The sequence below is a fragment of the Ovis canadensis genome, chromosome 11 (assembly GCF_042477335.2).
Source record: "Ovis canadensis isolate MfBH-ARS-UI-01 breed Bighorn chromosome 11, ARS-UI_OviCan_v2, whole genome shotgun sequence".
NCBI lineage: Eukaryota > Metazoa > Chordata > Mammalia > Artiodactyla > Bovidae > Ovis > Ovis canadensis.
The window spans coordinates 24,222,211-24,283,158 of record NC_091255.1 but is presented as its reverse complement, the minus strand read 5'-3'; the positions used below and the strand labels follow the sequence as shown (position 1 = coordinate 24,283,158).

Sequence of the window (60,948 nt, the reverse complement as noted above, 5' to 3'; positions counted from 1 at the left end):
CTTAACTTCTATTCAGAGTACATCATGCTAAACGCCAGACTGGGTGAATCACAAACTGGAATCAAGATTGCCAGGAGAAATAGCAACAACCTCAGATACATAGATGATACCACTCTAAAGGCAAAAAGTGAAGAGGAACTAAAGAGCCTCTTGAAGAGGGTGAAAGAGGAGAGTGAAAAAGCTGGCTTAAAACTCAACATTCGAAAACTTAAGATCATGGCAACCGGTCCCACCACTTCATGACAAATAGATGGGGGAAAAGTGGAAACAGAGACAGATTTTATTTTCTTGGGCTCCAAAATCATTACAGACAGTGACTGCAGCCATGAAATTAAAAGATGCTTGCTCCTTGGAAGGAAAGCTACGATAAACCTAGACAGTGTATTAAAAAGCAGAGACATCACTTTGCTAACAAGAGTCCTTATAGTCAAAGCTATGGTTTTTCCAGTAGTCATGTATGGATGTGAGAGGTGGACATAAAGAAGGTTGAGCACGGAAGAACTGATGCTTTTGAATTGTGGTGTTGGAGAAGACTCTTGAGAGTCCCTTGGACAGCAAGGAAATCAAACCAGTCAATCCTAAAGAAAATCAGCTCTGAATATTCATTGGAAGGACTGATGCTGAAGCTGAAGTTCCAATATTTTGGCCACCTGAAATGAAGAGCTGACTCATTGGAAAATACCCTGATTCTGGGGAAGATTGAGGCCAGGAGGAGAAGGGGGTGACAGAGGATGAGATGGCTAGATGTTATCACTGACTCAGTAGATATGAATTTAAGCAAATCACAGGAGATGGTGAAGGGCAGTGCAGTCTGGCATGCTTCAGTCCATGGGGTAAAAAAGAGTCAGACATGATTTAGTGACTAAAAAGTAGCCTTCTCCATACATTGAACTAATCTTTATGTGCATTTTAGTTGTGCTTTTCTTTCTTGAAATAATAAAGCATAATATGCTGAAAATGTTTTTTCCCTTCCATCTTCAATATTAAAATGGCTACACAAAAATTCACCAATTTTGATGAATATTTTTAATGTGTGCCAATAAGACAGCTGTCACAGTATAATTTAGCAAGATTGTTTCAAATGAGGTTAAAGACAAGCAAGCACTACTAGAGCCATGTTGTGGAAAAATCCAAATGAACTATCTGGTCAACCCAATAGCTCCATATCCTCACCTGGCAGAGAGGACCACCTGAAATCCAGAGGTCCTGAACATTTTGGTGGATGCAGTGACTACATAGGACTTTGGGTTGTCTGCCTCAGGGGTAGGTTAATTGTGTTAACTGATGTTGAGAAAAAGTAAGCAAAGGACAAACTATGATGGAAACTATTAGCCCTCACCAAAATTCATGTGCTCCTCTTCATTTCTCAGCCTCCTTTGCACTTAGTCTAGAGCCATATAATAAGTGAAAGTCAACATGATGTAGACAGATGTGATACAAGCTGTGTCCTTGCCTGGTTCTTTAAAACATCCTACACAGTCTATCTGCTCTCTCTCCCCTTGCTTCAGTGACATTGGAGGCTCCAGTTCCAGATGGTGGCTGTAATTTTCAAACCAGCTGTATCTCAGAGTCACTCCTCAGAAAAGAGCACTCTTGGCAAGGAGACCCAAACCAATATTGCTGTGACACAAACAGAAAATAAGTATCTGTCATGATAAGCTACTGAGATTGTCATGGTTATTATTGTTGAAACATAGGCTAGCTTTACTGTGACTAATGGCTCAAAGAAATACTTTCAGCATTCTATTGCTTCAGATTTATCCTTTGCACAAAAGATTAAAGTTGATTGCTCCAAAAAAGATTATATGGGATAACACAGCAAATGAATCTTGCAGATGCAAAATTTTTAAATATAAGGTCTTTACTTATTTTTATTTATTTATTTATTATAATTTTATTGGGATATAGTTAATTTACAATGTGTTAGTTTCAGGAGTACTTGCATTTGCTTGTGTGCATGCTCAGTGGCTTCAGTCATGTCTGACTCTTTGTAACCCTATGGACTGTAGCCCACCAGGCTCCTCTGTCCTTGGGATTCTCCAGGCAAGAATACTGAAGTAGGTTACCATGCCCTCCTCCAGGGGATCTTCCCGACCCAAGAATTCAACCTGCATCTCGTGCGTCTTCTACATTGCTGGTAGATTCTTTACCCACTGAGCCACCTGGGAAGCTTGTATATACATACACGTGTATATGCACATACATATATACTTATGTGTGTGTATGCGTATACATATATACATACACACATATATCCACTCTTTTTAGATTCTTTTCCTGTATAAGCCATTACAGAATATTGAGTAGAGTTAGTTCTCTGTGCTGTCCAGTAGGACTTTATTAGTTATCTATTTTATTTATAGCAGTGTATACATGTCAATCTTCTAATTTATCCCTCTCCCTTCTTACCTCTCAGTAACCATAATTTAACTTTCTATATCAATAACTCTATTTCTGTTTTGTAGATAAGTTCATTTATAGCCTTTTTTTAGATTCCACATATAAGTGGTATCATATGATATTTGTCTTTCTTGGACTGATTTACTTCACTCAGTACAACAATCTCTAGGTCTACCTATGTTGCTGCAAATGGTATTATTTCATCCTTTTATGGCTTAGTAATATTCCATTGTATATTTGTAACAATTCTTTTTATCCTTCCCCTATTGATGGACATTTCAGTTGCTTCCATGTCCTGGCTATTATACATAGTGCTGCAGTGAATACTGGGGTGCCTGCATCATTTAAAATTATGGTTTTCTCCAGATCATATGTCTGGGAATGGGATCACTGGTTCATAGCTTGATTTTTAGTTTTCTAAGGACTATCATACTGTTCTCCATAGTGGCTGTACCATTTACATTCCCACCAACAGTGGAAGAGGATTCCCTTTTCTCCACACCCTCCTCAGCATTTATTATTTGTGGATTTTTTGATGATGGCCATTCTGACCTGTGTGAGGTCACTAAGGAAACAATCTCATTTACCATGGCATCAAAAAGAAGAAAATACCTAGGAATAAACCTACCTAAAGAGGAAAAAGAAAACTATAAGATACTGATGAGAAAAATAAAAGATGACACAAACAGACGGAAAGATATACCATGCTCTTGGATTAGAAAAATCAATATTGTGAAAATAGCTATACTACCCAAAGCAATCTACAGATTCAAGCAATCCTTATCAAATTACCATTGGCATTTTTCACAAAAATACAACAAAAAATATTTATAGTTTTTATGGAAACATAAAAGATCACAAAGAGCTAAAGCAATCTTGAGAAAGCAAAATGGAACTGGAAGAATTAGGCTCCCCGACTTCCGACTATATCTACAAAACCACAGTCATCAAAACACTATGGTACTTCCAGCACGAAACCGGAAACATAGATCAATGGAAGAGGACAGAAAGTCCAGAGATAAACCCATGCACCTATGGTCACCTAACCCATGATAAAGTAGGCAAGAATATACAATGGAGAAAAGACAGTCTCTTTGATAAATGGTGCTGGGAAAACTGGGCAGTTACATGTAAAAGACTGAAATTAAAGCACACCCTAACATCACACACAGAATAAACTCAAAATGGATTAAAGACGTAATTCTAAGGCCTGATACTATAAAACCTTTAGCAGAAAACATGGGCAGGACACTCTCTGACATAAGTCACAGCAAGATCTTTTTCAATTCACCTCCTAGAATAATGAAAATAAAAACAAAAATAAATAAATTGGGCCTAATTAAACTTAAAATCTTTTGCACAGCAAAAGAAACCATAAGCAAAATGAAAAGACAACTCTTAGAATGGAAGAAAATATTTGTAGATGAAGTAACCAAGAAGGGATTAATCTCCAAAATACTGAGCTCATGCAGCTCAATTAAACACACACACACACACACACACACAAAAGACCCAATCAAAACATGGGCAAAAGATCTAAATAGATATTTCTCCAAAGAAGGCATGCACATGATTTAAAAGCACATGAGAAGATGTCCAACATCACTAATTATTAGAGAAATACAAATCAAAATATAAGGTTTTTATAAAAAAGGCTTTTTTGTTTTTAGGGAAAATTTTTATAAATAATTTCACAGTAAAGGAAGTCACTTGAATTCCATAAGTCTCTGTTTTCTCCTCTTTAAAATGAACTTAATTTGAATACCTACCTCATATATTTGCTGGGAGGACTCAATGAGTCAACCCACATGAAGTGAAATAATATGGCGGCTTGAATAGATTACAGAAGTTGCATTGTTAATGAAAACTTACTATTTTTTAGACATGTTAGGCATTATATACTAACATATATTCCTAACATTTTATACTAACATTTTCCTCCAAAAGTGCACCCTTGGTCTCAGTGATCCTTGAGAAAGAGAGGTGTGTGCATGCATGCTAAGTTGGTTCAGTTGTGTCTGACTCTTTGTAACTCTATGGACTGTAGCCCACCAGGCTCCTCTGTCCATGGGATCGTCTAGGCAAGAATACTGGCATGAGTTGCCATGCCTTCCTTCATGGGAGCTTCCTGACCCAGGGATCAAGTTTGTGTCTCTTATGTCTCCTGCACTGGCAGGATCTTTACCACTAGTACCACCCGGGAAGCCCCAATAAAGAGAGGCAGCAGACCCTGCTTTGCACTTGGGGAAAACAGGGTCCAAGGGCTTTGAAATGGTGCAATTGTCACCAGACAGGTTCTAGAATCAGTTCAGCCTAAAACACAGCACCTTGCCTTAGGGATTTTGTTACTGGTTTCCAAGTCTTAGGTCTCTATATTCTTTTTTTCTTTTTTTTAAGAGAGGATTGGAATAAAATGAAAGTTAACTTCTAGGAGCCTGGTGGGCTACAGTCCATAGTTTCACAAAGAGTCGGACATGACTGAAATGACTTAGCACACATGCGCAATGTCTCTCAATTCTGTGTATAACTTTGCATTATTAGAGGAACTATGGAACAGAACTGCAAAACAAACAAGGAGCCCTGATTCCCAGGATCCTTGCCCACTGTTCATCCATCATTCTTTGGAAAACACTCAGAACAAGAATGGCAATCCACTCCTGTATTCTTGCCTGGAGAATTCTATGGACAGAGAAGCCTGGCGGGCTATAGTCCATGGCATCACAAAGAGTTGGGCATGACTGAGCAACTAACACACACGCACAGGAAGCTAAGATTTCCCAATGACGGGGGTGGGGGCATCCCATGCCCTGCCCATCACTCAGAATCATTCCTGACCAAGGCCCCACATCTATCAGGCTCCAGGCCAGGGTCAAGAATCAGATCCAGCTCAAATCATTGCGGAGTGCTAGTTCCAAGGAAGAGAGACACAGCAGCCAAAGAAGCTGCCTCCACTTCTAAGAGACAGCCAGGCAGCTGGATGGAACAGCTGCTGAACTCCAATGATTTGCGATTTTGGTTTATTATTTCCACTGAGGTTTTTCTGATTCAGATTCAATCCAAACTTTTGGATGGAAACACAAAAATGTAAAGTCATTTGCTCATAGGGCCCTCGAAACACCCAGGAGAGTTCTAAAATTATTCCTATTAAGGACATATAATTGCTCAGCTGCATCTGCCACACACCTTAGAGGTCAGGAATGTTCCCAGCTTGTTATACTGACACAGCTTTGGAGACCTCACATCCTCCACATGTGTAACTCAGGCATCCCTTAGGGTAACATGCTTTTATGTGGAAGCAGTTGGGAAAATTGAGGAGAAGACGTGGAGGAAGCCAATTGGCCAGCCTCAGGGCCCTTTTCTAGCACCCACTGGATAACAAATTCTGACCAATTTCTTAATATACGCATTTCCACTTACTGAGTAACACAGTAATCACTACACTGGGGTGGCTCAGCTGCCTGCAGCTGTGAGAATCTGCCTGCAAAGTGAGAGACCTGGGTTTAATCCCTGGGTTGGGAAGATCCCCTGGAGAAGGGAAAGGTTACCCACTCCAGTATTCTGGCCTGGAGAATTCCATGGGCTACAGTCCATGGGGTCACAAAGAGTTGGACATAACTGAGTGACTTTCACCTCATTTTTATTATATTACATTATATATATATATATATATAGCCATTATATATGTATAAGCCATATATATATATATAGCTTCTCAAGTGGTACTAGTCATAAAGAACTCGCCTGCCAATGAAGGAGACATGAGAGATGCAGGTTTGATCTCTGGTTTGGGAAGATCCCCTGGAGGAGGGCATGGCAACCCATTTAGATATTCTTGCCCGGAGAATCCCAAGGACAGAGGAGCCTGGCGGATTGCAGTCCATAGGGCTGCACAGAGTCAGACACTACTGAAGCAACTTAGCCTGTGTGTGTGTGTTCATTTATTTCACACAACAATCCTCTAAGATAGGCATAGTTAGTATTTCCATTTTAACATAGCAGAGATTGGCTAGTAAGTTGTCCATGGTATCAAAGCTAATTAGTAGCAGAAAGTGAAAGCAATAGTTGTGTCCAACTGTGCAACCCCATGGACTAAACAGTCCATAGAATTCTCCAGGCCAGAATACTGGAGTAGGTAGCCTTTCCCTTCTCCAGGGGATCTTCCCATCCAAGGGATGGAACCCAGGTTTCCCGCATCTTGGGCAGATTCATTTCCAGCTGAACCAGCAGGGAAGCTCATCTGTGGCAAAGCCATCAGGATCCTGATTTCAGAGTCTACACCAGACCACCTCTTCCGGAGCTGAGCAGGAAAGAACAAGGAAGATCCAAATTTCCTGGTCTCTACTTGGTCTCTTTATAAATAATTGGTCTCCAGTTACTTTAGATGGGAGCTTAGAGACCATGCAGGCCAGTAAGGGGACTCTCTTAATCTTGTGCCCATGATGGACATGACCAGTCAGCCATATCACTGCAATCTACTAATGCAAGGCAAGTTCTCAGAGTCCTTCTCAATATACCTCTCTGTGTAACTGTACAAATTTGATACATGAGGGTAAAGGAAAAGCCTGGAAACAGCCTTGCAATGACTCCATATCACTATTCAATTCTGTATTCACCCCATTAAAGACTCTAATTAAGGACTTCATTAAAGACCCTACTAATGATGACTTCTCCTTACACCATCTTCTACTAGGGAGCATAACGCTATGACTGAAGAAGATACACATGGATTCTTGTCTCCCTTTTCTCTTTGGTGTTTTTAGCCATCAGCCACCTTGTCTGCAATGTGCGCTCAGGGAGTAATAAGAACTAGATGGCTGGTTTTTCAAATGCGTTCCTTGAATCCTTGGGTAGGATGGCATGTTATTTTTGTCATTTAGTCACTAAATGTGTCTGACTCTTTTGCAAACCCATGGACTGTAGCCTGCCAGGATCCTCTGCCCATGAGATGTTCCAGGCAAGAATAACTGGAGTGGGTTGTCATTTCCTTCTCCAGGGAATCTTCCTGATCCAGGGATCGAACCTGCATCTCTGATCATTGGCAGGTGGATTCTTCACCACTGAGCCACCAGGGAAGCCCTGTGAGGGCAGGGGGTCGCCTACTCTGCTTCAAACAGAACCTATCCATGACAGTATATTTGAGGTACAGATTTGGCTATTTGATTTCAATTGGAAAAGGCTTTAGCAGCTAAGTAAACAGTTTAGAAATGCACAGGAACCTCCATACTGTTTTCTATAGAGTACACACCAATTTCCATGCCCCCCAAGAGTGCACAGAGACTCCCTTTTCTCCACATCTCAACAACACTTACTGTGTCTTGTCTTTTTAACAAAAGCCATCCTAACAGGTATGGAGTGATATCGCATTATGGTTTTGACTTGCGTTTCTGGGGTGGGGTTGTCAAAGTGTACAAACATTCAGTTATAAGATGAATGAGTTCTGGGGGTCTAAGGCACAGCAAGGTGACTCAAGTTAATAACACTATATTATATGCATGAATATAATGTGGTTTTGAAGAAGATTCCTGAGAGTCCCTTGGACAGCAAGGAGATCAAACCAGTCAATCCTAAAAGAAATCAACCTTGAATATGCATTGGGAGGACTGATGCTGAAGCTGAAGCTCTAATACTTTGGCCACCAGATGCAAACAGCTGACTCACAGGAAAAGACCTTGATCCTGGGAAAGACTGAAGGCAAAAGGAGAAGAGGGAAGCAGAGGATGAGATGGTTGGATGGCATCACCGATTCAATGGACGTGAACTTGGGCAAACTGGGAGATGGTGAGGGACAGAGAGGCCTGGCATGCTGCAGTCCATGAGGTTACAAAGACTTGGACACAACCTAGAGTCTGAGCAATAACATCAACAATATACTTGAAATCTGCTAAGAGAGTAGATCATAAGTGTTCTCACCACTCAAGAAAGGTAACTATGTGTGATGATAGAGGTGATGGATGCATGAGTTAGCTTGCTTGCAATAATCATTTCCTAATGGCATCCAATCCCATCACTTCATGGGAAATAGATGGGGAAACAGGGAAACAGTGTCAGACTTTATTTTGGGGGGCTACAAAATCACTGCAGATGGTGACTGCAGCGATGAAATTAAAAGATGCTTACTCCTTGGAAGAAAAGTTATGACCAACCTAGATAGCATATTCAAAAGCAGAGACATTACTTTGCCAACTAGGGTCTGTCTAGTCAAGGCTATGGTTTTTCCAGTGGTCATGTATAGATGTGAGAGTTGGACTGTAAAGAAGGCTAAGCGCCGAAGAATTGATGCTTTTGAACTGTGGTGTTGGAGAAGACTCTTGAGAGTCCCTCGGACTGCAAGGAGATCCAACCAGTCCATTCTGAAGGAGATCAACCCTGGGATTTCTTTGGAAAGAATGATGCTAAAGCTGAAACTCCAGTACTTTGGCCACCTCATGCGGAGAGTTGACTCACTGGAAAAGGCTTTGATGCTGGGAGGGATTAGAGGCAGGAGGAGAAGGGGACGACCGAGGATGAGATGGTGGATGGCATCACTGACTCGATGGACGTGAGTCTGAGTGAACTCCGGGAGTTGGTGATGGACAGGGAGGCCTGGCGTGCTGCGATTCATGGGGTCGCAAAGAGTCGGACATGACTGAGCGACTGAACTGAACTGAACTGAACTGAATGCATATAAATGCCAAACCATCACACTGTACACCTTCAATACATAACAATCTTTATTTGTCAAATATTCCTCAGTAAAGCTGAGTAAAGACTGCACAGGAATAGGAACTATTCAGTTCTGATGTTCTATGACACTAAATTATCAGGGAACTAAGATTCTCTGACTGCTAGATTGAATTATGGGGGTGAGATTCTCGTGTGCTACAGTTTATGGGTTCCCAGAGACCTGGAAATGTTCAGAGTTGCTGAGATCTCCTGCATTTGGATGGAAGCCTAGCAGAAATCTTAGTGCCCCTTTCTAACCTTCAAAATCCTAAAGACCACCACATGAACATAGGAACTAGGGAAGGTACTTCAATCTCCTTGTCTCTTCATGCCCTCGGTCTCCTGGATTCTTTTTCCACTGCATTAGGTTCATTTCAGAGAAAGCAGAGCTTTGTAAAAATGACCCTCTAGATTACCATCTGTTCTCAGTTATTCCACAAATATGGGTTAAATGAAAAAAAAAAATGTGTCGAGTCCTCACCCCCTAGTTTACCTCTTCTGTCCTGTTAACTTGCTGGAATCTGTAACAGCAGTTTAGGACTTGCCTTCGTTATGATTCATTCATGACCTTGGCCAGGCAAAAGCTTCCCTGGATGCTCCCACAGACTCTGCGCTGTCTTTAAAAGGCACACAGAGCAGCCAGAGCTGCAGAGAGGCTGAGACAAACTCAGGAACCGGCAGCTCTCAGGCTGAAGCTGGCGACCTCGCCCCTCGACATGAAAGTCTCTGCAGTGCTCCTGTGTCTGCTGTTCACAGCCACCCTCTGCAGCATCCAGGTGTTGGCTCAGCCAGGTAAGCTCCTCTCTCTGCAGGAAAACTGACCACTGCCTTCACTGTCAGATCATCAAGAATCTTCAGAGATTTGCTGAGAACTCCCTCATTTTAAAGATGGGAAAATGGGTTTCGTGAGTAGACAAGAAGAGCCTCAACCTCACAAGCAGAGCAAGAGACAGAACTAGAAACCCAGACCATTGAACTGGTCTTCCTGTTCCTTCCTGACGTGAATATTGAGAGCAATGTTGTGTCCATCCATGATCTGGATGCCCTCGCTTGTTTGAGGATGGGACACATGAGAGAACGACTTCTCTTACTAGGGGCATAGAGGGGCTTTTGTCTGTGATGGAGAGAAAAAAACAATCTTTTGATTGTACACCCCAGATTTTTACTGGACTCCAATACAGCCTTTAGGATCAATGGTTAGAGGAAGGGCATGAGGTCCCAGGGGGATCTCTCAAGGTGATGTGTTTTGATTCTGTTTGGGAAAAATATCTATATGTTTGTATATAACTCATGTTTTCACCCTCTGATGACTTAGATGTACTGTATGTATCAGTCTGAATAAGGCAATGCACACTGGGGTAACAAGCAAACCGAAATTATCGGTGGCTTAACACAACAAAGGTTAATTTTCTTACCAATACTGAACATTCATAATGTATTGGCTAGAGCTTTGACTTCATATACTCAGGATTCTGGATGGATGGAGCAATTGATGGATTGGGAACATTACTGCTTAGTGTAATGAAGGGAAAGAAAGATCTCAAAGGTCTTGCACTGGTAATTACAAAAACTAGCTTAGAAATGGCATGTCACTATCTCCTCACTTTCTGGTCAAAATGAGTTAATGGTTCTAATCAACCAAGAGTAGCAGAGAAATGCAAGTCTACTATGTGTCCAGAAATCAGAGAATGGAGACTATCTCGTGAATGGAATTATGACTTTGACACAGCTACATAACTCTTTGTAAGGACAAAGTTGGCATGTATGGCATTGACCAAGCTTTTTCCAAATCCTTGCCTGTAACAATGGGTCTCTATTGCATAGCTGGGGACACTTATCAATGGGAGAGGTACAGGATCTCAGAGCAGACAGATTCTGCCTCCATCTCTTGCATTTCTTTGCCTTCTCTTAAATTTCCTTCCTTACAAAGTCATGCTTAAAAATTATCTACATATCATTAGTGCTCATGCTTTCTGTTCACTTCTCCCCCCAATTCAGCTTCTATTCCAACCATCTGCTGCTTTAATGTGTCCAGAAAGAAGATCTCGATTCAGCGACTGCAGAGCTACAGAAAAGTCACGGGCAGCAAATGTCCTCAGAAAGCTGTGATGTAAGTAGACAAAGCTTACCCTCTCCCAGTCCCAAACTTCATTTGTGGGGGAGAGAGTTTACACTAGAGCTACCTGGAACTCTGCACTTAGCTTCATCTCTGTAATCCAATCCATGAGTTTTCACAACAGGAAATTTTCACTCTAGCTCTCTACGTAGATGTTTGTTCAGATCATCGCAGTTCCTTTGAGTCAAGAGCAAGGATGGCTCCACTGATCCATCAGGAGCAGCCACTCCCCATCAGCATCCCACCCTTCCTCTCTTCCCTCCCCTGCTCCCTCTGCAGGCCCTTTATCCCATGGCAGATGGTGCTGGAAGGTTTAGGATTAAACGAGCACACTTTTCAAAGAGGATCCTTGATATTTTCTTCTCTCCCACAGATTCAACACCAAACAGAACAAGAAAATCTGTGTTGATCCCCAGGAGAAGTGGGTCCAGAATGCCATGGAGTACCTGAACCAAAAATTCCAAACTTTAAAGTCATAAATATTCACCTTTTAAAAAAAGTATTCACCTTTTTAAAGAGCCTCAAAAGTCTTGGTTCACTTTCCGGTTCTTCCTAAGATGTATTCTGAGATAATCACAACTTCATTCTAAAAGTAATGGCTTTTATTTAATAATGAAACATGTATGTTTTATTTAAAGTTATTAAAGCTTTTAAAAGTCCTCCACCATGGATTTTTGCTATTTTAAAAATGTAAAGCTTTGGTTGGGTCCCTTTCCTGCAGCGAACCCCAATTCAATCCCCTGCAAAGGATGTTGTCTCTTTCCTCCTTACTTCCCTGGAATCTTGTAAGGGTCCTGGCAAGGATCATCAAAAGGACAGTGTTTTGTATTTTTAAGAAGACGTCGCTCAAGGAAAGCGTGGGATGAACTGAGAGAATAGCATGGAAACATGTACATTACCATATGCAAAATAGATAGCAAGTGAGAATTTGCTGTGTAGAATAGGGAACTCAACCCAGGGTTCTGTGACAACCTAGAGGGGTATGATGGGGTGGGAGATGGGAGGGGAGTTCAGAACAGAGGGGGCGTGTGCATACCTGTGGCTGATTCGTGTTGATGTGTGGCAGAGGCCAACACAGTATCGTAGAACAAACATCCTCCAATCACTGCATTTTGTTCTATACTTCTCAATATTCTACAATGATAATCTCTGACAATTAAAACAAAGAAGACATCACTCTCGCAAACCAAATGAGACTCATAATGTGAAATAGAAATGCATGTTATTTTAGGAATTTATAAACATACATTTTTATTACATTCTGTGGTTGTACTTGTGGAGAATCCACGTTGGTTTGGGAGGGAGAAAGATAGGAGAAGGGCTGAGAGATGTGGTTATGGAGGGGGGATTGTGTTCCTGAGACATGGTATTTTGGTGCTGCTGGTTTTGAATGCAATTCAGGGCAGGGGGTGGGGTGGGGTGTGAAATGGAGACAACGAGACAAAACCTTTCCATCCCTCTGCTTCCCAGTCTCCCAGAGAGGTTTCCCAGACCCCAGGTACTTCAGTCTCTCATTTAGCAGGACCCTCGGCACCGTTCTTTCCCGGTCAGTGCCATGCTTGCCCCAGATTTTTCTCCCGTGACCCACTGTACCCTGTGATATCCCCCCCATGCCTGCTTTATTCCTCTGATTGAAGAAGGAATTCATAGGGACTGGACCTCATCTTAGGCCTGTTCATGCTGATCATGCTCGGCCACCTCTCCAACAGACTCTGGACTCTGTGCTTAGTGCCTATGGAAACTACAATACAAGGATAAGACCCCCTCTGGACAGGGGAATCTTGAAGATCACATCCAGGTTACTCATCGCCTGAGAGAAAACATACTCTAATCACCCCTGCCTCCAGACAGATCATAAACTCTTTCTGTATCTATCGGAGTGTAACCGCAGGCTTATTGATTATTAACTGTTTGAACACCTAACACTCGATAACACTTGAATGATGGGGTTATTGTGATTGTATTTACCCTTCCTTTGTTTTATGTAAGCCTCAAGGAAATTGGGTTGGTGGGTTCGGACACGTACACATGGAGTATAAGAGATTTTCACAAATGCTGGTCGGGGTCCTTGGCTAAGAGGAGACTCTGCCTTGGGCCCGCTGGTGTAATAAACTGCACTCCACTATCTTCATTGTCCTTCTGAGTGAGTTTGTTTCCCGGAATGGGCATATTTGGCTATATATTCCCGGAATGGCTATAATATTTGGTGCGTGGGCCGGGAAAGTCCTCGCTTTGAGGAGACAGGTCTCATTTGAGGCCACCCTGAGGCTTTGTAGCTTGAATCTGCTAGAGGTGGGAAGGCACCTCGCCCCTCTGGAAGAATTTGGCTTCTCCATGCCCGGTTTCTTCACTTTGGCTGGTAGTGAGTGGCAGCAAGGGAACTGAGCGCTCAGGTTGGGAGGAGCCCACCCGGCAGGGTGGAAGAGGGGGCCTGATCACCCCCCTGGGAGGGACCAGAAGGGAAACGCATAGGAAACTGGTTTAGGTTGGTAACAATAGCTGCTCAGCACTCAGGTCGACGGCCGTGCCAGGGATAAAGAAAGGGAACTTAGGGTTTAAGAAAGCCAGTCAGGAGGTGTGTCCACGCCGTCTTAGGAAACGTGCTGAGCTGGCACCACAGGGTTTTAGAAAGAGGATATCGATTTCCGCGTGCTCATAGTCTGCCCTCCCCCAGGAGGTACCCATCTGCTGTGTGACCCATCATCTCCTCTGCCAGTGGAAACAGGTAAACTGGCTTCTCAGGAAGGCCCTGGGACGTGGGAATCCAGAGGTAAGAAAATGGGAGGAAGCGGATCTAAGGCCACTGTATTGGAGAATATGATTAAGAATTTTAAGAAAGGAGTCAATGGAGACTATGGGAGGAAAATGATGCCCGGCGGGCTCCCTACCCTTTGTGAAGTCGAATGGCCTTCAATGGGAGTTGGCTGGCCACCAGAGGGCAGTATGGACTTAAATCTCATAAAGGCAGTCTATGCTATAGTTACGGGAAAGCCCGGAAGCCCCCACCAGTTCCCGTACATAGACTCTTGGCTGGGAATAGCCCAAGACCCCCCCAAATGGGCCCGTTTTTATGCTCATGGCGGGGAAAGAAAAATCTTGATGGCCCAAAAGGTAACCAAGGATGAGGAAGAAATTTTACAGGACCCTAAAGGAGATGAGCTTCCACCACCACTGTATTGGATGATGGTTCCGCCAGCTAGTAACACTGCGGCCACCGGAGGCCCAACCGGAGGAACCAGCCCGAGACCAGTAAGCCTCCCGGATTCCTCAACGGCCCGACAGCTCCACAAGTTGTAGAGCCACACCCCCTGCAAGCTCCAGCCTCAGCTGGCGGGACAGTGAGCCCACCGGACTCTACCAGCCTGGATGCTGCCACGGCTGCTGCTGCTGCTGCTAAGTCACTTCAGTTGTGTCCGACTCTGTGCGACCCCACAGACGGTAGCCCACCAGGCTCCCCCGTCCCTGGGATTCTCCAGGCAAGAACACTGGAGTGTGTTGCCATTTCCTTCTCCAATGCATGAAAGTGAGAAGTCAAAGTGAAGTCGCTCAGTCGTGTCCGACTCATAGCGACCCCATGGATTGCAGCCCACCAGGCTCCTCTGTCCATGGGATTTTCCAGGCAAGAGGACTGGAGTGGGGTGCCATTGCCTTCTCTGGGATGCCTGCCACTACATTCCCTAAACTCTACCCTCTACTCCCAGTAACTACTCCTGGAAAGGGGGAGGAACCACTGGAATTAAACAAAGGTTCTCCTCTGCCAAAGAGCCAGAGGACAGAATACCCTTGCAGACCCCTCAGAGAAGCTCAGCAACCCCCAATGATAGGGGAGGATGGTAACTATCACCAAGCTCCTGTAACCTGTTACTATCAGCCCTTTTCATCAACCGATATACTGAACTGGCAAAAACACACCTCCTCTTACTCGGCGGAAGCCCAGGGTATGACTAGACTAATGGAGACTATTTTCTGCACTCATCGACCAACCTGGGATGATATAATGCAATTACTAGCATCTCTCTTTAGTACAGAAGAGAGATATAGGATCAACACTGAGGCAAGGAAATGGTTACAGGAGATGCTTCCTGAGAGCACTGCTAACCCAGAGAGCTGGATAGAGCAAGCCTTCCCCACTGACAGACCTAATTGGGACTACAATACAGAGGAAGGAAAAATCGAATTAGACAGATACCAGATGGCAATTATACAAGGACTTAAAAGGGGAGCCCGGAGGCCGATGGACATATCTAAACTGGCCAGAATAGTTCAGAAGGGAAACGAGTCACCTTCCGAATTTTACGAGAGACTTTGTGAGGCCTGCAGACTCTATACCCCCATAGATCCTGAAGCTACGGGCTTCCAGATTGTTATCAATTCGGCATTTATCTCGCGAGCATGTCCTGACATAAAATGAAACCTTCAAAAGACCGAGGGAGTTCTATCCATATCTCAGCTGATTGAAACAGCAGATAAGGTGTTCTGGAATAGGGACATGGAAGTACAAAAGAAATACGAGAAAAAGGTATAAAGACAAGCAGAGGAGAACAGACCAGAGGTTTACAATTTTGGCTGCTGCATTTGGAAAGTCTTCCGAAGACTTTTCCACCGCTAAAGCAAAGAAACGCCCCCTAGCTTCGAGGTCAGGACAGCCCTCCAACCGGTCCCAACAGAGGCCACGGGCTCCATTACAGCCAAATCAATGCACCTGCAGTGGGTTCGGTCATTGGAAGAATGAATGCCCAGAAGGAGGAAGGGGGAACAAGTCCCTCCCAGTTGCAGAACTCACTAACATAGCGACTGAATAGGGATGCTGGGGCTCAAAGACATCAGGTCCCCGAGAGCCCATGGTAACTTTAAAAACTGGGGACCAAGACACTGACTTTATGGTGGACACCAGGACAGAATTGTCTGTGGTAACTAAACCCGTGGTGCCACTGTCTAAAAGGACTGCCACTGTAACTGGGGTTTGGGGAGAAGAAATGGCTAAGTCTTTTTGCCAGCCCAGGAAATGTCAGATAGGGGGTCACCAAGTGACTCATGAGTTCCTGTATATCCCTGAGTGCCCAGTACCCATGCTGGGGAGAGACTTACTCTCCAAACTGGGAGCACAAGTGACTTTCTCTCCTGAAGAGAGGCCCACTTTTCGGGTGGGCACAACAACCTATTTCCCTCTCTGTGCCCCCTCAAGACGAATAGAGGTTACATGAGCCCCCTGGAGATAGATAAGACAAGGCAACAGAGTTGGAGAGAAGGCTAACTCAGCTGTTCCCTGAGGTCTGGGCCGAAGATAACCCCGTTGGGCTGGCCAGACACCAAGCCCCTGTAATAATACAACTCAAACCTGGCACCACCCCAGTGAGAAAGCATCAATACCACAGAAGCCCGAATCGGGATTCTGCCTCACATCAGCAGGCTAAAACAGGCAAGCATTTTTGCCAATCGGCCTGGAACACACCAATCTTACTGGTAAAGAAAGAAGGATGACAAGACTATAGGCCCGTACAGGATCCTAGATTGGTCAATCAGGCTGCTGTAACTCTGCACCCAACTGTCCCAAACCCCTATACCTTACTTAGCCTCCTCCCACCTAAAACAAGGATCTACACTTGCTTGGACCTCAAAGATGCCTTTTTCTGTATATGCCTAGAACCTGTATCACAACCCATCTTTGCCTTTGAATCAGGGGACCCAATCGGAGGCAATATGCAGCAGCTCACTTGGCCCTGCCTCCCGCAAGGATTAAAAAACGCACCAACCATCTTTGGAGAAGCCATGGCCTCGGACATGGAAGCTTTCCAGCCTGAAAGTTATGGATGTTGGCTTCTGCAATATGTGGACGCCCTGTTGCTGGCTGCTGAGACCTGGGAGGAATGCTGGGAAGGGACCCAAGCCCTCCTCCAATTGCTGGCAGAGGCGGGATATGGAGTGTCGAGGAAAAAGGCACAAATCTGCAAGGAGGAGGTAAGGTATTTGGGGTTTATCTTAAAGAAAGGCAAAGGTTGCTAGACCAATTTAGAAAAGAAGTAATTCTGAGGCTCCCCACACCTAAGACTCGGCGGCAAGTCAGGGAGTTCCTAGGGGCCACTGGATTCTGCAGGATTTGGATTCCAAGGTATTCTTAAATAGCTGAGCTCCTGGCAGGAGCTCCTGGCAGGAGCTCCTGGCAGGGCCTGAAGAAAATCCAGTAAGTTGGACTGAGAAACATCAGAAAGCCTTTGAGGAGCTAAGACTAGCAATCACCTCTGCCCCCGCCTTGGGTTTGCCAGACCTCACCAAACCATTCACCTTATATGTGACCGAGAAAGACAAAACAGCCATGGGGGTTTTGACTCAAACCTTAGGAACGTGGGACAGGCAGATAGTTTACCTTTCAAAGCGACTTGATAACGTTGCCACCACTGGCCTAGCTGTCTGCAGGCAGTGGCTGCAGTCGCCTTACTGGTACGTGAAGCCACAAAGCTGACTTTCATTCAGGACCTGATTGTAAAGGTCCCACATGAAGTCAACACCCTCCTTCGAGGAGACCCCCACAAGTGGCTGTCAAATTCCTGGATTATTCAATACCAGGGACTGCTATGTGAAAACCCCAACCTCCATACTGAGCCTTGCCAGCAGGCGGCAGCGGCAGGCCGGCGCACTAAGCGCAGCCAAGAGCTACCCCGTATCCGAGGTCAGGGGCGGCGGCCAAGAGGAGCTACCCCGTGTCCGAGGCCAGGGGCGTTGGCCGAGAGGAGGAACCCAGGGCTGAGGCCAGGGACAATGGCGGCTGGGAGGAGCAACCCCATGCCCCAGGCCAGGGCGGAGACTGGGAGGAGCAACCCCACACGCAAGGAGTGGTGGCTCTGCAGGCGCAGAAGGGCCTAGAGGAGCCATCCCACAGTGAAGGTCAGGAAGGGTGGCTGGAGGAGATACCCCTCATCCAAGGTAAGGAGCAGCGGCTGTGCTTTGATGGAGCAGCCATGAAGAGATACCTTGTGCCCAAGGTAAGAGGAACCCAAGTAAGATGGTAGGTGTTGCAAGAGGGCATCAGAGGGCAGACACACTGAAACCATACTCACAGAAAACTAGTCATTCTAATCACACCAGGAATGAAACTAAGCCATGCCCGTGGGGCAACCCAAGACGGGCGGGTCATGGTGGAGAGGTCTGACAGAATGTGGTCCACTGGAGAAGGGAATAGCAAACCACTTCAGTATTCTTGCTTTGAGAACCCCATGAATAGTATGAAAGGGCAAAACGGTAGGATACTGAAAGAGGAACTCCCCAGTTCAGTAGGTGCCCAATATGCTACTGGAGGTCAGTGGAGAAATAACTCCAGAAATAAGGAAGGGATGGAGCCAAAGCAAAAACAATACCCAGCTGTGGATGTGACTGGTGACAGAAGCAAGGTCCAATGCTGTAAAGAGCAATATTGCATAGAAACCTGGAATGTCAGGTCCATGAATCAAGGCAAATTGGAAGTGGTCAAACAGGAGATGGCAAGAGTGAACGTCGACATTCTAGGAATCAGCTAACTAAAATGGACTGAAATGGGTGAATTTAACTCAGGTGACCATTATATCTACTACTGCAGGCAGGAATCCCTCAAAAGAAATGGAGTAGCCATCATGGTCAACAAAAGAGTCCGAAATGCAGTACTTGGATGCAATCTCAAAAATGACAGAATGATCTCCGTTCGTTTCCAAGGCAAACCATTCAGTATCACAGTAATCCCAGTCTATGCCCCAACCAGTAATGCTGAAGAAGCTAAAGTTGAACGGTTCTGTGAAGACCTACAAGACTTTTTAGAACTAACACCCAAAAAAAGATGTCCTTTTCACTATAGGGGACTGGAACTCAAAAGTAGGAAGTCAAGAAACACCTGGGGCAACAGGCAAATTTGGCCTCGGAATGCGGAATGAAGCAGGGCAAAGACTAAGAGAGTTTTGCCAAGAAAATGCACTGGTCGTAGCAAACACCCCCTTCCAACAACACAAGAGAAGACTCTACACATGGACATCACCAGATGGTCAACACAGAAATCAGATTGATTATATTATCTGCAGCAAAAAATGGAGAAGCTCTATACAGTCAGCAAAAACAAGACCAGGAGCTGACTGGCTCAGATCATGAACTCCTTATTGCCAAATTCAGACTGAAATTGAAGAAAGCAGGGGAAACCGCTAGACCATTCTGGTATGACCTAAATCAAATCTCTTATGACTATACTGTGGAAGTGAGAAATAGACTTAAGGGCCTAGATCTGATAGATAGAGTGCCTGATGAACTATGGAATGAGATTCGTGGCATTGTACAGGAGACAGGGATCAAGACCATCCCCAAGGGAAAAAAAAATGCAAAAAAGCAAAATGGCTGTCTGGGGAAGCCTTACAAATAGCTATGAAAAGAAGAGAGGTGAAAAGCAAAGGAGAAAAGGAAAGATATAAGCATCTGAATGCAGAGTTCCAAAGAATAGCAAGAAGAGATAAGAAAGCCTTCTTCAGCGATCAATGCAAAGAAATAGAAGAAAAGAACAGAATGGGAAAGACTAGAGATCTCTTCAAGAAAATTAGAGATACCAAGGGAACATTGCATGCAAAGATGGGCTCGATAAAGGACAGAAATGGTATGGACCTAACAGAAACAAAAGATATTAAGAAGAGATGGCAAGAATACACAGAAGAACTGTACAAAAAAGATCTTCATGACCTGGATAATCACGATGGTGTGATCACTCATCTAGAGCCAGACATCCTGGAATGTGAAGTCAACTGGGCCTTAGAAAGCATCACTACGAACAAAGCTAGTGGAGGTGATGGAATTCCTATTGAGCTGTTTCAAATCCTAAAAGATGATGCTGTGAAAGCGCTGCACTCAATATGCCAACAAATTTGGAAAACTAAGCAGTGGCCATAGGACTGGAAAAGGTCGGTTTTCATTCCAATCCCAAAGAAAGGCAATGCCAAAGAATGCTCAAACTACAGCACAATTGCACTCATCTCACATGCTAGTAAAGTAATGCTCAAAATTCTCCAAGCCATGCTTCAGCAATACGTGAACCAGGAACTTCCTGATGTTCAAGCTAGTTTTAGAAAAGGCAGAGGAACCAGAGATCAAATTGCCAACATCCGCTGGATCATGGAAAAAGCAAGACAGTTCCAGAAAAACATTTCTGCTTTATTGACTATTCCAAAGTCTTTGACTGTGTGGATCACAATAAACTGTGGAAAATTCTGAGAGAGATGGGAATACCAGACCACCTGACCTGCCTCTTGAGAAATCTGTATGCAGGCCAGGAAGCAACAGTTAGAACTGGACATGGAACAACAGACTGGTTCCAAATAGCAAAAGGAGTACGTCAAGGCTGTATATTGTCACCCTGCTTATTTCACTTATATGCGGATTACATCATGAGAAACGCTGGACTGGAAGAAACACAAGCTGGAATCAAGATTGCCAGGAGAAATATCAATAGCCTCAGATATGCAGATGACACCACCCTTATGGCAGGAAGTGAAGAGGAGCTGAAAAGCCTCTTGATGAAAGTGAAAGAGGAGAGTGAAAAAGTTGGCTTAAAGCTCAACATTCAGAAAACGAAGATCATGGCATCCGGTCCCATCACTTCATGGGAAATAGATGGGGAAACAGTGGAAACAGTGTCAGACTTTATTTAGGGGGGCTCCAAACTCACTGCAGATGGTGACTGCAGCCATGAAATTAAAGGACGCTTACTCCTTGGAAGAAAAGTTATGACCAACCTAGATAGCATATTGAAAAGCAGAGACATTACTTTGCCGACTAAGGTCCATCTAGTCAAGGCTATGGTTATTCCAGTGGTCATGTATGGATGTGAGAGTTGGACTGTGAAGAAGCCTGAGTGCCAAAGAATTGATGCTTTTGAACTGTGGTGTTGGAGAAGACTCTTGAGAGTCCCTTGGACTGCAAGGAGATCCAACCAGTCCATTCTGAAGGAGATCAACCCTGGGATTTCTTTGGAAGGAATGATGGTAAAGCTGAAACTCCAGTACTTTGGCCACCTCATGCAAAGAGTTGACTCATTGGAAAAGACTCTGATGCTGGGAGGGACTGGGGGCAGGAGGAGAAGGGGATGACAGAGGATGAGATGGCTGGATGGCATCACTGACTTGATGGACGCGAGTCTGAGTGAACTCTGGGATTTGGTAATGGACAGGGAGGCCTGGCATGCTGCGATTCATGGGGACACAAAGAGTCGGACATGACTGAGCGACTGAACTGAACTAAGGGTTTAAACTCGACAATGCTTCTCCCAACGGGAGAAAGTGGACCTACCCACGATTATAAGGAAGTCTTAGAGGAGGTCTATGCTAGCTGTCCAGATCTCCGAGACAGGCCAATTTCAAATCCTGACTGGACTCTGTATACTGATGGCACCAACCTGGTAACTCTAGGACAGTGACTGTCAGGCTATGCTGTAGTCACAGAGAGACTGTTATCAAGGCCGGCTCCTTACCACAGCACTGGTCAGCCCAACGAGCTGAGTTATGGGCCTTAGTCCGGGCACTGCAATTGTCAAAGGGTAAGAGAGTGAATGTCTACACCGACTCCCGGTATGCTGTTGCTATGCTCCACGTACATGGGGCCCTACACCGGGAGGGAGGCCTTCTAATGGCCAATGGAAAGGACAATAAGAGTAAGGAGGAGATCCTGACTCTACTAGATGCTGTCTGGAGCCCCATGGAGGTAGCAGTTGTGCACTGCCGTGGGCACCAGAAGGACACACCCCACAGGCTCGAGGAAATAGGCTGGCTGATGAGACCACCAGATGGACAGCCAAGGACAGAAAGGAATCCGGGGAAATCTCCATGAGAACATTTGTCGTAGCTGAGCTACCCGAGCTGGCCCTAGACTCCCTGACATACACTGAGGCTTGAAACCAACTAGCTGAAGCGGAGGGAGCCACCAAAACAGAGAAAAGATGGCGGGAGCTTCCAGGCAGTAAGCTACTAGTGCCTGAAAAGATGGCCCCTCATCTGGTGAACCAAGCTCATCATATGACTCACCTAGGACATGACAGATTGGAGGAATTGATTCGAAGGTATTTTCTGGTTCCTCGCCTCTCCTCTCTATGTAGAACAGAGTCCCAAAATTGCAATGCCTGCTCTCAGATTAACGCCGCTCCAGGGTGCAGACCAAAACCCCCAGGCATCCAATTAAAAGGTACTTTTCCTTTTGAACATCTGAAAGTGGATTTTACTGAGTTGAAACCATATCGCCATCTTCGTTATCTGTTGGTCTTGTTATGTACTTTCTAGGGATGGGTGGAGGCCTTCCCACCCGAACTGAAATAGCATCAGAAGTGGCTCGGAGCCTGCTTAGGGAAATAGTTCCTCTATATGGATTCCCCACCAGCATAGGATCAGATAACGACCCAGCCTTCATATGGTATCTGATACAAGTAAGTGAAGCCATGAATATAAAATGGGAGTTACACACTGCCTACCAGCCTCAGAGCTCCGGAATGTTAGAACGAACTAACCAGATGCTAAAGGAGACACTTTCTAAATGGATTCTAGAAACTGACTGTTCCTGGGTAGATTTACTTCCCATAGCCTTGCTCAAACTCAGGATGACCCCATGGTCCTGTTAGGGGAAGCACAGTGATTGAAACTGCCCACCCTGGCCAGGCACCATAGTAACCATGTGCATGAGTTGTTTTATGACAGGAGATCCTGATGAGGAATATTGAACTAATAAGCCACCACCAACCAGAAGAGTTCGGGAAAGGTCGAAAGGAGACACCCCGTGTCCGTCCACTTCCCAGAATCCCTCTTGCTAGCATCCATCTTGGCTGAGTGATGCGTGAGCCACCAGGAAAGACTCTGAATTAGAATGATTGGCCAAAGATAACCCAGAAACTAATCCCATCACCATAAAACCCGAGACTGCGAGCCATGTGGCAGAGCAGTTCTCCTGGGTTCCCCTACCCTACTGCTCTCCACCCGGGTGCCCTTTCCCAATAAAGTCTCTTGCTTTGTCAGCACATGTGTCTCCTCAGACAATTCATTTCCAAGTGTTAGACAGGGCCCAGTTTCAGGCCCTGGAAGGGGTCCCTCTTCCTGCAACAGTCCCATGGCTACTCTCCCTACGAAATTGTATATGGGAGGCTTCCTCCCATAATAAGACAGGTAACAACTGATATGCTTCAGGTAAGAGGAGATGGGATATCACAGCAGATGGAACAACTAGGTAAGGTAATTAATCAAGTAACTAAGTTTGTGCAAGAAAGAATACCGTTCCCCCTGGGAGAAATGCATGAGTTTATACCAGGGGACCAGGTATGGGTGGAAGATTGGAAACAGGACACACTAGCCCCCGATGGAAAGGTCCTTATACTGTTGTTTTAACCACCCCTGCTGCAGTTAAAGGTGCAGGCATTGCCCCTTGGATCCATCACACCAGGGCGAAGAAGGCATACCATGCTGACCCAGAAGACGCTGAGTGGACCACCCAGAAGGACCCCACCGACCCATGGGAAACCAAGGTCATCCTGAAGAGGAAGAAGAAAACGAGGTCCCGGACGAGCCCTCTACAGGATGGAGCTGGGTAAACGACTCCTGCTACTCGGCCTCATCAATGCAATTCTGAGCCTGACCACTGTTCCTGCACAGGACAACGTCTCCATCTCATTTTTACGTGGACTTCCACAACTCCTCCAATTGTTGGGTATGTGGGGCTATGCCCGTGTCAGTAATGGACGGACTCCCCAGATGGGTGTCCCCACTTCGTTATGGAGACTTTATACCACTGTGTTCCTTCTTGGAACAACAGAAAGAAACTTTCCTTTCTCTCACCAATCATAACCTTTCTTTCCTATCCTGGTGTAAGAAAAAGCCATCAATGGGCCTGAGACATTGGGTTACATTTAACATGAACACTAGTTGTATGGAGGTAACAAGGGCTTATACCTCATATATGAAAAATAAAAGGGAGAAGGGCTCCCTTACAAAAGGGGGACAGGCCTCCCAGTACCTTGAGCAATACCATCAGGTCTGGCATGAATATTTCTGGATGACTCCTGAGAAAGGACAGTTAATTTTTCCCACTACTATTTGCTGGGAACAAAAAGAACACAAAGTTGGATTTGGAGACTGCCCCCTAGACCCAAAAGAATTTAAATATATGGGTCATTTGTCCCCTGAACAATGTAAACAAATCTTCGAAGTTACTTATCACCCCAATCGGTCTGTTCAGTGGCCCGGTTCTGACTGGAAATATAATCCCGGAATCCGCTGGGTAGCCCCCAATGGGACCCAGTGGCTCTGTGGGCTTAACTTATGGCCATGGTTCCCAGTTGGCTGGGTAGGGCGGTGCACACTAGGATTTGCTTTCATCCATGGCAGTATTAAGCCTAGCCTACACCAACCTGCAGTAAACCTGCCCTATCTACATGCAAGATGGACACGATCCATGTTCCAGTGGTATGACTATCTCGCTGCCTTGTTTGTACCCTCTATAGGAACAATGGATATCATGGTTAAGGTAGAGGCCTTAACTAATTTCACTAAACAGGCCGTCTTAGACAGTACAAAAGCCAGTCAAGCCTTGAACGAAGAACAATTCAGATGAGGAAGGCAGTAATTCAAAATAGGATGGCATTAGACATACTCACAGCAGCCCAGGGGGGGACTTGCACCATAATTAAAGTCGAATGTTGTGTATACATCCCTGACCTGTCTGGAAACGTATCTACTGCCTTGGAGGATATGCAAAATCAAGTGAAAACCATGTCTAATGAAAATACTCCCTTGTGGACTTCGGTCCTGTCCTGGGTAAAGGGAGACTGGTGGGAAACTATTGTAACTGTTGTTATAGTCACCTTAACCATACTGCTTGTGGGCCCTGCTTCTTACAATGCCTTGTGAATTTTGTAACCCAGAGGTTGATAGCGTTCTCTCATACGGGTGGCCGGAGGACCAAGGTGCAATATATCTCAATGAATGATGCTCATTATGGAAACTAAGAGCATCAAGAGCGGGGAATGAAGAAGGAATTCATAGGGCCTGGACCCCATCTTAGGCCTGTTCATGCTGATCATGATCGGCCACCTCTCCAACAGACTCTGGACTCTGTGCTTAGTGCCTATGGAAACTACAATAGAAGAATAAGACCCCCTTTGGACAGGGGAATCTTGAAGATCACATCCAGGTTACTCATCACCTGAGAGAAAACATACTCTAATCACCCCTGCCTCCGGACAGGTCATAAATTCTTTCTGTATCTATCGGAGTGTAACTGCAGGCTTATTGATTATTAACTGTTTGAACACCTAACACTTGATAACACTTGAATGATGGGGTTATTGTGATTGTATTTATCTTTCCTTTGTTTTATGTAAGTCTCAAGGAAATTGGGGTGGTGGGTTCAGGTATAAAAGATTTTCACAAATGCTGGTCGGGGTCCTTGGCTAAGAGGAGACTCTGCCTTGGGCCCGCCGGTGTAATAAACTGCACTCCGCTATCTGCATCGTCCTTCTGTTGAGGCCTGATAGAGGCCATGACTAAAATAGGCTGGAACAAGCATCCCGGAAACAGCTGAGATACTGCCCAGGCGGGATCAAAATTACCCCCGCCAGTGACGGGAGGACTCAGCCTGTCAGCATGCTCCCTATAGCCTGGTCTGTGCCAATTGGGACGAGGATAGAAATCTCCTAAAAAAGCCCAAGTGTGTGAAAATCTAGCCAATTAGTAGATGCAAAAGAAACCTTTGTAACCAATCCAACCTTGCCAATTCCCTGTCTTTGTCCTAAACCTATAAATACTACTGTAATCCAGGGCTCTGGGCTCTGGCTTTATTCCACTGTGTTGGATGCAGCCAGGGCCCTGGCTTGAGCTAGCAATAAATTCCCTTTTTGCGTTTGCATTGCCATGGATGTCTTGTTCTCTCAGTTCTGGGGATTTGGACCTTAGGCATAACATTTGGGGGCTCGTCCGGGATCCCCTGACTGAGAAGAGCAACACCTTCCAGGCATAAGGGAAGCCTCACTAGGAGGAAGTATATCTGGACGCTGGCATCAGGTCAGGGGGGCGAAAGAGTCGCCTGGCCAGCATAAGTCCGAGGCCCAGCATTTGAGCTGGAAGGCAGCTGGTTCTGTGAGCCGTTCTGTAAAGGAACAGGGGAAAACGTTTCTCCCGATCCTGAGTCTGGTGGGCAGTGGATGCCCTTCGGTAAGGTAACTTTGGGGAACAGGATAACAGCAACCCGGGATAAACCTAGCTCAGTGTCTTCGGCCGATATTTGTTCGTCTACTGTCTGTCGCTTGTCTCTGTGTGCCGGCGCCGTGCTTGCTTTTTGTGTGCTTATTGTGGGTGTTGCCGTCATGGGTCAGAGTTATTCTACGTCACTATCCGTAATGACTGGCCATTTTTCCGATTTTAAGTCCAAGGCTCAGAATCTATCAACGCTAGTAAAGAAGAGCAAGCTAAAAACTTTATGCTCATCTGAGTGGCCGACATTTCAGGTCGGCTGGCCACCAGAGGGAAATTTCGGCCTGCCGGTCATCCAGGCTGTTAAAGAAAGAATAATGGCTCCTGACCCTTGGGGCCATCCGGACCAAGCTCCCTACATCCTGGTCTGGGAAAATCTAGTAGAAGACCCTCCCGTCCGGCTGAAACCCTTTATTCACAACCCCCCAGTGCTTCTGTTCCACAGGTCCTGGTCGTGGAGGCCCCCAAGGAAGAAGACCGTGAGGCATGGGAGAGCTGGAAGAAACCAATACTCCAGGAGTCTTCTCTATACCCTAGTCTGATTGATTTAGACACTGAAATCTCGCCTCCCCCATATATCCCACCACCCTTGCTCCCGAAGGTGCCTCAGGTGTCGTCCGGAGAACAAAGGGGAAACCCAGAATCCTCGACTCCGCAGCAGGACAGGGGGTCAGCCCAGGAAACTCGCGGAAGGACCCGAGGGGGCAGAGACTCGTCCAACTACGGGAGCCGAGAGGCACCTTCGTCCACCGTTCCGGCGCTTCCTGTCCGTGTTGGGCCAGCAAATCCAAACGGGCAACGGACCTACCAATACTGGCCTTTCTCTACAAGTGACTTATATAACTGGAAAGCTCAAAACCCCTCTTTTTCTGAAAAACCCCAAGGCCTTATTGATCTTTTAGATTCTATCCTGTTTACTCATAACCCTACTTGGGATGATTGTCAGCAGCTGTTGCAGGTGCTTTTTACTATGGAGGAGCAGGAACAAATTTTGTCAGAGGCACAGAAACATGTCTTAGGAGTGGATAGAAGGCCCACAATGCAGCCCCACCTGGTCGAAAAAGGGTTCCCCTTATTGCAACCGAACTGGGATTTTGAACCCGCTGAAGGTAGAGAGCGTCTCCGAGTGTACCGCCGGACTCTGATGGCTGGCCTCAGGGCAGCTGCCAAGAGACCAACTAATTTGGCTAAAGTAAATCAAGTAAGGCAGGAGCCGAATGAGAGCCCTGCAGCCATTTTAGAAAGGTTAATGGAGGCTTTCAGGCAGTATATGCCCATGGACCCTCAGGCTGACGAGTCACGTGCAGCAGTTTTGCTAGCCTTTGTTAATCAGGCAGCTCCGGATATCAGGAGGAAGTTGCAGAAGATAGAGAGGCTGGGAGAATAGACAATACAGGATCTGGTAAGGGCAGCTGAAAAGGTGTTCAATAACAGAGGGACCCCTGAGAAAAGGGAGGAATGAATTAGACAGGAGGAAAAAAAAAATAAAGAAAAGATCAGACGGGAAGAAAGGGAATATAGAGCTGAGGAGAACAGGAAGAATCAAAAAGAACTGGCTCAAATCCTTTTTGCGGGGACGAGAACGGGGCCCAATTCCCAGAGAACTAGAGACACCAGGTCAGGAGGAGGGGAAAAACCAGCTAGACAGGTCCTAAATAGAGACCAGTGCACCTACTGCAAAGAGCAGGGACATTGAAAAATGAGTGTCCCAAAAGAGACCTGAGGAGAAAGGGGACTCATGTCTTATATGCAGGAGAAGATAGCAACTAGGGGGGTCAGGGCCCGGCACCTCTCCCTGAATCCTGGGTAACTATTAATGTGGAGGAAAAACCAGTCGGCTTCATGGTGGATACAGGAGCCCAGTACTCAGTTCTCAATCAAAAATTTGGGCTGATGTCCAAAAAGACTAGCTTGTCCAGGGAGCCACCGGGACAAAGAGATATTACTAGACTACTAAACGAAAAGTGGACTGGGGAGCCCAATGGGTGTCCCACTCATTTCTGGTGATCCTGGAATGTCCGGCCCCTTTATTAGGAAGAGACCTATTGGCCAAAGTCAATGCACAAATTCACTTTGACTCTGGGGAGATATCAGTCACAGATGGGCTTAGACAACCAATTCATGTTTTATCCCTGGCACTGAGAGATGAATACAGACTATATTCACCAAAGCCCCCTGCAGCGGTGGATCCTGGTATGCAACAGTGGATTCAGAAATACCCTCTGGCCTGGGCAGAGATAGCGGGAGTAGGACTGGCTAAACAAAGACCTCCTGTTGTTGTTGAATTAAAAGCAAATGCTACTCCTGTGAGGGTGAAACAGTATCCCATGAGCCAGGAGGCCCGGCAAGGAGTTATGCCACACATACAGCACCTCCTAAAGGCAGGAATTCTCAAAAAGTGCCGGTCCCCATGAAATATTCCTATTTTACCTGTGAAAAAGCCCGGAAAAACAGACTTTAGACCAATCCAAGATCTTCGTGAAGTCAACAAATGGGTGAGTGACATTCATCCCACTGTCCCTAACCCATATACCCTCCTGAGCAGCTTGTCACCAGACTATGTTTGGTATACAATCTTGGACTTGAAAGATGTCTTTTTCAGTTTGCCTCTGGCTCCCTAGAGTCAGGAGATCTTCGCATTTGAATGGACTGACGAGGACAGCCAAACTGTGGGGCAGCTGACCTGGACTCGCCTTCCACAGGGATTCAAAAACTCGCCGACTTTGTTCAGTGAGGCTCTGGGTGAAGATCTCTGTGAGTATCGAACCAGCCACCCCGAAGTCGTTCTGTTGCAGTATGTAGATGACCTCATGCTGGCCGCTACTACTAAAGAGGTATGCCTAAAGGCCACAGGTGATCTCCTCCAGACTCTGGGGACATTGGAGCACCGGGCAAGTGCAAAGAAGGCCCAAATTGCTAGACAGGAAGTCATTTATTTGGGATATAAAATAAAACAGGGGCAGAGATGGTTGACTCAGGCTATAAAAGAGACTATTCTACGGATCCCCGAGCCAGTGACTCCCCGGCAGGTGAGGGAGTTTTTAGGGACGGTTGGGTAAGGCAGGCTATGGATTATGGGGTTTGCTAAAAAGGCCCGACCTATATATGAAAGAAGCAGAGAAAATAGAGACTGGACTTGGACTGAGCCAATGAGGCGGGCATTTCAGGAACTTCAACAGGCGTTACTGGAAGCCCCAGCCCTTGCACTTCTGGACCCGGCTAAGACGTTTCAACTGTTTGTGGATGAAAAGCAGGGAGTAGGGAAGGGAGTCCTGATGCAGCAATGGGGACCGTGGAGACGGCCTGTGGCATATCTCTCTAAACAACAGGACCCAGTGGCTATGGGATGGCCGCCCTGTCTCCGTATCATTACTGCTCCTGCTCTCCTTGTCCATGATGCTGACAAGCTGACTTATGGACAGAGCCTCCTGGTCTACACTCCTCATGCCATAGAGGGGATCCTCAAACAGCCACCAGGTAAGTGGATTTCTAATGTTCGCTTAACCCGCTACCAGGCCCTGCTGCTGGATGCTCCCCGGATATCCTTTCAGACACCTTGTTTTCTAAACCCTGCCACTTTGCTGCCCATCCCGGAGGAGGACGGGCCCCTCCATGACTGTTGAAGTGTTAGCTGAGGTAACCGTCATACGGAAAGACCTCAGCGACTTGCCATTAGAAAACAGTGAGCTGATATGGTTCACGGATGGGAGCAGTTATATAAAGGATGGACAGGAAAAAGCGGGGGCAGCCATAGTAGACAACACTGGGAGGGTCATCTGGGCTGAGGCTTTACCCCCTGGAACATCCACCCAAAAAGCAGAACTGATAGCTGTGATACGAGCACTAGAGAGGGCAAAAGGAAAAAGAGTCGCTATTTACACTGACAGCCGATATGCATTCGGCACTGTGCACGTTCAAGGCCCTATATATAAAGAGCAGGGGCTTCTGATGGCAGAGGGGAAAGAGATTAAAAATTTGCCTGAGATTCGCAGACTCCTGGCAGCGGTCCACTTGCCCCAGGCGGTATCCATAGTACATGTCCCAGGACACCAGAAAGGAGAGGATGCCTGGGCCCAAGGGAACCGTGCTGCCGATGCAGCAGCCCATGAGGCAGCTGCTGGAGACCACAAAGCCCATATACTGACTGTGGGATTGCCACCACCAGGGATGGGAACACTTCCCCCAAGCCCCATATACTCCCCCTCTGATTTACGCTGGGTGCAAGATAATACCACCTGTCCTGTTGGCAAAAACGGACGGTATCGGGACCAAGATGACAACCTGTTGCTCCCTGCCGACCTGGGCAAACATCTCTGTACCCATTTACATCAAACCACCCATTTGAGAGAAAAAAAGACTTTGACACTCCTACAAACAGCACAGCTGCGGTTTCCCCAACAGAAAAAAACCATCCAGGATATAGTCCACACCTCCAAGGCCTGTCAGATGATGACACCGGGAAAAGGACAGCACACAGGTGTAAGATATTGGGGGGAGAGGCCAGGACATCATTGGGAGATAGATTTCACTGAGGTAAGAGCAGGAAAGTATGGGTATTGTTACCTGCTAGTTTTGGTTGATATGTTTTCTGGGTGGGTAAAAGCTTACCCCACTAAAAAGGAGACAGCAGTAGTGGTGGCTAAAAAACTCCTAGAAGAGATTATACCTAGGTTTGGGCTGCCGGTATCTATTGGCTCTGATAATGGACCTGCATTTGTGAGTAAAATTGTGCAGGGCCTCAGCCCTGGGGACCAAATGGAAGTTACATTGCGAGTATAGTCCCCAGAGCTCAGGACAGGTAAAAAGAATAAACTGGACCCTAAAAAAACTAACAAAACTGGCAATTGAGACTGGCAGGGACTGGGTGACCCTCCTTCCCTTCGCGCTTTTTCGGGCATGCAATACCCCCTATAAACTAGGTCTGACTCCCTTTGAAATTGTTTATGAAAGTCCACCCCCCATTTGTCCAGTGTCTGAAAAAAAGAATAAACCACTTCTTTCATTACGTGCCTTCCAACAGGAGATGCTAGCTTTGAGTAAGGTGCATAAACATATCTGGTCACTGATACGGAAAATTTATGAGAGCCAAAATGAAGGGACGATCCTGTCCCATGATATAGGACCAGGAGATTGGGTTTGGGTTAAGAGACATCAGTCAAAGACCTTAAAACCAAGATGGAAGGGCCTTTATGTTGTTCTCCTTACCACCCCTACTGCCCTGAAGGTGGATGGAATTGGACCCTGGATACACTGCAGCCACCCACGCCAGGCCACCCCCGAAGAACAAGAGGGGGCCCAAAGAAAATAGAAGCCGATACTGCATCCCTCCAATCCCTTAAAATTAAAACTCGCCCGGCAGCAGGTCTCGGATGGATCAACCTGACTTTTCTGATAATAACCACCTTCCTGGACCCCAGGACCATCAGCACTAACCCTCATCAACCAATGAACCTGACTTGGATGATTCTGAGCGCAACCACGGGAGAAGTAATTAACTCTACCTCGGCCATTCATCCCCAAAACACCTGGTGGCCGGACTTGGAGTTCGACCTCTGTCTTTTGGCCACGGGATCATGGGACATCGGCGAGTAAAAGGTAAAGAGCCCGGCAAGCCTGAATTTGGGGCTGGCATTAATAGGTGTAATACTCGACCCCCCACTAACTCAGGGCCTGGGTGCAGCCCCTTCATCCAATGGACAAGCTTGCGAAAAACACCCTTCTATGTGTGCCCCGGAGGAAGACGGGACTGTCAATAAATGCGGGGGGGCTAATGAGTTTTATTGCGCCAATTGGAGATGCGAGTCAATGGGGACAGTCCATTGGGAGCCCCCTGTTAGTGGGGACTTGATTACCTTGGGTCGCGTTCTGGGGCCCGCTGGGCTAACTGGGGGACATAGAAGGGGGTCCCTCATAACTGGGCCTTGTATGAATTTTCTTTGCAACCTGGTAAGGCTCAAATTCTCAACTGAAGGGAAGAGGTTCCCCGGTTGGGAAGCCGGACAATCCTGGGGCCTTCGGTTATATCAGTCAGGATATAACAGTGGATTGCTATTCACTGTCAGGTTAAAAGTAGGACCCATACAGATCGGTCCATCTCGGGGCATAGGGCCCAATTCAGTCCTAGTGCCACGAGAGGCTACCCATGCTCCCATTCGGCCTGCACACACCCCCGCCCTAGCACCCACACAAACGCCTCTTGGGCCCTACATTACTAATACAAGCAACTCCCCTCCAGTTAGCCATGCGGGACCTAGCATTAAAGACGAGCAGGACCCATTATTTAATATGATAATCAACTCCTATCAGGTTCTAAATTCCACATGCCCGGATCTGACTAGCAGTTGCTGGTTATGTTATGACATCAAACCCCCTTATTATGAAGGTATAGCTGTCCCAGAAAGTTACAGTCCAACCCAAAACCATGCAGCTTGCCGATGGCAGCAAAAAAAAAAAAAAAAAAAAACGCAAGATTAACCCTCCAACAAGTAACCAGGCGGGGCCTTTGCATAGGAAATGTCCCCCAAACCTATCAACATCTCTGCAAGCCTATAAATTCTACAGTGACAAACAAGTACCGGGTGCCTCCCCAGGACAATTGGTGGGCCTGCTCCACAGGCTTAGCCCCTTGTGTTCACAGGCAGGTGTTAAATAATTCCAAAGATTTCTGTGTATTGGTACTATTAGTCCCCCGACTGTTCTATCACTCCAATAATGAAATCCTCCCAAAACTAGAAGCTTCACACCGGTCTAAGAGAGAGCCAGTCTCAGCCTTAACCCTCACAGTCCTACTGGGGTTAGGGGCAGCCGGGGCCGGAACTGGGATATCCTCTTTAATAATGCAGAATCAACACTATTCTAGCCTAAGAGCAGCAATTGATCTTGATATTGAAAGATTAGAAAGCTCAATCAGCCACCTTGAGAAGTCCCTTATTTCACTATCAGAAGTGGTTTTGCAGAACAGGAGGGGCCTGGATTTGATCTTCCTGCAACAAGGCGGATTATGTGCGGCCTTAGGAGAAGAATGTTGCTTCTATGCAGACCACACTGGGGTGGTGAGAAAGTCTATGGCAAAAGTAAGAGAAGGATTAGCACTGCCCAAGAGAGCGAGAAGCCCAGCAGGGATGGTTCGAGTCCTGGTTCCATCAATCTCCTTGGCTAACAACACTAATTTCTACCTTGCTCGGACCACTCATTATACTCCTACTCATTCTTACCTTCGGCCCATGTATTTTAAACAGATTAATAACCTTTGTAAGAGAACGTGTCAGTACAGTTCAGGTAATGGTATTAAGACAACAATACAGGCAGTGAATGGAGAGGAGGATTCCTCTCCATGATCAAAAGACAAGGCGGGGAATGTTGAGGCCTGATAGAGGCCATGACTAATATAGGCTGGAGCAAGCATCCCGGAAACAGCTGAGACACTGCCCAGGCGGGATCAAAATTACCCCCGCCGGTGACGGGAGGACTCAGCCTGTCAGCATGCTCCCCATAGCCTGGTCTGTGCCAATCGGGACAAGGCTAGGTATCTCCTAAGAAAGCCAGCGCGTGTGAAAATCTAGCCAATTAGTAGATGCAAAAGAAACCCTTGTAACCAATCCAACCTTGCCAATTCCCTGTCTTTGTCCTAAACCTATAAATACTACTGTAATCCAGGGCTCGGGGCTCTGGCTCTATTCCACTGTGTTGGATGTGGCCAGGGCCCTGGCTCGAGCTAGCAATAAATTCCCTTTTTGCATTTGCATTGCCGTGGATGTCTTGTTCTCTCAGTTCTGGGTATTTGGACCTTAGGCATAACACTTCTGAGTGAGTTTGTTTCCCGGAACGCATGGCTATAACATGATCATCCTCCTACCCAGGATAAATAGAAAACAGACACCATGAAGTCAGATAACCCTTGACAAAAGGTTTATTTAGACTAAAGCTTGGGCTTCCCTGGTGGCTCAGAGATTAAGGGGTCTGCCTGGAATGCGGGAGACCTGGGTTTGATCCCTGGGTCAGGAAAATCCCCTGGAGAAGGGAATGGCAACCCACTCCAGTACTCTTGCCTGGAGAATCCCATGGAGGGAGCAGCCTAGTAGGCTACAGTCCATGGGGTTGCAAAGAGTTGGACACAACTGAGCGACTTCACTTCACTTTATGACCACTTATGGAGGATTCATCGTGAAACTTAAACTTGGTCTTCATGGATGGAAAAGCATGGGGGCTCTTTGAGAGGCTTTTTGAGTGGCTCAGATGGTAAAGAATCTGCCTTCAGTGGGGGAGACCAGGGTTCAATCCCTAGGTTAGGAAGATCCCCTGGAGAAGGCAATGGCAACCCATTCCAGTGTTCTTGCCTGGAGAATCCCATGGACAGAGGAGCCTGGCAAGTTGCAGTCCAAGAGTCAGACACAACTGAGCAACTAACACTTCTGTCTCTGCCATAGTGGTTATCTAAAAGTGTCCACAGGAGGCAAAGTTCAGCTGTCGGGTTGGCCAAAATATGCATAACATCTTGTGGAAAACCCTGAACAAATTTTTGGCCAACCCAATATTGGTGCTAGTGGTAAAGAACCTGTCTGCCAATGCAGGTAGATGTAAGAGACTCAGGTTCGATCCCTGGGCCAGGAAGATTCCCTGGAGGAGAGCACAGCAACCCACTCAGGTATTTTTGCCAAAAGAGCATGGTGGGCTACAATCCATGGGGTCGCAAAGAGTTGGACGTGACTGAAGCAACTTAGCAGCCAAGGTCGTAATGTTTACTCTGGTTCTGTTATTTCTATCTCAAAGTGCAAACAGAAGGCTGGGTGTAAGTAACTATCCTAGAGCCCACCAGCCTCCTTCCTCAGGAAATGTAAACAGGAGGCTAGCTTCAAATGCCTAGCCTGGAGCTCACCTATCTCCTGCCTCAGGATATAAATGAACACGGTCCTGGACCAACCAGAGCATCTGGTCACCATAGCATGATTTAGTGGGTAAGGAAAATATCATGATCAGTGGTCAATGCCCCTGCAAGCTGGATTGAGAGGGGAAGGGGGTAGCAGCCAATACACTCTGGAAATGCATAGGCACAAAGTTGTTAACAAAATTCTACTGAATAAGTTTACAGGTCAAATTCACTTTATTCAACAATTCATGAATTAAGCAACAGCCCATCTAGCAATAGAAAGGAGCTCCCCCAAGCTATAGAAAACGAATGGCTCTTAAAGGCAGAAAGGAGATGGGAAATTATTAGCAAAGAATGCTTTGCTTCAGGCACCATCACCTGCTTAAGGGGAACGGAAGTGTCTTTGAGGCGGGTACGGGTCCTCTCCCTAGAAGGGCTTCTGAGGTGGCACTAATGGTAAAGAACCCACTTGCCAATGCAGGAGATGCGGGTTCGTTCCCTGGGTCAGGAAGATCCCCTAAAGGACGGCATGGCAACCCACTCCAGTATTCTTGCCTGGAGAATCCCATGGCCAGAGGAACCTGGTGGGCTACAGTCCATAGGGTCGCAGAGTCAGACACGGCTGAAGGGACTTGGCACACACACATTCATCTCCTTGGTGCTGACCAGGTAATTTCCAGGCTGACTGGTTAAAGGTCACAGTCCTGGGGAGTTGAATTGCAGTTAGGTCAAGCAATAAGTCTTGGTTTTCGGATGTGAGGTTTAACACAAGTGACTCCATTTGGAGACTGCGATTTCTTATTTTATTTATTCTACTTTTTTTCCTTCTCCTTTTTAAAACTATCCTTCTCTTTAGATCAGACTTTCAGCATAACTGAGAGATGGGATCAAAATTTAAAACATTGGCATCACTGTTAGCAACTGCTCTGTAGTTCTCACAGCTTTTTTCTGTTATGCCCAAGTTGCGAAATCTCCCAATGACCACCAGGGAGCCGATATCTGATGCAAAAGCAAGAGAGTTTTTATTACCAAGCTCGAGCTGGGGCTCCCACCGATACCGACGCAGCAGCTATAGGGAGGAGCCCTGAGCTCTGGGTTACATTGCTTATACAGGGTATTATTGCGTGAAAATTTCAAAAAAATGGGAGTCTCCGAGTCTGATTGGTCACCTTCTGGTGGAGGGTTAGGTGTTGAGTTCTGATTGGTTCTCCTTTCCCAGGCTTGATTCGAATTTCCCCGGGCTGGCCAAGGGTTCTGATTGGTTCGCAGGTGGTGGGGTGAGGTCAGGGGATTTCCAAAGGCTCTTTTCCCAGAACCTTACAAAATGGAGTAGCTTAGATTCTTCATTTTCCATCCTCCGTGTGGTATTCATAAGTGATCTCTGTGATCTCTTCATCTCTGTGATATTCACAGACCACATTTTAGGTTCACCATTTTTAAGTTGGCTATTTCTCTTTGTTCCTTTTCCTGACATTCTAGTCATAAAGAGGACACAACACAGCAGGAAGATTTCTATGATTATTATAAGCTGGATAATCTCTAATGTTTGGAATGCGCTTTGAGCCATGGTCTCTAAGACCCAAATCAGTCAAAATCAAATAAGTCAAAGACAGACCCATCGAAAGAGTCATTTTCCAAATCCAAATGCTGGCTCAGTGGTGTAATTGAGTCTCAGCTTCCCCAGAAGGGTTAACCCACCAAATGCAGTTAGTGTTGATCACAGCACAGACCCCCTCCTCGTTCAACTAAAAAATAATCAAAGGCTATCTTGTTATAAAGAGTTACCTTGGACAGAGAGCTTAAGGATCATTGTTGGGCAGCTATTATCTTAGCGACAGAACGTGCAATATCTTCAGGAGTTAAGGAGGGGTCCTGAGCCTAAAGTCATTGGTCCTTACTCCTAACCAGGCAAGTATGTGTCTGTCAAAGGAAGCGAATCCTGAGTCATGAACACCTTCTGATATTTCCTTTCTAAAGCGATGGTGTGAGTCCAGAGAAGCCAATCAATGAGATGACAACTCACTTGTGGTAAGTTAGGGGCACCATTAGATAATCTAAGAGGCATTGCCTAGCTGTGTTTCCATGGGTCCAGGGAGAATGAAGACAAGCACAGAGAAGGACAAAGCGTGTTGGGGCACAGACCATTCCGGGTACTACTAATGGACTTATTCACAGGGTTTGCTGCAATTTACCCATCCAAGCCAGGGGTCAGTCAGGTCTTCAGCAAATGTGGGAAGAGAATCTCCCTAGCCTGAAATAAAGAGTCATCCAAACGTCTTGCAAAAATGTGCACTGCTGGTGAGATGTCTTGGTGAATGGGAGACCAATTTGATTTAGATTATCTTGGGAACGTTGTGTTGCAAATGCATTAATACTGAGATTTGTGTAGGTGTTTGTACCCAATTGAGTGCATACAGTTATGATTGGAGAAGGAAAAAAGCAAGGCTCCAGATGTTCTGGGTTGTAAGAGTTGAACTAATAGGGAGTTCTAAGTGGGAATCAATTGTTGTTTGCAGTGACATTGAGAACAGAAGAGAAACTGGTCAAGAGGGTCTCTAGCTTCATGGATAGGTTAGAATCTTTGATGACAGATTGAGCATTGTGAAAGGTTACTCCCCTTAAAAATGGCCTGGGAGATACAGAAGAGGGTGTTATCTTTCCAAGCCAATGCCAGAGGAAAAGAAAGAGAACAATCTTTTCACATTCAGTTAAAGCATGAAGTCTTGATCCACCATCTTGTGTCTGCCTTGATGCCAGCTGCTTCTCTCTCTTACGGATTTGGTTCAGGGATCTCCAGCATCTGCACAGGGCCAGATGTCAGGTGGAGCTTTCCTTAGCTGTGAGGTGTGTCCCCAAGGCTCAATGTCCTCTAGTTTCACCACAGCGTTAGTGTCAGGAGCACTTGGTAAGGTCCTTTCTAACAGAGTTTGAAGGCTATTTTCTTCTGATGTTTCTAGAACTCAGTCATCAGGCCCCAGACTGTGACCAAAAGGGTATTTTGTATTGGGATCCAGGAAGTCTTTAACCCATTGATAGGCTTTAGCATAAGACATTGGAGAAGGCAATGGCAGCCCACTTCAGTGCTCTTGCCTGGAAACTCCCATGGATGGAGGAGCCTGGTGGGCTGCAGTCCATGGGGTCACTAAGAGTCAGACACGACTGAGCGACTTCACTTTCACTTTTCACTTTCATGCATTGGAGAAGGAAATGGCAACCCACTCCAGTGTTCTTGCCTGGAGAATCCCAGAGATGAAGAAGCCTGGTGGGCTGCGGTCTATGGGGCCGCACAGAGTCGGACATGACTGAAGCGACTTAGCAGCAGCAGCAGCAGCATAAGACATTAAACCCTTACAGTAGCTAATCACATTAACAGGAAACAAGGGGATCAGCAGAAAGTTGTATACCAAGGGACTTTGGTCTATTAAGTGACTGCCTCAAGCGAAATGAGTTTATATTTCCCAAAGGGTGTATTATAAACAGTCAGCAAGGCCAGAGGCAATATTTTAGGCTAAGGGAGTCTAATACTTTCAGTAAGTTTAAAGTTTGTTGTTGTTGTTGTTTTTGGCCACACCACAAGGCATGTGGAGTCTTAGTTCCTTGCTGCTGCTGCTAAGTCGCTTCAGTCGTGTCCGACTCTGTGCAACCCCATAGATGGCAGCCTACCAGGCTCCCCTGTCCCTAGGATTCTCCAGGCAAGTGGGTTTAGTTCCCTGACCAGGGATCAAACCCGAATTTTCTGCCCTGAAACACAAAAGCTTAATCAGCGGACCAGCAGGAAAGTCCCAAGTTTAGAGGTTTTAAGTTGGAGAATTCCATTCATTGTCTTGACATTGCCTGATGATTGAGGGCAACAGGGACTGTGATGACTCCAAAATTTTTGCAAAGTTTTCACTAAGGTTCATACGATTTGCCCAGAGAAGTGGGTGCCTTGATCACTGGAGATAGCGGAATGTTTATCTCAAGTGGAAAACACATTTTTCCAGGGTTGTGTTTTTTTTTCCCCCCCATTGTGAAAGCATCAGACTTGTGGCAGGGAAACGCTTCAATCAATCCAGAAACCATACACACAATAACAAGAACATAGAAAATCACTGCAGATGGTGATTGCAGCCATGAAATTAAAAGACACTTACTCTTTGGAAGGAAAGTTATAACTAACCTAAACAGCATATTAAAAAGCAAAGACATTATTTGTCAACAAAGGTCCGTCTAGTTAAGGCTGTGGTTTTTCCAGCGGTCATGTATGGATGTGAGAGTTCCACTGTAAAGAAAGCTAAGCGCAAAAGAATTGATGCTTTTGAACTGTGGTGTTGAGGAAGATTCTTGAGGGTCCCTTGAACTGCAAGGAGATCCAACCAGTCCATCCTAAAGGGGATCAGTCCTTGGTGTTCATTGGAAGGACTGATGCTGAAGCTGAAACTCCAATCCTTTGGCCACCTGATGCGAAGAGCTGACTCATTTGAAAAGACCGTGATGCTGGGAAAGATTGAGGGCAGGAGGAGAAGGAGACAACAGAGGATGAGATGGTTGGATGGCATCACCAACTCAATGGACATGGGTTTGGGTGAACTCCAGGAGTTGGTGATGGACAGGGAGGCCTGGTATGCTGCGGTTCATGGGGTCGCAAAGAGTCGGACACAACTGAGAGACTGAACTGAACTGATTTACTCGGTATTATATCGGAGAAGGCAATGGCACCCATTCTAGGTGGCAACTGAATGAAGTCTGGTTTCAAGTGTCAAAAGGGCCAGAGGGAAGAGGTCCAAGTCTGGGAACAAAAATAATTTTTCCAGGATTAGGGACCTGACAGGTCAGGCATTGCTGGTAATAAACTGTTTTCGCAATTGTATAGATGTCTCCCACCCCAATGTTTATTTATCATTTGAGTCATCTTAAATGCACCACAATGAGTGAAAGAATGCAAAAATTGAAAAAATGAAATTAGCCTGGGAACAGAGAAGAACTAAGTGGTTGCCTTGAGTTTCCCATAACTGTTTATTAAATTTACAACCACAGTTTGCAAATCTTAATTTCTCTGACTCAAGAGCAGACTGTTGCTATGTTGCATAGCCACCCACATGGCAGAAGTCTGGTGACAAAAGGTCAGAATATAGAGGCAGAAGGGACCAGCCACGTGGGCCACAACTTTTACAGACACTGTTGGTGCTGCCTTTACATGAAAGCCCACCAGGGCGTCTCCCTGATATTTAGGTTCAGTTCTGTTAGTGTGAGCCTTGATCTTCATGAGGGCAATTTCAGAAGCTAAGACAATAGCAGTAAGTAGGCCCTTTACTTGTTGTCCTCATTTGATTGGGGTACCGGAGAATGAAAGAAAATCCCTTTGTTTCTATAACTTCCCCAAATCATGGACGACACCAAAGACATAACCAGGTGTCAATTCATCCTGGTCCTGGCACAGAGCTTGGCTTACTGAGCTGATTTAGCTTGTGGGAGATTTTCCCTCTCAAGTAATAGTAAGAGCATCACCAGTGTGAAAATTCCTTCTCTCGTCTTTTATAAACTGAACCATCCACAAGCAAAATTAGATCAGGATGAGTCAACAAGATGTCTCACAAATCAGGACATCATGTCACCAAAAGGGACATTAACAGCTCAAAGTCATGGAGCTCACCTTTGTCAGGTAAGAGATAATAACACAGCAAGATGAAGGGTGCTGTTAAAGATTAGGAGATAGCAGAAGGATCTCATAGGAAATTGGTCTGCTTGCAGAGAAATGTTGGGTCAGGCCAGCATTACAAAGACTTTGGACAGAGTGAGAAACTTATAAATAAACATTTCTCAGAGTTAGGTCTGCTGAGGCTCTACTAACTTTGCAGCTGTGGTTTCAGCCCTGAGACAGCTGGGGCGTCAGGAACAACAGAATCAAGCAGATGCTGTCAGAGGCCTGTGTTTATTACCAAGCTCTCGATGTTCCAAGGGTCTGGTTCTCTCTGTCCTGCACAGATAAGGTAGCCCTAGGACAGGAAGTTCTTGTTTTAGTTGTAGAAAACCCTACTGTGTTTGTCCTGCCATGGAAGGAGCTCAAGGACAGAAATTTGAGTAAGTTCATAGAGTAGGGAGAGAAAAATTAGGAACCCATAAAGTCTGTATAGTCAAAGCTATGGTTTTTACAATAGTCATGTACAGATATGAGAGGTGGACCATAAAAAAGGCTGAGCACCGAAGAATCATTGCTTTCGAACTGTGGCGCTGGAGAAGACTATTGAGAGTTCCTTGGACAGCAAGGAGATCAAACCAGTCCATCCTAAAGAAAATCAACCCTGAATATTCATTGGAAGGACTGATGCTGAAGCCGAAGCTCCAATACTTTGGCCCCGTGATGTGAAGAGCCGACTCACTGGAAAAGACCCTGATGCTGGGAAACATGGAGGGCAGAAGAAGAAGGGGGTGACAGAGGATGAGATGGCTGGATGGCATCACCGACTCAGTGGACATGTGTTTGAGCAAACTCTGGGAGATAGTGAAGGACAGGGAAGCCTAGTGTGCAGCAGTTCATGGGGTTGCAAAGAGGCAGAGATGATTTAGCAACTGAACAACCACCACAAATAGTTGGCAATAGCCAGCTAGACCTAGAAATCCACGAAGCTGGCTCTTAGCTGTGAGCCCAGGAAATCCTCAAATTAGTTCTTTCTTTTTGGAGACAGATGGATTCCTTCAGGGCTTACGTTATGAAGTGATAATGAACAGTGTCTAGAGTCAATTGTAACTTTCACCTACAGCAAATAAGTGGAATCCTTTATGGATGCCTCTTTGGTAACTAAGTACAAGAGGTCATCTACTTACCATCAAAGGTTGATTTCCTGGGACTGGAGGGTCTTACATTTTGGGGGAGCACATGAGAGAGACAGGAAGTGGCCTCAGTGAACCCATGAGGTATGACTATCCAGGTACATTGTGATTGTTCCAAGTCAAGGTGAGTAGATATTGGCTATAGGGGTGCACAAGGATACTGATAAAGGCCCAACAAAGGTCCACAGCAGAGAACAAAACCTTTTGTTTCTGGTAGAACTCATGATAAAAGGATGTTCAGCATTGGAATGACTGGGAAACAGGGACCAGCTATCTTGCTGATGGTTCTTAAGTCCTGGACAAATCACCATCCTGCCCGTTAGGTCTGTGGATTGGGAGGATCTGCATGTTTCAGGGATTGGTACAGGAAAGATCAGCCTCAGAGTGATTAAGTCTTCTGCTGTGTGACAAGGTTAGAGGTCTTGTACAGCCTCAGGCATTAATGCACAAGGAGGCGTTTAAGGAAAAATTCTAGCCAGATCCACCTGAATAGGTACTGTAGGCCTTGTATTGAAATACTTTTTATTCTACCAATATCAGGATCAGAAGTAGCCCACAGAGTTTTGAGCACCTTGATTAAATTAGGGGATTTGTGTTGGGATTCTTCTTCTAATTCAAGGACAAATTGTAAAGAACATATGAGATCAGGTTCAAACTGGTCAGGAAATTCTAAGGTGAAGTCTCCGTGGGAAGCAAAAAGTACTGACCTTTTTCATTTGGAAAGTGAAAATGAAGTTGTTCAGTTGTGTCAGACTCTTTGCGACCCCGTGGACTGTAGCCTACCAGGCTTCTCTGTCCATGGGATTCTAGGCAAGAGTACTGGAGTGGGTTGCCATTTCCTTCTTCAGGGGCTCTTCCAGACCCAGAGATTGAACCTGGGTCTCCTGCCTTGTGGGCAGATGCTTTAATCTCTGAGCCACCAGGGAAGCCTCTACAAAAGAGATCTCTATTTAATACTGATCCATTGACTGGGACTGAGTCACACGGCTAAAAAGAATGCTTTACCCAGAATCACTTTGCCTTGGTTGAGATGGAAATTCTCTCTGAACATTATTAGACAGAAACCTTTTTTCACAGAATTTGTCCAATGAGAATCGGGTGTAAAGTGGAGAGTGCAGCCCCAGGACCTACCAGAATTTGGCAAGATTTCCATCAGTTTTTGGTTTTTTTGCTCTTAAACTTTTTATATTGTATTGGGGTATGAAAGTGTGAAAGTGTTAGATGCTCAGTCATGTCCTACTCTTTGTGACCCCATGGACTGTAGCCCTCCAGGCTCCTCTGTTCGTGGGATTCTCCAGGCAAGAATACTGTAGTGGGTAGCCATCCCCTTCTCCAGGGGATCTTCCCAACCCGGGGATAGCACCTAGATCTCCCACATTTTAGGCAGATTCTTTACCGTCTGAGTCCCCAGGGAAGCCTTATGTTGAGGGTACAGCTGATTAACAATGTTGTGACTGTTTCAAGTGAACAGCAAAGGTATTTAGCCATATTTATACACATATTCATTCTCCCCGAAATGCCCCTCCCGTTCAGGCTGCCATATAACTTTGAATTTTTGTCTCCCTTGGGCTGCTTAAGGATGTTGCTTATAGCACTCTGCAAGAGGGTGCCTGGGAGCCCCATCAGTTTGGGGAGAGGCCTACAGGGGGGCTCTCTCTTGGGGGGGATTTGGGTGGCTATTGTGGAATTTGTATAGGACTTTGTGCACAATTTTTCTTTCCCAGTGCCCCAACTGATTACAAATGAGACATTGCTTCTTGGGTGGGCATTCTGATGATGGACCCTAGCAAGATGTGATGTGGGAAGCCCAAGTATTATTTGAGATCTGGTCTTGGAGCTGTTGTAGTTACAAGGCCAATAATGCAGCAGATCTTTGTTTATCATCTTATCCCATAGTCCTTTCAAAGTACTCAACTATAATCATGACTTCACTCATGCCAGTGGCCTCCTATTTCATTTTCTGCCTTTTTAATTAATTCACTCATCTCACGAGATATTCTGTTTACAAATAGGCCACTGGAGCTGCTTAGGCACTTAGGCAACATCATTGATTATATGAAATCACAAATGGCACAGGACAAGCATTCCTTCTTTGCATGCTTGAATAGCAGAACAGACAGTGTGGGAAACACTCTAGGAATAGCTTGTGAAAAGTCAGTCGCTATTTCACAAGTTTTTTCTGGTTGAGGATGTCAAGTATTATCCTCAGGGTTTTGCTATTCTGTTTCCCCATCCATCTGGGGACTTCCCCAGGTCCTACCATCCCGTGCACAAGCCGATAAAGATCTGGCACCCCAGGATCATAGGCCTCAAAGATTCCAAGTGAAAGTCACTCAGTTGTGTCCAACTCTTTGCAGCCTGATGGACTATAGCCAGCCAGGCTCCTCTGTCCCTGGGATTCTCCAGGAAAGAATCCTGGAGTGGCTGTCATTCCCTTCTCCATGAAATCTTCCTGACCCAGGGATTGAACCTGGATTTCCTGCATTGCAGGCAGATCATTTATTGTCTGAGCCACCAGCAAAGCCCACAGAGATTCTAAACTCTTCAAAAAATTCTTGGACTCTTCTTAGGGTTTAGGAAATCCTTTAACTATAACCTTGATTTCAATCTAACTATTACCCTAGTTCAATCTGTAACTAAGGAGTGAAAGATACCTGAGGCAGGTTGCCTGCAGACCTGGGCAATTTTATTTGAAAAATATAACTGCTTACTAGTCTTAGGATAAAAAGGAAGTTCAGAGAATTAGTAAAACCTGAGTTTGCAGATAAAGAAGGACAGGAGAGCAGGGGAAGTCAGGCCAGTCCTACTGTCTTTTGTTTTAGTACCTCTAGTATCTTTTTGTTCACCTTTTGCAATGATTTTTTTCTCCATTTTTAAATTGTGTTATTTAAATTTTTTATTGAACTATAGTTGATGCGTTAATTTCTGGTGTGCAGCAAGGTGATCCAGTTTTATATTATATATATACATATATTTACACATATATATGTATTAGTTGCTAAGTCGTGTCTGACTCTTTAGTGGCCTCATGGACTATATAGCCCACCAGGCTCCTCTGTCCATGGGATTTCCCAGGCAAGAATACTAGAGTGGGTTGCCATTTCCTTCTCTAGGGGATCTTCCAACCCAGGGATTGAACCCCACGATTCTTGCATTGAAGGTGGATTTTTTACCATTGTACCACATGGGAAGTCCTATATGAGTATATATAAGTGTATATTCTATGTAACATATATATGTGTGTGGGTGTGTATACACAATACATATATATCAGTAATATTCTATACAACTAAATATACACGTGTGTATGTATACATATATATCAGTTATATTCTATATAACTGTGTATATACATATATATTCTTTTCAGATTTTTTCCTTATGATTTATTAGCAGATATTGAATATAGTTCCCTGCTCTGTACAATAGGATCTGATTGTGTATGTATTTTATATATAATACTGCTGCTGCTGCTGCTGCTGCTAAGTCGCTTCAGTCGTGTCCGACTCTGTGTGACCCCATAGATGGCAGCCCACCAGGCTCCGCCGTCCCTGGGATTCTCCAGGCAAGAACACTGGAGTGGGTTGCCATTTCCTTCTCCAATGCACGAAAATGGAAAGTGAAAGTGAAGTCGCTCAGTCGTTTCCGACTCTTAGTGACCCCATGGACTGTAGGCCACCAGGCTCCTCCGTCCATGGGATTTTCCAGGCAAGAGTACTGGAGTGGGGTGCCATTGCCCTCTCTGATATAATACTGAGTAAATCAGTTCAGTTCAGTCTCTCAGTTGTGTCCGACTCTTTGTAACCCCATGAACCGCAGCACTCCGGGCCTCCCTGTCCATCACCAACTCTTGGAGTTCACCCAAACCCATGTCCATTGAGTCAGTGATGCCATCCAACCATCTCATCCTCTGTGGTCCCCTTCTCCTCCTGCCCTCAATGTTTCCCAGCATCAGGGTCTTTTCAAATGAGTCAGCTCTTCGCATCAGGTGGCTGCACTATTGGAGTTTCAGCTTCAGCATCAGTCCTTCCAATGAATATTCAGGACTGATTTTCTTTAGGATGGACTGGTTGGATCTCCTTGCAAGTCCAAGGGACTCTCAAGAGTCAGTAAATCAAAGACAAATACCATATGATGTCACTTATATGTGGAATTTAAAATATGATACAAATGAACTTGTTTACAAAACAGAAATCAGTCCTGAATATTCATTGGAAGGACTGATGCTGAAGCTGAAACTCCAATACTTTGGCCACCTGATGCCTATCTATAGATAGCTGCTTGGGATGTGCCCATCAACAGACAAACAGGCTATTTTGGAATCTTGAAACCTTTTGGAGGCCTCTGCATAGGAGATGAAATAGGTATCCCTTTCTGTTTTTTAATTCAGGAATTCTTATTTCAAGAGCGCCTTCTTAAATGAGTGACCATGCCTGATTAAAACAGTCCTCCTAATGGCCATGGTAATTCTAAGCTATTTTTGGTAAGATTCTGCCATTTTGTAGATATTTATAGCTTCCAGGATGGTAGTTTTCAGACATAACATTTTCATATCTTGACCTCTTTAGATAGTGCTGCTGTGAACATTTGGGTGTGTGCGTCTTTTTGAATTAAGAGTTCTCACTGGATATATGCCCAGGAGTGGGATTGCTGGATCATATGACAACTCTGTCTGCAGGTTTTTGAGGCACCTTCATCCTGTTTTCCATGGTGGCTGCCAATTTACATTCCCACCAACTGTGGACGAGGGCTTCCTTTCCTCCATACTCATTTGTAGACTTTCTAATGCTGCGCTATTACCTCTCACTCTGACAAGTGTGAGGTGATGCCTCACTGTAGTTTTGCAATTCTGTAGTAATTAGCAATGTTGAACATCTTTTCATGTGCCTATTGGCCATCTGGATGTCTTCTTTGGACAAATGTCTATTTAGGTCTTCTGCCCATTTTTTGATTGGTTTGTTTGGTTTTTTGTTATTGAGTTGTATGAGATGTTTTTATATTTTGGAAATTAAGCCCGCGCTGTCACATTGTTTATAAATATCTTCTCCTTTTCCCTTAAATGGTCTCTTTGTTTTGTTTGTAATTTCCTTTGCTATGCAAAAGCTTGATGAGGTCTCATTTGTTGTTTTTAGCATTTGTTTCTGTTGCCTTGGGAGACTGACCTAAGAAAACATAGCTGCAACTTATGTCAGAGAATATTTTGCCTGTGTTCTCTTCTAGGAGTTTTACGGTGTCACGTCTTATATTTAAGTCTTTAATCCATTTTGAGTTTATTTTTGTGTAAGATATGAGAATGTACTCTAAATTCATTGATTTACATGTGTCTGTCCACTACTTGCTAAGGAGACTGTCTTTTGTCCATCGGAAATTCTTATATATTCTTGGCTCCTTTGTCAAAGATTAATGGACCATGGGTGTGTGGGTTTATTTCTGGGTTTTGTATCCTGTTGCAGTGTTCAGTGAGGCTATTTTGGAATCTTGAAGGCTTCTGGAGATTTCTGCATACCAGGTAAAATAAGTATCCCATTCTGCTTGTTTAATTTGGGAATCCTTACTTTCAACTGCACTTTTTAAAGGAATGATCACATCTAATTAAAAGATTCCCCATAGGGACTTCCCTGGTGGTCCAGTGGTTAACAATTTACCCTCCAATGCAGGAGACATGAGTTTGATCCTCAGGGCAGCTGAGCCTGGGAGCCACAGTTACTGAAGCTGATACACCCTAGAGCCCACGCTCTACAACAAGCGAAGCCACTGCAATGAGAAGCCAGTGCAGAGCAACTAGGGAGTAGCCCACATATTGGAGAAGAAATGGCAACGCACTCCAGTGTTCTTGCCTGGAGAGTCCCGGGGACGGGGGAGCCTGGTGGGCTGCCGTCTATGGGGTCACACAGAGTGGGACATGACTGAAGCAACTTAGCAGCCCACATATAGCACCTCCATCCATGGGTTTTCCAGGCAAGAGTACTGGAGTGGGGTGCCATTGCCTTCTCCAACAAAGATCTAGAACAGCTGAAATAATAATAAATAGATAAAGTAATTAATTATTTTTAAAGAAGAAGTTGGAAGGGGAAATAGATTATTTTTAAAAATGTTCTCTATAATGACCATTGCAATTCTAGGCTGTTTTTGATAATATTCTGCCATTTCTGTAGATGTTTATAGCTTCCAGGATCATATTTTTCAGATATAAAATAAGCAGATGTGCAAAAAAAGTGGTACACTTGACTTTTCAGAGTTTAAGGATCCCATTAGCTAAGACTTTGGGTTTCCTGGAGATGGACTAATGCCTAAAAGCCATGTGCGGCTGAGTTGGGAATTATGTGGTATTTTACAGTGTACATGGTTGCATGGAAAATTTCTTGAGGTTGGTGAGTGGCCTAGTGGGTCAGTCTGACCCACTTCATGACTAACTTATCCTAACACAGAAGTCTATGGATTTGGGGGCAAGTGTTTTCACAGCTCTTCTGTGCTTCACCTGTGCATACCAATTTTTTCAGCTTTTTTGGCCTCCCAGATTCCTGTTAGCTATAGTCTTTATCTACACAAAATAAGGGACTTCCCAGGTGGCTCAGTGGTAAAAGAATCTGCCTGCCAATGCAGGAGACAAAAGAGACATGGGTTTGATCCCCAAGTCGGGAAGATATCCCCTGGAGGAGGAAATGGCAACCCACTCCAGTGTTCTTGCCTGGAGAATGCCATGGACAGAGGCGCCTGGCAGGCTATGGCCCATAGGATCACAAACAGTCAGACACAGCTGAGCACACACACTTACACAAGACAAACAAATGTGCACGTTAATATATCAGCAATAACCAAGAGATGTCAGACCTCTCCACCACAGCCCGCCCGTCTGAACTCCCTGATGTTCAAGCTGGTTTTAGAAAAGGCAGAGGAACCAGAGATCGAATTGCCAACATCTGCTGGATCATGGAAAAAGCAAGAGAGTTCCAGAAAAACATCTATTTCTGCTTTGTTGACTGTGCCAAAGCCTTTGACTGTGTGGAGCACAATACACTGTGGAAAATTCTGAAAGAGTTGGGAATACCAGACCACCTGACCTGCCTCTTGAGAAATCTGTATGCAGGCCAGGAAGCAATAGTTAGAACTGGACATGGAACAACAGACTGGTTCCAAATAGGAAAAGGAGTACGTCAAGGCTGTATATTGTCACCCTGCTTATTTCACTTATACGCAGAGTACATCATGAGAAACGCTGGACTGGAAGAAACACAAGCTGGAATCAAGATTGCCAGGAGAAATATCAATAACCTCCGATATGCAGATAACACCACCCTTATGGCAGAAAGTGAAGAGGAGCTAAAAAGCCTCTTGATGAAAGTGAAAGAGGAGAGTGAAAAAGTTGGCTTAAAGCTCAACATTCAGAAAACGAAGATCATGGCATCCGGTCCCATCACTTCATGGGAAATAGATGGGGAAACAGTGGAAACAGTGTCAGATTTTATTTTGGGGGGCTCCCAAATCACTGCAAATGGTGACTGCAGCCATGAAATTAAAAGACGCTTACTCCTTGGAAGAAAAGTTATGACCAACCTAGATAGTATATTCAAAAGCAGAGACATTACTTTGTCAACAAAGGTCCGTCTAGTCCAGGCTATGGTTATTCCAGTGGTCATGTATGGATGTAAGAGTTGGACTGTGAAGAAGGCTGAGCGCCAAAGAATTGATGCTTTTGAACTGTGGTGTTGGAGAAGACTCTTGAGAGTCCCTTGGACTGCAAGGAGATCCAACCAGTCCATTCTGAAGATCAGCCCTGGGATTTCTTTCGAAGGAATGATGCTAAAGCTGAAACTCCAGTACTTTGGCCACCTCACGCGAAGAGTTGACTCATTGGAAAAGACTCTGATGCTGGGATGGATTGGGGGCAGGAGGAAAAGGGGACGACCAAGGATGAGATGGCTGGATGGCATCACTGACTCGATGGACATGAGTCTGAGTGAACTCCGATAGTTGGTGATGAACAGGGAGGCCTGGCGTACTGCGATTTATGGGGTCGCAAAGAATCGGACACGACTGAGCGACTGAACTGAACTGAACCAAGAGACACTACTGTACCCTGGGCCAAGAAAAGGCCCTGTGCATACCAACAGCAATGAAACTGGGGGACGGGGAAAGGATTGAACTAGCAAAACCCCTGAGAATGGAGACTGTCGGCTGACTCTGAACAAATGTGGAAATGCACACTAAACTGCCACATGGAATCTGGAGGCCGAACTGAGAGTTTGGTTTCCAATCAAACAAGGAGTTATGATCCCAACTACCAGCAATTCCCAACCTAAGCTAACTAAATTGGGAGCTCGATGCAAAGAGAGAGATGCTCAAAGTCAAGAGGAAATTTATCCTCAGAATTTCTGAGAAAGACAGTGAATTTAAAGGGTTCACAGGGAACCTGTAAGTCTCCTTCAGTCCTACCATTGCTGCCAAATCCATTAAACAACAAAAATTCAATGAAGTGAATTCACAGATCAAATTGGCTTTTTTTAATGATTCATGAATCAGGCAGCCTGCCATCTAGCAATAGAGAGGTGCTCCCCCAAGCTGAGGAAAGGGATTTTTTTCAAAGGCAGAAAGGGGTTGGAAAGAGGAAATTATCAGCAAAGAATGTGTTATTTCTGGCAAAGTTGTCTTTCTAGGGGGAATGGAAGGGCCTGTTGGGGAGACCATATCACTGGGGCTGACCAGTGAGAAATTCAACCTGGAAATTCCAGGTTGACTGGTTAAAGGTTACATTCCTGGGGGGTTGAAACTGCAATTAGATTAAATATTAAATCCCCATTTGGGCATGCTCTCTTCTTTTAACAAAGTAATGGGGGATGGAACCAGGGAACTGGTAGATGAAGAGGGTGGGGAGAGGGCAACTGTTAGAAGAACGTGACTAGGTCAGGAGAAATGTTGAATGCTGTGGATGGAGAAATAGAATTAGTGATGCAGAAACTTCTGAAACTCCACAAAGCTGCAATTAAAGGTCGACTGCTTAGACCCAGAAAATTCGCTTCCCTTCATCAGTCTTCCCATTACACCCCAAATTTCCAAGCTCAAGAGCTGCCAGTAAAGTAGACAGGATCCCCACTTCCTATGTCAGCAGCTCCAACAAGGATTCCCTTGGACCATATGAAATCAACTGGCATTCTGTCAGTCATGTGATCTCTGGACACAAAGACCCACCTTTTCTAGTACCCCACTCCAGTACCCTTGCTTGGAAAATCCCATAGATGGAGGAGACTGGTAGGCTGCAGTCCACGGGGTCGCTAAGAGTCGGATACGACTGAGTGACTTCCCTTTCACTTTTCACTTTCATGCGTTGGAGAAGGAAATGGCAACCCACTCCAGTGTTCTTGCCTGGAGAATCCCAGGGATGGGGGAGCCTGGTGGGCTGCTGTCTCTGGGGTCGCACAGAGTCGGACACGACTGAAGTGACTTAGCAGCAGCAGCAGGAAAGTACCTAGAAAAGGGTCACAGGTGCCCCCTGCTGGTGTAACTCTACTCAGTCTGATGCTGCCAATCTGGACGTCCAATGGTCCATTACAGCGGTGTTTCATCCAGCAGGGTCACTGCGTTGCATAACTCCAAGGGACACCATTCACGCCAAGGTCCCCTTGGGCCACTATATGTGGTAGTCAGGACACATGGCAATGTAAATGATGGCATGAGGCATCAGGAAGAACACTTACCTGGGAGGCAGGTGACTGGTCTCTCTCACTGTGTTACCTTGGGCTTGATTGTCCATAATATGAGAATAATGATGTTTTAGGTGTCAATTGAAAACACACAATGCAAGGGCAGTGAGTTTATTCAGGGACTTTAGGGACTAGAACTTGGGAGACAGCCTCTCAGATACTTCTGAAGAACTGCTCCAAAGAGAAAGGGGGGAGCCATGATATATATATATATATATATATATATATATATATATATATATATATATATATGAATTTTAAACCTGGGAAATGCGTGTAGTCAAGTACACACCTAGGGACTTTCCTGGCGGTCCAGTGGTTGAGGCTTCACCTTCCATTGAAGGGGGTGCAGGTTTTAACCCCTGGTTGAGGAGCTAGGATCCCACATGCCTTGTGGCCAAAAAACAAAAACATTTAAAAAAAGACAACAGAAGCAATATTGTAACAAATTCAATAAAGTCTTTAAAAAATGGTCCACATTAAAAAAAAAAGCATACATCTTGGTAAAAGATTACTGTTAATTACAAAAAACAAATATCCCTAGTTAATGATTTTATTAATAGTGCATTGCTGTGTATGAACATGGGCAAGAATCTTAGGTCACTGAAATTTTTCCTTAGATATGCATCTTAACCATCTTGGGGCTGTATATACAAAAGTCAGAATGCTTCACTGTTTTTCTCCATCTCAAATGTTCCTCAGACTGACAGTTTGAGTGCTTGACCCTTGTCTGATTGTGAGAGTGAGCACAGAGCCCTCATTCAAACTCCCCTGCCCCTGTGGGTGGAGATAGTGATGTTTTCCATGAGAAAGTGCTCTCAGAGCAGACGATCTTGTAGGACCAGCTATTTGATTCCTTATTCCTTCCCTGTATCAGCAAAAAGAGCAAGAGTCTCACTCGCACTCCGGTGATACAAAGGGTTAAGTTGCAAGCCATTGACAGTGGGCCCTGAGGAAAATCTGTGATCCGTTCCTGGACGTTCTTCTGACTGGTTGGTGGTTAGGTAACCAGGAGTCAACAACATCAACCTTCTGGTTCCCATCTGCCTGGGGTCTATGAGTTCATGGGAATCGTACAGTTGACTTCTTTCATCTGGTTGAGGTTCAGCATCTACAAAACAGCCCAAGGACTTGGCACAGAAGAGCATCTAAAGCCCTCGAGGAGGAACTAAAGTCCTTGACTTTGTTTAATGGCTGAACCTTTTTTTTTTTTTTTTTTTTTGCCTTGCTTGACTGCTGTCCTTTCTTTCTGCATTTTCTCACTTCTCTGAGTAAAATTATTCTTTGAAGTTTTTCTCCAGAACAAAAGGCAAGCAGAAGACCTGAGGGGCAGGGTCTACAGTGGGAAGGCCCCATAGGGTCCTGCTTTGGTTACACACATCCCCCAACCAGGGACCGGGAATGCTATCAGATGGTTTCCCTGGGAAGCAAATTCTTAGGTGTGAACACTTCACTGCTGCAGCTGGTCTTGAAGTCGTATATGATACTTGTTATTACATATATATCATATGTGTATATGACACTATGATACTAATAACAAGAAATACATGTTCCTGGCACCGAGCTCCTAAAACCCTTGGGATTTCCCGTGATGAGCGCTATTATGAGCTGTTAACGCTAATGAGGTTAAGAGCCTAAGGATGGAGGCTCTCTGTCCTTGCTCGATCCACAGGTGCTTTTTCCATCTCAGGATGGATGGGGGGGCTGCTGCTGGGCCCACCTGGTGTTATAACTTGGGTTTGACTGAACTCAGCCCATGATGAGCAGTTCTGGGTGTACGTTCACTTGAATTCATCTGGCCAGGCTCTTTGTCTCTGCAGTTGCCAGTAACACCCTGGGAACTTTTTTTTTTTCAGAGAATGTAAACTCTCCTCTTTAGACGGCATGGCCTTGGTCCAAAAGCCCAGGGGTCTGTTTTGTGATTCTCTGCAAGTCATAGACTCCGTGGGGCGCAGTCAGTTTCTTCCCCCACTGCTGCTGCTGTTGGGTCGCTAAGCTGTGTCTGACTCTTTGCCAACTCATGGACAGTAGCCTGCCAGGCTCCTCCATCCATGGGATTTTCCAAGCAAGAATATTGGAGCGGGTAGTCATTTCCTTCTCTGGGGGATCTTCCTGACCCAGGGATCAAATCTGAGTCTCCTGCTTGGCAGGCAGTTTCTTTAGCGCTGAGCCACCTGGGAAGCCCTTTCCTACCCCATTTTCCTCTAATATCTGGGTCTGGCTGGTTGAATGGCACAACCCACAGGATCACTTGCCCCACATCGAGACCTGTTAGAACCCGCTGGTGCTCCGTGCCTCAGTCACAGCTGGAAGCCTTTTGTCCGCGTAGTCAGGGCAGTCTCCCCACGCACAGAGAAGCTGACCCCCAGGTGCTGCGCCTCTTTTTTCAATGATGGGAGGCAAAGGATGTTATCATTATTTCTCTTAGTTCAGAGGGGATATCCCAGTGTGCCCCCAGACTCATCTTGTGAGGTGTTCTGGAGCAGGGATGCTCCTTTAGAATTATTCCAAATAAAGAGAAGGGAATAAGCCTTTATCTGTCTGTATCACCCATCACAGGATGTGGGGACTACTCCCAGAAAAGAGGATGTGACTTTGAGGAAGGCCTGTCCCTACAGCCAAAGACAATTCCTAGAGAGCCACTTAGTGCAGACCTGTTGGTCAACAATGCTGCTGAAGTTGAGGGAATGATTACCCAGGTCCTGATGAGAAGAGAGGGCTCTAGGCAGAGCAGTATGGCAGCTGCTATCAAGAAGCAGGCCTGGGCCTGAGGCATGTCTGAGCCCTGGCTGGGCTAGTTCTTCTACTAGTCTGGAAGGTAACTTTGGAAATTCACATTTCCTGCCTGCACTGTGGGGTACCCAATCATAAAACGGACGCTTGAACTAGATATATGACTTCTCATTGACTGTGCATTAGAATTGCCAGGGACATAAAGGCACAGGTTCTTTTTTTCAAATTTATTTTATTGACGTATAGTTGATTTACAATATTGTGTTAATTTCTGCGGTAAGCAAAGTGATTCAGTTATATACATATATATATTATATATATACACACACACATATATATAATACACACACACACACACACACACATATATTAGTTGCTGCTGCTGCTGCTAAGTCACTTCAGTCGTATCCAACTCTTAGTGACCCCATGGACTGCAGCCTACCAGGCTCCTCCATCCATAGGATTTTCCAGGCAAGAGTACTGGAGTGGGGTGCCATTGCCTTCTCCAATATTAGTTGCTAAATCATGTCTTTTGCAACACCACAGACTATACCCTGCCAGGCTCCCCTGTCCATGGAGTTTTCTAGGCAAGAATATTGGAGTGGGTTGCCATTTCCTTCTTCAAGAGATCTTCCTAACAGAGGGGTTGAATCTGTGTCTCCTGCATTGGCAGATGGATTCTTTACCACTGAGCCACTCGGGAAGATGTGTGTGTGTGTGTGTGTGTGTACATGTGTGTATATACATGTATGCATGCGTGTGTATATATATGTATACATGTGTGTGCAGATATGTGTGTATATGAAGTGAACTTTGCTCAGTGGTGTCCAGCTCTTTGTGATCTCATGGGCTATACAGTTCATGGAATTCTCCCGGCCAGAATACTGGATTGGGTAGCCTTTCCTTTCTCCAGGGGATCTTCCCAACCCAGGAATCGAACCCAGGTCCCCGCATTGCGGATGTATTCTTTACCAGATAAGCCACAGGGAAGATATATATATACATACACATTCTGGCAGATGCAAACTATTATATGCAGAATGGATAAATAATAAGGTCTTGCCATATAGCACAGGGACCTATATTCAATATCCTGTGATAAACCAGAGTGGCAAAGAATATAATAAAGAATGAATATTGCATCCGCTGATCCTCCACCCCCAATCCTTTCCTCCTTCACTTACCCTCCTCCTTTGCAACCGCAAGCCTGTTCTCTATGTCTGAAACCACAGGTTCTAAGTCATCTTTCCCAAAGACTCTGTCTAACGTACTAGAGTGGAGGATCTTTTTCTACCTACTAGACTCGCTTCAGCTCTGGCTTGCCTGAATTGGTTGTGCATTCTCCAGAAAATCATTTAATCTCCCAGGTAAACTGAGGATCAAGAGGCCTGCTACTAGAGGACGATATGAAATAATAGACAAATAGCACTAAAAAAAAGGTGTGCGCATGTTTCCAGCATGTCTGCACAGAGAGGCGGCTCTCCCTTTTCTGGGCTTTGTTCTCTATGAGGAAGGCTTTTGGCTTCTCTAAGCCTCGCTTCTTGTATCTTTATAATGAGCATCATAAAAGCACTTATCTCAGATGTTGGCCAGGAGGATTAAATTAGATAACATGCATAAACTCTATGGTCCTTGGCATGGAGAACAAATTCAATAAAAGCAGCCACCATTATTGCATTTTTATTGTGTCAGCTGCAATGCTAAGCTTTATACGAAAATGAGTTTATAGATTCTTTCAAGAAGTTCCAAGAAACTTTGGGAAAGGCTGGTCCCAAACCTCAGCTGGTTCTCTTTTGTAGAAGGGAAAATTGAGATTGAGAGAGTATAATATACAGTAAGTCCCCTAGATATGAACCTTCAAGTTGTGACCTTTCATAGATGCAAATGTGTATTTCAGCAATGTCAGGCCTGAGTGAAATTGCAGCTAGCCCTCTGACTCCATCTCCTATTGCTGACGATCCTTCAGCTCTACCATCTCCCATCCCCACTCCCTGGATCCTGGAACACATCGGCCTCTAATAGCCTGCATGGCCTGATGGACTTTGTGTCTATCCAAGAAAGGGGAGGGTAGAAGAAAATGAATTCTCGGGTCCTGTTTACCTCCTCCTCAGATGAATTCTGAGTCTGAGCTATAAGACAAATCTGGGAATCTGGATTCCCAGGCTGCACTTCGACCTGACCATTCACCTGATATTCTTTTAGGGACCAGGTAAAAAGCCAGGACATCTGTTTCCATGGCGAGAGACGTCTATCCTGCCCCCATCAGAGTTATTCCTCATCACAGACTCCCCTGGCGACAGCCATGGGGTCACAAAGAGCTGACACTTCCTGTGCAGGGGTGCAGTTTCTACTCCCTGGTTGGGGAGCTAGGATCCCATACGCCTCGTGGCCAAAATACCAAAACATAAAACAGAAGCAATAAAGACTTTAAAAATGGTCCAAATCTAAAAAAAAAAATAGGAAATAGGGACTTCCCTGGTGGTTCAGTGGCTAAGACTGAACTCAAAGTGTGGGGGGCCTAGGTTCAATCCCTGGTCAGAGAACCCGATCCCACATACCTCAACTAAAGCTCTTGCTTATTGCAACTAAGATCCAGTGCAGCCTATAAATAAGTAAACATTAAAAAAAAAAAAAAAGGAAATAGCAGCCTGGTGTCACCGAATGCTCACCAGCTATGACGCCAGCATCACTCAGAACCGTTGTCTCTAGAATACATCGGTCACATTCTCTGAAGCCTGGAGCACGGAAAACATCTGATCCTGTCCATGATATCTGGGACCTTGCCCTTCTCTCTGGCATTCCTCTTGTTTCTTTTCCCACAACACAGGCTTTCTGAAGAAAACCATCCTCTTTGCCACATGTCTCAATTTGGAACCTAGAGTCAGTTTGGGGGAGAAATTAGGAGAATTCCATTGTCTTTCACTTTGAGTCTCTTCCCAGGCACACTCCCGGCCATATTCTCTCTGAAGTCCCCAAAACTAAGGATTATCAAGCTTACTGAGAACTTACCACATGCCAGTAGCCACTGTTCAAAACACTCTCTGTACACCAGTGCATTTAACCCTCACAAATTTGTATTAGCCCCATTTCCGCAAGTGGAAACTGAGATCTAGCGTCCGACTCCTCACTCTTTTCTATATCTCATGTGGATTTGCACAGGGTTTTTGTCTAGTGAACATTTTCCCTGGTTCCAGGACAGGGGCACTCAGGCCTAGACCTTGAGGAAGTTTCTAGAGGGAGGGGAATGCTCCAGTTGAAGGTCACAGCTCTTGACCTATTGATCTGACCTCCACAAGAGGTGTTCAGTCTCCTCCAGACAGGGTCCCTGGCTGTCCTCCACATTCATGGGTTATCTATAGATCTGGACAAATGTCCCTGAAATACTTCCAAGCCAATATTGGTGGCTCAGAGGTAAAGGATCCACCTGTCATTGCAGGGGACTCGGGTTGGATCCCTGGGTTGGGAAGATCCCCTGCAGGAGGAAATGGCAACCTACTCCAGTATTCTTGTCTGGAAAATCCCATGGACAGAGAAGCCTGGTGGGCGACAGTCCACGGGATGGCAAAAGAGTCCGGCATGACTTAGTAACTAAACGACATAACAGTATTGGGTGCAGTGTTTTTCTCTGATGCCGGGCATACGCGATTCCCTGCCTCTGCACCAACTGTCCACTAGAGGGAGCCAATTCCCAGCAAGTAGAAACCACGTGTGGGCTGTGTTCACTCAGGTTCTTTAAGTGTGTATTGAGGGGAGGGAGGCGGGGATGACTGGATCAGGGCATCTCACTCTGAGCACTCTGGAAGCCTGGGTGTGAGGGACAGGGCCTCCAGCTTCTGCCTCTCACAGACTACTCCACTTGCCCTGGTTGGTCATGGGATTCTGCCCATGATCTCACTTGGAGAAAAACTCAAACAACCAAGCTGAGGTCTGAAAACCACAGCACTGCAACATTTTTGTCTGCCACCCAGCTCTGATCGCCTCTGATGCTGAGATTCAAGAGCTTGATAATCAGGATTCCTGAAGTCCTTCATTCAGCCCAATAGAAGGAACTTTGGATTTGCTCATCTCTGTTATGACCAGTTTCATTTCTTCAGCTCCTTCAACTGCAAAAAGATTTTCAGTGAAAAGAAAGTGGAGCCCCTAAGATGACCCTGTTCAGAACCTTTTCTCTTGTTAATCTGGGCGTGACTACACATCCTCTTCCTATCTCAGTCCTGCTCGTCTTGGTGCCGGATGGAAGACATGTCCAGTCGTGACCCACTGGTTCCCCTTCTTTCTTCCAGGAAACCTCCCCAGGACTCCACTGCTGACTCTGCAGGTTTCAGGCCTCATTTCATCATTCCTTGACTATGACCCTGCAAAAGGAAAGCTTTCTTTCCAGTTTCTCCTTACTCTCTTCCTCCTATAAAATAATGAATCACGAATGTAAAAAAGCAATTGTGCCAGAACGGCCGGAGAAGCTGAGATAAACCCAGAAGAATCCATGGTTTTAGGAAGTGGGGGCCAGGCCACTAATGAACGGCCTTTTGACTTAGCTGCTTTTCATGCCAAGGTTCGGAACAGACAAGGCCATTCCAGCACTGGGGTTCCACTCCCCACGGCAGCTTGCTGAGACTCCAGACTCCAGTCATCTGCCCACAGCCATTTCCTTCCTCATCTGCTCACCCCTTCTTCCCATGCAGTGAAACCTACCTACCCCTTCCTGATCTGTTGCAATCACTTTCTCCTGCCTCTAGTCACTCCCTGGTGGCTCAGATGAATCTGCCTGCAATGTGGGAGACTTGGGTTCGATCCCTGGGTTGGGAAGATTCCCCTAGAGAAGAGCATGGCAACCCACTCCAGTGTCCTTGCCTGGACAATTCCGTGGACCGAGGAGCCTGGAAGGCTACAGTCTGTGGGGTCCCAAAGAGTCAGACATAACTGAACTGCCAGCACTTTCATTTTTTTCGCTAGTCTCTCCCCTCCATCCATGCTCAGTTCCAGAGAAATACTGATCTTATGTGGATTGAGACCTCAGAGGAAGGCTGGTGACAAGAGAATTAACTATAGTTAAGTGATACTTTTTAGTGAAGAAGAGACATAAAGAGAACCTGCCTTAAAGGGTGGGGTGAAGATGCAGACATAGAGAACAGACTGTGGCTACAGTGGGGAAGGAGAGGGCGGGATGGATTGAGAGAGCAGCGCAGAAGTATACACATTAGCATATGTGAAACAGCAAGTGGGAATCTGCTGTGTGACACAGAAGCCTCAACCCAGGGCTCTGTGACAGCCTAGAGGGATGGGATGAGGAGCTAGATGGGAGGGATCCAGAAGGGAAGGGACATATGTATACCTGTGGCTGATTCCTGTTGATGTATGCCAAAAGCCAACACAATATTGTAAAGTAGTTATCCTCCAATTTTTAAAAAATTGAGTGAAACAAACAAACAAAAAAAACAGGTGGGGTGAGATTAGAGGAGAGGGTTCTACAGAATTTGTTCAGAATGGGCAGAAGAGCAGGCAAAAAGCAGGAATCTCAGTTTGCCGGAATTTGCTCCAGGAAAAGGAGAAAAGTTTAGCAATTTTAAAATTTCTAAATGAGCTTGGAGTCATGTTTTCGAGCAGCAGTTCCCAGTCATTTTGGCACCAGAGACCGGTTTAATGGAAGACAGTTCTTCCACAAACCAGGGTGCCTGAGATGGTTTCGGGATGATTCAAGCACGTTGGATTTACTGTACACTCTGTTTCTATTATCATTACATCAGCTCCACCTCAGATCATCAGGCATTAGCTCTCAGAGTCGGGGGACCCCTGCTTTAGAGGATCTCGAACGTCACGGTGGACAGTTTGCGTTCAGTTCTGAAAGTGATGAGATACGGAGGATGTTTGGCCAGAAGGGAAGCCCCAATACCATAATCAGAAGTGAGCTCGCGGAGGAGAGAGCTGCGGGCCAATTAGGGTGTGGAAAGGATGACCTGAGAGCCGGTCTCTGCGATGATCCAGACAAGAAGTGATGGTGAGGGCGGAGGAGACAGGCCAGCCCGTAGGGGATTTCCGGACGATCTCCAGTCGTGAGGACAGACAGAAGGATCAGTGATGTAGAGTCTAGAGCCAGCTCCCCCGACACTACAAGCTGGCATTTACGAGCATGTCCCATATTTTCTTCCCTTTGTCACCATCCCCTGGAGTCCAGCTGCAAAGGTTTAGGAACCAGCACTTAAAGAGACAGGGTCTCCTCTTTCTGAATGGTCCCCTAAGATCCCTCTGCAGTCTATGAGCTTGGTCTGCTCTTCTTTAAAAAATGGAACCCAGACTTGTAGGGAAACTAGCCTCCCCATCAAAGTTTAAGATCAACTAGAGGGCGCCCACCTGCCAGTCTGGGGAGAGAGCACTGCGGTAGGTAACTGTCTACTCGGGAGCACG

General features: G+C 45.6%; 1 protein-coding gene across 1 annotated transcript; it reads left to right on the top strand.

The window, feature by feature from the left end:
- The first annotated feature begins 9,755 nt into the window (after positions 1-9,755).
- On the top strand, positions 9,756-13,349 carry LOC138414639 (eotaxin). Its single transcript, XM_069542374.1, has 3 exons — positions 9,756-9,894; positions 11,101-11,212; positions 11,592-13,349. Exons 1-3 carry the CDS (start codon positions 9,819-9,821, stop codon positions 11,695-11,697), a joined length of 294 nt encoding a protein of 97 aa, XP_069398475.1. The 5' UTR covers positions 9,756-9,818; the 3' UTR covers positions 11,698-13,349.
- The last annotated feature ends 47,599 nt before the right edge of the window (positions 13,350-60,948 follow it).

Bases quoted from the DNA above. Each gene is read 5' to 3' on its own strand.
- LOC138414639 (XM_069542374.1), top strand. From the start codon at position 9,819: ATGAAAGTCTCTGCAGTGCTCCTGTGTCTGCTGTTCACAGCCACCCTC. The intron at 9,895-11,100 runs GTAAGCTCCTCT...CCCCCAATTCAG, and splicing joins CCAGGTGTTGGCTCAGCCAG to CTTCTATTCCAACCATCTGC. The intron at 11,213-11,591 runs GTAAGTAGACAA...TCTCTCCCACAG, and splicing joins TGTCCTCAGAAAGCTGTGAT to ATTCAACACCAAACAGAACA.